We start from the raw sequence: 72,089 nt of genomic DNA on the forward strand, positions 1-72,089 counted from the left end.
AAGGAATTAACATTATCATTTAAAACCTTCCACATATCCATCCAATCGGGTGTCGGCGGCGACCCCACATTCATTTGTACCCGCTCTGTTTCCACATAGCCTTCCTCGTCAAACATGCCGACACAAGCGTACCGACACACCACACACACAGGGGATGCTCTATTTGAAGACAGTTCCCTCACAAGGCCTTTTGGAGAGACAGAGAGAGAGTATGCCAGCACACACCCCAGCGCTATATGACACAGGAATCACACAGTAACTTAGTGTTAACCCAGTAGCTGCTGTATATACTGTTTTTGCGCCAAATTTATGTGCCCCCCCCTCTTTTTACCCTCTTTCTATCGTGATTCTGCAGGGGAGAGCCTGGGGAGCTTCCTCTCAGCGGAGCTGTGGAGAGAAAATGGCGCTGGTGAGTGCTGAGGAAGAAGCCCCGCCCCCTCAGCGGTGGGCTTCTGTCCCGCGTTTTGTGTGTAAAATAATGGCGGGGGCTCATGCATATATACAGTGCCCAACTGTATATATGCTGCTTTTTGCCAAGAGGTTCCCAGTTGCTGCCCGGGGCGCCCCCCCCTGCGCCCTGCACCCTACAGTGACCGGAGTGTGTGGGTTTAGTGTGGGAGCAATGGCGCACAGCTGCAGTGCTGTGTGCTACCTCATATGAAGACTAGAGTCTTCTGCCGCCGATTTCGAAGTCTTCTTGCTTCTCACGCCGGCTTCTGTCTTCTGGCTCTGCGAGGGGGACGGTGGCGCGGCTCCGGGATCGGACGACCAAGAGTGCGTTCCTGTGTACGATCCCTCTGGAGCTAATGGTGTCCAGTAGCCTAAGAAGCAGGACCTATCTTCTAGTGAGTAGGGCTGCTTCTCTCCCCTCAGTCCCACGTAGCAGAGAGTCTGTTGCCAGCAGATCTCTCTGAAAATAAAAAATCCTAACAAAATACTTTCTTTTTAGCAAGCTCAGGAGAACTCACTAAGGTGCACCCAGCTCGTCCGGGCAGATTCAAACTGGAGGAGGGACATGGAGGGAGGAGCCAGTGCACACCAGTATCCTGGTTCTTTCTTGGGGTGCCCTGTCTCCTGCGGAGCCCGTCTGTTCCCCATGGTCCTTACGGAGTCCCCAGCATCCACTAGGACGTTAGAGAAATAAAGGATGATAATATTTTCTATATTAACCATTGTATCTCTGCTAGAAAAATGATTTTCCATGGGTCAAAGATCTAGGGGTAATAGGGGATTATGTGTGGGAGAAGACACTTTTGAAACCTCAAGTTTTTCACACAAGTAACTGATACCCACATGCTGTACAGATGGACTTGCGAAGTTTAGCCCATAGGCTACAGCAGGCTAATGCCATCCTCAGATGGTGTTAGCTGCAGGGTCCAAAATACAGAATGCTTTGCTTTTCAGTTTAGTAAATCTGACAGCAATGTATCCCCCATGGGTTTCTACGGGGGCAGTGCCTGGAGCTGAAAATTGAGTGATCGCAGCTGATATAAGAGATTCCTGCTGTGGGTAATTATTCATACATGCGGGTGATGCTAAATATTTTTGGATATCCCTGGAAACTGGTGTTTTCGGGGAATATGCTGTAAATATTTAATGATAAGGAATACATATGAAATCCCGGGAAAGACAGGATGCCGACTGTCACTATATCTACAGCGGCTTCCCGTCTGCCGAAATCCTGGCAGCGAGTCTGCTCGCCACGCATTGGGCCCAGTGGCGAGCAGAGTCGCTGCAAATGGTTCTATTCCCACTCGGTTGGTGGCGTGGACCCACCACCCAAGTGGGAATTCCGGGCATGTGTCAGGATTTCGTCTGTTGGCTTATGACCGGGTGTCAGGATTCCGGCGTCGGTCTCCTGTACGCAGGGATCCCGACAGCCAGCAAACTGACTGCATCCCAATGATAAATATGCCATTACATGTTGGTCTATAATATAGCTGTGTTATAGATTTTGTGGGTGCTCCACAAACTAATAAAAGGTTCAGCCCTAGCTAGTATGTGCATTATGTGGACGTGTGTCCTAATGTAATGTGGCCATCTTCTTTATATTTTGTATTATTGTTTGCAGTTCTATGTAAGCAATAAAGGTCTCATTACTGCACAGTTGTCAACAAAAAATGTTTATGCATGTGCTATATAGATCATATTTTTCATTGGCAATGTACGCAGTGTACACATTCATAACGTTTTCCCAGCTGATATGCGTGCCAGTAAACACTAAAAGGATTTTATGAACAACGGAACAATCCCACGTTCCATCCTTCATTAAAATGCATCGGGTCACACGACTGGCCAACCAGAAGATATCACATGCACCCACGGGAGCAAGCAATAGGGCATACACACTGCCCGACGTCATTCTGATTTGGCCAGAAATAACATATTATGCTGATAGTGCTATATAAATAATAAAATTATTATTATTATTATCATCAAAATCACTCCTGGTGTATCAGAAATCTCATTGCATTTGCAATCCAACGTTTTTATTTTAACATCAAGCAGACATCTGAAGTTTGTAACTTTTGCATTCTACCTATGTAACCAAGTTGGGAACAGCAATATACTGGAAACAGGGGTTGGGACTGTAATGACGGCAGTCGGGATCCCGGAGGTCAGCATACAGACTCCAAGGTTCCGGCCGCCAGGGGGGCGAGCGCAACAGATCCCCTTGCGGGCTCACCACAGGTTCTATTCCTACTCTATGGGTGTCGTGGACACCCATGAGTGGGAATAACCCCCACTAGCCGGCATTCCGGCTGTTGGCATGGTCAGCTGGCTGGATTCTGGCGTCTGTATCCTGTCCCCTGGAAACAGTATTAATTTTAATAGATTGATGGCAGTTTATGTAATAGTACAGATTGCAGGACAAAACCTGTACACTGATTTAATTATTATTATTGTAGCGCCAGCACTCGCACATCCCACTAATGTAATATGGTGTATCCACAACGCTGGTCTTCTAATCAGGACTCCATTTAGTACAGAACAGCAGAGTGAGACCCTGGTAACCGAGCGGGGCATGTAACTTGAACTATAGTACCAAGGACCCGGAGTGCCGCCACAGCGAGATATACATATACCGAACCTGGTGCCGGTCAGATTAAAATCAATACAGGACTAATAACAAGACGGAGAGTGACAGACGCGTTATCCCGCGTGGAGCCCGCATTACAGGGCCAAGCACATGCAGGAAAAGCGCGGCGTGGTACACAGTAACAGCAGGCATATACAAATCGTACCCGGCCATTTTATCAGTGGCGAGAACCACATGGTAAATGCACCCAAAATGGCCACGACACTCTGCTTGTTCTGCTCCCTGATAGGCCGATGCACACCGTGCTCTCTCTTTGGCTAGTGGTGTGCGTTCCACACCAGGCTTCCGCCTGTGATTGGTGGGCCTCCCACACAGACTCAGAGCGTCAGGGAAAGTGCGGGGCGGGGACTCTCCATCTTGTCGCCCGTGGATTGGTCAGTGGGCGGCACGTGAGGCATAGTCTTTATTAGCGCCTTCTCTAGAGCCCCGCGACCAGTCGGTTTTGTGTCACAGCCATCTCGTGTCCTCCGGAGCAGCGCACAGACACGTGACCTTTCCATCCACGGGAACACACCGCAGCCGACATGGTGAAATTAGCAAAGGTAACACGCATGCGGGGATATCGCGGCCTGCTGCCTGACATTATATTTATTTATTTTCGGAAAATGTCACTGCTGCGTTTTCGTATTGCTGTATGTACAGACCGTGAGTTATCTGCTCACTGCACAGAATGGGGGTAGCGCTGAGCAGCCGCCGTGGCCTGTGTTCCCCGTTCGACGGGGGAGCTGCCGCTGCGCATGCGTCTCACAGCGGATTGTAGAGCGCGCAATGAGCGGCGGTGACGTCACCGGGCCCCGTGGCTCCGCGTTTTCCTGCGTGGCTGCGGGATTGCTCGCCGGTCAGTTGATGAAGTCGGGCACAATGGTAAATTGCGTGCGTGTGGGCGGGGTCCACGGTCATGTAGGTGGAGGCGTCTGTCTTCGCATTGTGTGTGGAAAGGGCTGTGGATGGTGGCGGGGCTGTGCGGGGAGAGCAGCTGCTAACCGTTTCACGCCTAGTTCCCCGTTGTGTTGGAGATTCGCCTTACCGGCGCCATTTTGATTTCCCGCGAGCCGAGTGATTATACGAGAGCACGTCCCCCCACGTCCTAACTTCCGCCCACCCCTCCACGCACGCCTTCTAACCCGCGTGCTGCACGTGTGTGTGGAATGAATCTGGTTCTCCACGTGGTCGCCCCGGGCATTGGCCGTGTTAGGACACGTGTAGGAATCGTGCTGAGTGGGCCATACTTGTTTTGCCCTTGGTACCCATGGGTCGCTCTCCCATACCCGAGTTATGTTGCTATTACTGTAGGTGAGGCCCGGGCTCCTTATCACGCGTGTGCAAGGCAGGGGGTAGGCCAGTTGCTAGACACTGTTCGATATGTTGGTGTTTGCAAAATTCAGTACAGCTATTAAAAATAAAATGCAATTTACGTGAAATATATATATTTTTTGGGGGAGATTCAAATGTTTGAAAAGTCAGTTGGGTATTTTTATCTAATGGACAGGAAAAAGACACCCAACCAACTTTTCAAACATTTGAATCTCCCCCATAAAGTGCTACCTTTTTAATCTTTTTCTAAATATTTGCCTTTTCTTTCCACTTACATAGGGCCCAAAAATGCAAGGTAAACTTAAGAAACCTGCACCTCCACAAGAGGTTGACGATAGTGAGGAGGATGAGGAAATGGAGGAAGAAGAGGAAAGCAGTGAAGAGGAGGTAATGCAATGTGTTTTCTTGTTACTACAGGCTCCATGATGCCCCCACTACAACATGCTTGGGCAATGAATACACGTGAAAATAGTCCTTGCTTCAACTCTTGATTGCCCACACTGCGTGTATATCACTGCTAAAGAACAGAGCATTGAAAACAATGCAAATGCCAGTGCCATTTTACCCAGCTTAATTTTTGCACTTTTTCTGCATGGTTCATATAAACATTGAGTTTAGCTTAGACATTGCAGTTGTAGTTTGCACTATAGTTTATTCCTGTGGGTGCGGAAATTAAATATCTAAGGATTTAAAATCGCAGTCAAATAGTGTAAGTTCTTCTGATGTACAAGTAGTTTGTGGAGGATTGTATGTTACTTGCATTTACTGTTTGTAACGGTTACATTGGATATAGATTTACATGTCCCTATGTCTGCTACTGCGCATGGCAGTCTTTGGGTTCAAGCCTATTAGCAGTGAAGATGACAATGTGTCGTTGCCGTGGCATTTCCACGCCTTCAACGGCACCTGATCTTGCACCCTTCGCTGGCAGGCTTTAGCCTGAATTAGCACAAAATTGCTCGGAGCCCTATGGGGCTTCGAGCACTTATGTGAATTCAGGCCGCTGCAATGACTCGCACCTGTGAGTTCATCATGGCTAATGAGACTGACCTCTGTGTTCTGCCTGCTGTAGTAGTACACTGAACACAGTTCTTACTGCAGGTTTAACAGACTTTCATTTACGTATCTAGCCATTGTCAGGTTCCAACTAGCTAGTTTTCATCTGAGTGCTGACTGAATTATGCAGTTGCTTTTGAATGGTTAATACCTCATTTTCTAAGAACCTATTACTAACTTTGACATTAAAAGCAGTCGGTTATCACACGAAATATGGCTACCGCTTTAGGTCCTCCAATCTGTCATAGGTAATCTTGCAGTGCTGCACACGTATGCTTCATTTTGGTAGACAGGAGGTTTTGGTCCTAATTGGCCTCACTGCAGTGCATTGGCCCAAAAAGAGCAGATGCCAGTCTAACTGACCAGGCTGTATCAACCTGTGTATGGCTAGCATAGCTTTTGTCTCTGTAGTCACTGCTAATGAGGTTTCATGGAGCCATTAGAGGAGACCTTAACATTAGGGTAATTTAAATCACCATCAAGAGTATAAGCCTCTTCTAACTATGCAGGAGTGCTTCAGTCACATCAGTATGAGCAGGACGCAGTAAGCCACTGATGGAGAGCATTGCACTCTGTCCTTGCGATGAAAGGATTTTTTGGGCTATGACCTGGGAGTCCTGCTGTGCATGCGCAGTCATTGGGGACACTGAATTTGCTGTGCTATATAAGGAACTGTCATCCTATCGAGTCTAAGCTCCAGAAAGTTTTTCTTTCTGAATGTTGGTGCATATGGGAAATGCGCTCAGACATCCAAAAACTGCATTTTCGGAGGTTTCACCACATTTCTGCTCTTGATGCATCCCAGTCTACGGGGAGAATTCAATTATGCCTTAAAAAATCCCAGATAGTGGCAGTATTTTGGGGGTAATTGGATAACCCCCGGGGGATTAGTTGGCTGCAGTTATTTAAATTAATGCACAAGTAAGCTGTAATTTTAAATTGTTGCTTCTCTCAGATTCATGAAGTGGTTGTCTACTTGAACATAGGTTTTCATCAGTCCTGCCTAAATGGGGGGTAGTAATGGTACCCCTTTAGTGGAAGGTCCTTTTGATAAGGAAAAGGGCTTAAGGTTGACTTGTTAAAAGGCGATACTTTCAGTGCTTGCCATGATGTGATAAAGGCGGTTTGTTTGTTTTTTTGCAGAAGAAAGTGTTCCTGGTGAAGCCATCAGATTACACAATGTAATCATAATGAAAGTTTGGATTGCTTTAAGTACTTATTTTTCCCCTTCCACAGTTAGAAGTTCCTCCAAAGAAAACACCAGCCAAAAAAGCAGCCACTCCAGCTAAAGCAACACCAGGGAAGAAAGCAGCCACTCCAGCTAAGCCTGCAGTCACCCCAGGAAAGAAGGGAGCTACTCCAGCTGGAGCAAAGAATGGTAAACGGGCAAAGAAGCAGGACAGTGAAGATGAAGAGTCTGGTATGTTGAGATTGGGATCAGTGTAGTTTAGTGTTGTAGAAGAGGAACTTCATAGTTTTCAAAGTCCTTTCTAATGGTTGCAAAGACCCCCTTTACTATTTCTTCCCAGGTAATTTTAATACGCATCCAATTACTCTAAAACCATTTTAACTTAATGCTTTGAAATATTTATACAACTGTACAAAGTGCTCACACACAAGGATGGCTGGTGAATGGCAGTGCCCGTAGGCAATAGTTGATCTGGTTATCAAGTGGTATTAAAGGATTCTTTGCTAAATGTGGACTTTTTTTTTTTTTTTTTTTTTTCTTCTTCCTACAGATGAAGAATCTGAAGAAGAACAGAAGCCAGTTGCCAAGAAACCAGCTGCCAAAAAACCCATAGCTAAAAAGGAGTCTGAGGAGGAGGAGGATGAGGAGGAGGAGGATGAGGATGGTAAGTTTTAATGCTTCAATATGGAAATTTTGAAATGGAGCAAAACTAACGTGGTATATTGTTGGCACAGATGATGAATATTTTGGGACTTAATCCTGATTAACCTTTGATGATAGCTTCACCTGATGTGCTATGGAGTGTTTTTTAAATCACTATCCAGTTTGTCAGTTTTGCTAGTTGAAGACTTCTCTTCCCAATCAGCAATATGCTTAATGACTATATTTTGTCCTTACTGATTGTGACATTAAAATCTTGTTAGATGAGTCTGAAGAGGAAGAACCTGCTGCCAAGAAACCAGCTGTCAAAAAACCTGCAGCAAAAAAAGAAGAGTCTGAGGATGAGGAGGGTGAGCATAATCTCATTCCACAATTCATGTACATAGTTTCAATTTTTATTACACTTGATGGAAACTAAATGCCACCCATATTTGGAGGTCCCTCCCTTTCTAATATAGGAGTAAATAGCATGGTTCTGACCATAACTGTGTCGTTTGGATGTTCTCTCTGCTCATTGCTCACACTCCAAAAGCTAAATTGTGTATTTAGGGAATTTAGACTAAATTCCAATCTGGCAGGGACAGATTTAAATGATTACATAAAACAGCAAATGAGTGTGCCCAGGATGGCTGTCTTACTCTATCATAGAGTAAATTAGTTTTGCGTTCTGTTGGGAGAAAGAACTATTAAGAATTTGTTCTGGTTATTGTATAACTGGTATTTCAGTCACAACAATGAACAGCAATGATACCAACTGAAACACATCTGTCGGTGCTGCTTTACATTTTGGTGTCAAAATGGCAGTCCCTACATAAATCTTGCCCAGCATCTCTCTCAATGCCTCTTGAGGACCATTGAGTCTAGCCAGTGAGGTAGGCTACAGTAATGTCCTAGTCCATCTTTGCACCGATTATACTTTAGCTTATTTAAAGATTATTTGAAACTAAAAAGCTTTGAACACAATTTAGACTCTGAGGATGAAGGTATGGAGGTAACACCAACTGTGGCTAAAGGAAAGAAAGCTGTTGCAACGGCTGAATCTGATGATGGGGAGGAGGATGACGACGACGAGGAGGAGGATGATGAGGATGATGAAGAGGATGAGGATGATGACGAAGAAAGTATGTTTTATGAAGCAAAATAGTATAGAATTTAGACACTCCGCTTTTGTCTGAAGTATCTGCTGCCAGCGTTTGTTTTTTTTTTCCCTTTAAATTTTTTTTAATTATATTGGCTATGTTTGGATGTGCATTGTGTAGGGACTTAGTGCGGTATCTTATTAGGTGCGGTGATTTACCGCACTGTAAGAACAGGCTTTTTAGCCCAATAATTCTATTGGGCTATCCAATTACAGCCCGTTTTTACCGTGCGGTAAATCACCTGTTATTGGCTGATAGCACATGGGATCAGTGATAACATTGTGGACCCATGTCTTTGCGTCCGGTAACAGGGCTGCTTATAAGGGATTCTGCTTCGCGAAGCATAATCACCGGTAAGTGCCGGCTTACGGGGCTAATTCGATAGCACTGAGAATCCTTTAGCTGCTGTAACTCGCCGCAGTAAAATAGGATACCACCCATAATCACCGGCATAACCCGCACGTCCTGCAGCTCTATATAAATTGGACTGTTACAGTTCTATTTACATGTACATAGGTGGGTACATTAAACGTAATGTGTGTGCCCCACCCACTCAAATTTTTTTTTTTATTCTCCCCCCCCACTCTAGATGCTGGAAAGGAATCTGCAAAACGCAAAAAAGAAATGCCCCAAAACAAAGGTGCTCCTGAAGCAAAGAAACAGCGAAGTGAAGGTATGGAATGAACCCGTTTATGTACATGTTTAATTACAACCGTTTCTCTGTGATATTCATATGGCAAGTTTTTGATAATTGAGAGTTGTGTTCTAACCCTGTTTGAGATTCATGTCTCCAAAACTTCTCCTTGCCTATGTATGCGAAGAGCTGCTTTCTATCTGAACTTGCTGGCATGTGGGCTGCTTGTGTGCATTAGTTAGAAAGTAATTGTTTAAATCTGGTGTAAAGCTTTCATGATGTTTCCATACTAGGTTTATCAGTGTATGTTGCAAACTTGAATTCCGCTAAGGATTTCGGTGAACTAAAAGATGCTCTGAGGGAGGCCTTCACCAAAAAGAGTTTGACTGTCCAAGATGTCCGTATTGGAGCTTCAAGGTGAGTGTTGTGTTGATGAGCAAAACACAAAGTATGTACTAGACCAGTGGTTCTCAACCTCGGTCCTCAAGTACCCCCAACAGTTCATGTTTTCCAGGTCTCCTCACAGGATTGCAAGTTAAATAATTTGCTCCACCTGTAGGTCTTTTAAAATGTGTTGGCAAGTAATGAATACACCTGTTCAGCTGCTAGGTGACTTAAAAAACATGAACTGTTGGGGGTACTTGAGGACTGAGGTTGAGAACCACTGTACTAGACCACCAACTTGACTGTCATGTTTATACCATAGGAAATTTGGCTATGTGGAATTCTCTACTGTTGAAGAGGTGGAGAAAGCACTCAAGTTGACTGGGAAGAAGGTTCTTGGTTTAGAGATTAAAGTGGAAAAAGTAAATTCCATTGCTGACAAGAATAAAAATGCTGAGAATAAGAAAGGTATTTCATTCTTCCCATGGAATGTTTTGACAACGTTTAGGACATCTGTATATACAGGCCTAAATGTGTTAAGTGGAGATAAAGTGGAGACTGCTAAAGAGTGATATGACCAGCCAACCAGCTCCTGACTCACACATGTCAGGTAGGAAGCTGACTGGCTGGTGCTTTATCAGTCTCCACCTTTATCTCTTGGTAAGGCTCAATACATTTTGGCCATAGTTCTAAATCCCTTGCTTTGATACGCTTGCAGCTGCAAAATGCTATTGGACACAATGTTAGGTGCCACTGTAATGTATTTAACAGATTTTTGTTTTTTTAAATTAACAATGAATTGTGCGTATTTTTCTGGTGTTTCAATTTGAAAAAAATGAATGTTTTAATGACCGTTAGATTTTTTTTTTTTTTAAGGGTTACACTTGCAGAGCTTTTTGAATCTGATAGAAACTGCAAAGCATGTTAATGCTTTGCAGTCTCGATCATGTTCTGACATTAGAGCTGCTTTTATCGGTTTTACCTGGATTTCAGTAAATCCAGAGACTTGTGCATGAATACTAGGGTGCTGTATTTTATGCTCGACATCTGCATCCTACATGGGGCTTGAGACGCCTAGGACATTGCCTTCCCTGTCTCTCTCAAGACCTGTCCCGCATAACATATCTGCATATACCTGAACATCAAAGCAAGTGACCCCTGCTTCTTGTACCCCAGGTTGAGAATTGCAATACTGGTTTGTTGATTTAGAATGTCCTGTAAACTCATTGTTTGCTTTATTACATGACCTTATTTAATGAGAAACTGTTATTTCCCAGAGAGAGATGCACGGACTCTGTTTGTAAAGAATTTCCCGTATAGTACAACTGCTGAGGAATTGCAGGAGATCTTTGAAAATGCCAAAGAAATTCGTCTTCCTACTGGACACGATGGAACCAGTAAAGGGTAAGTTTTTGGTGTTAACACTATTTTTTTTAATGCATCTGTAGTTGGTATCTGACAGAAGTCTGTAAGCATTGTAAATATATTGCCTTCTCATGAAGAGTTCTGTTACATCCTGTCTTGACTATCTTTTCCTCAAGCCCCATCTGGTATAGCTGTGTCTAGACAAATGGTTTGACAGGTGCATTTATGTCCACGTGCTTAAGCATACATATACTAACATGGAAAACATCGGTTCACATTAGTGATTTTTTGTTCTATAGAAGCAATACTGCCTCTTCAGCTACTTTTTACTTGCCCTATCTTGGTGGTCCTTTGTTAAACATTTTTATCTTTGCATAGTGTACTGAATATATTGAAATCTTTAAGCGTTTGTCAAAGCTTCAATACTGGGATCTTGAAGTAGTGACTTCTAGTACATGAATGTTCCCACCTTGTATTATCACTAATTCCCTGCTAGAAAGGAGTACTAGGCAATGCACTAACTGTGTACCAGATGGGAATCTTCTGAAAAGTGGCTTTAGATTAAACTAATTGGGTGGTTTTTGGGCATGATATATAGTTTAATCTTCTTGCTAAAGAGATCCCCCCCCTTCCCCTCCTCATATTGTGCCCATAGTAATCAGGTTTAGCTGCATAAAGGGTTGGGCACATCACTACCCTGGAGGGTAGCGAGCTGAAATTACACCATAATTACCACAGAACAGGAAGGGGGTGGAAAGAATTGAATACCACCCATTGAAATTGATGTCTTGTCTACATGGTTCCAGTAATGCTCCTAAACCTTCATTGACTGCTGTTGCATGCACACTTTTCAAACATATGCTGTACTTTAGGATTGCATATGTGGAATTCCACACTGAAGCTGATGCAGATAAAGCAATTGAAGAAAAGCAAGGTGCAGAGGTTGAAGGCCGTGCTGTCTTCATAGACTACACTGGAGAGAAGAGTCAGAGTACTGGAGGGAAAAAAGCTGGACCAGCAGGTTGGTAATTTTCAGTTTTGTATGCAGACACAAACATTATCCAATTATCTGGTCCTATCATGTTGACTGACCATAGCCTGCTTGATCTTTCCTTTTACTATAGTACTTAGGTAATGGTGCTGTTTTTACCACTAAATGTTAAAATGGTACTACTACAATGCTGACATTGGCACATGGGGGCCAAGAAACCACTTAAATCTTTCATTGATAAATGTATAAGTACACTTAAAAATTAGTTTGACTATTTCTGAATCTTCATGGATAATTGGTCAGTAATTTAGAAATGTAAACTGTATTCATCCACTCGCCCTCTCCATATCTATTAAATATGAACAAGTAATGAGAATGGCCTTCTGGATTTAGTGTTCTAAAACTTAGTAGTATGGGCTTGAGACTTGATGCTAGCTTGATGTTTTAACTTTAATTTCAGACTTCCAAGTGGTCAGTAGTACTTGCTGGAAATGAGGACTAGTCAGTCTGATTAATAATGCAGAAATATTTCTCTATCGTCCTAAGTGGATGCTGGGGTTCCTGAAAGGACCATGGGGAATAGCGGCTCCGCAGGAGACAGGGCACAAAAAAGTAAAGCTTTTACCAGATCAGGTGGTGTGCACTGGCTCCTCCCCCTATGACCCTCCTCCAGACTCCAGTTAGATTTTGTGCCCGAACGAGAAGGGTGCAATCTAGGTGGCTCTCCTAAAGAGCTGCTTAGAGAAAGTTTAGCTTAGGTTTTTTACTTTACAGTGAGTCCTGCTGGCAACAGGATCACTGCAACGAGGGACTTAGGGGAGAAGTAGTGAACTCACCTGCGTGCAGAGTGGATTTGCTGCTTGGCTACTGGACACTAGCTCCAGAGGGACGATCACAGGTACAGCCTGGATGGTCACCGGAGCCGCGCCGCCGGCCCCCTTGCAGACGCTGAAGAGAGAAGAGGTCCAAAATCGGCGGCTGAAGACTCCTGAGTCTTCATAAAGGTAGCGCACAGCACTGCAGCTGTGCGCCATTTTCCTCTCAGCACACTTCACACAACAGTCACTGAGGGTGCAGAGCGCTGGGGGGGGCGCTCTGAGAGGCAAATAAAAACCTTATTAGAGGCAAAAAATACCTCACATATAGCCCACAGAGGCTATATGGAGATATTTAACCCCTGCCTAACTTCAAAAATAGCGGGAGACGAGCCCGCCGGAAAAGGGGCGGGGCCTATCTCCTCAGCACACAGCGCCATTTTCTCTCACAGAAAAGCTGGAGAGAAGGCTCCCAGGCTCTCCCCTGCACTGCACTACAGAAACAGGGTTAAAACAGAGAGGGGGGGCACGGATTTTGGCGATATTGTATATATATAAAAGATGCTATAAGGGAGAAACACTTATATAAGGTTGTCCCTATATAATTATAGCGTTTTTGGTGTGTGCTGGCAGACTCTCCCTCTGTCTCCCCAAAGGGCTAGTGGGTCCTGTCCTCTGTCAGAGCATTCCCGGTGTGTGTGCTGTGTGTCGGTACGTGTGTGTCGACATGTATGAGGACGATGTTGGTGAGGAGGCGGAGAAATTGCCTGTAATGGTGATGTCACTCTCTAGGGAGTCGACACCGGAATGGATGGCTTATTTAGAGAATTACGTGAGAATGTCAACACGCTGCAAGGTCGGTTGACGACATGAGACGGCCGACAATCTATTAGGACCGGTCCAGGCGTCTCAGAAACACCGTCAGGGGTTTTTAAAAAACGCCCATTTACCTCAGTCGGTCGACACAGACACAGACACGGACACTGAATACAGTGTCGACGGTGAATAAACAAACGTATTTCTCATTAGGGCCACACGTTAAGGGCAATGAAGGAGGTGTTACGTGTTTCTGATACTACAAGTACCACAAGAAAGGGTATTATGTGGGAGTGAAAAAACTACCTGTAGTTTTTCCTGAATCAGATAAAATAAAATGAAGTGTGTGATGATGCGTAGGGTTATCCCGATAGCAAATATTGGCGTTATACCCTTTCCCGCCAGAAATTAGGGTACGTTGGGAAACACCCCTTAGGGTGATAAGGCGCTCACACGCTTATCAAGTGGCGTTACCGTCTCCAGATACGGCCGCCCTCAAGGAGCCAGCTGATAGGAAGCTGGAAAAATATCCTACAAAGTATATACACACATACGGTGGTTATACTGCGACCAGCGATCGCCATCAGCCTGGAGATGCAGTGCTGGGTTGGCTTGGTCGGATTCCCTGACTGAAAATATTTTATTCATGTAGAGCATTTAATAGGATGCATTCTATATATATGTATGTGAGATGCACAGAGGGATATTTGCTCTCTGGCATCAAGATAAGTGCGTTGTCCATATCTCCCAGAAGATGTCAGGGACACGACAGTGGTCAGGTGATACAGATCCCATACGGCAGATGGAAGTATTGCTGTATAAAGGGAAGGAGTTATTTGGGGGTCGGTCCATCGGACCTGGGGACCACAGCAACAGCTGGGAAATCCAACCTTTTTTACCCCAAGTTACATCTCAGCTAAAAAAGACACCGTCTTTTCAGCCTCAATCTTTCCTTTCCCATGAGGGCATGCAGGCAAAAGGCCAGTCATATCTGCCCAGACATAGAGGTAAGGGAAGTAGACTGCAGCAGGCAGCCCTTTCCCAGGAAAAGAAGCCCTCCACCGCGTCTGCCAAGTCCTCAGCATGACGCTGGGGCCGTGCAAGCGGACTCAAGGTGGGGGGGTAGTCTCAAGAGTCTCAGGGCGCAGTGGGATCACTCGCAAGTTGACCCCTAGATCGTACGAGTATTATCCCAGGGGTAAAGATTGGAGAGTCGAGACATCTTCTCCTCGCAGGTTCCTGAAGTCTGCTTTACCAACGGCTCCCTCCGACAGGGAGGCAGCATTGGAAACAATTCACAAGCTGTATATCCAGCAGGTGATAATCAAAGTACCCCTCCTACGACAAGGAAAAGGGTATTATTTTTCCACACTATATTGTGGTACTGAAGCCAGACGGCTTGGTGACACATAGTCTAAATCTAAAATGTTTTGAACACTTACATAAAAGGTTCAAATCGAGATAAAGTCACTCAGAGCAGTGATAGCGAACCGGAAAAAAGGGGACTATATGGTGTCCCTGGACATCAAGGATTACCTCCATGTCCAAATTTTGTCCTTCTCATCAAGGGTACCTCTGGTTCGTGGTACAGAACTGTCAATATCAGTTTCAGACGATGCCGTTTGAATTATCCACGGCACCCCGGGCCTTTTTACCAAGGTAATGGCCGAAAAGATGTTTCTTCAAAGAAAAAAGGCATCTAAATTATCCCTTACTTGCACGACCTAAAAAGGGCAAGTTCCAGAGAACAGTTGGAGGTCGGAAGAGCACTATCTAAAGTAGTTCTTCGACGGCACGACTGGATTCTAAATATTCCAAGAATCGCAGCTGTTTTCCGACGATACGTCTGCTGTTCCTAGGGATGATTCTGGACACGGTTCAGAAAGCCAAGGAGTTATCCGACCTGTCAGGAACCTCCTAAAACCAGGAAAGGTGTCTGTACATCAATGCACAAGAGTCCTGGGAAAAATGGTGGCTTTTTACGAAGCAATTCCATTCGGCAGATTCCATGCAAGAATTTTCCAAAGGGATCTGTTGGACAAATGGTCAGGGTCGCATCCTCAGATGCACCTGCGAATAACCCTGTCGCCAAGGACAAGGGTATATCTTCTGTGGTGGTTGCAAAAGGCTCATCTATTGGAGGGCCGCAGATTCGGCATACAGGATTTGATCCTGGTGACCACGGACGCCAGCCTGAGAGGTTGGGGAGCAGTCACACAAGGAAGAAACTTCCAGGGGGTATGGACGAACCTGGAAAAGTCTCTTCACATAAACATTCTGGTACTAAGAGCAATCTAAAATGCTCTAAGCCAGGCGGAACCACTCCTGCAAGGAAAACCGGTGTTGATTCAGTCGGACAACATCACGGCGGTCGCCCATGTAAACAGACAGGGTGGCACAAGAAGCAGGAGTGCAATGGCAGAAGCTGCCAAGATTCTTCGCTGGGCGGAGAATCACGTAATAGCACTGTCAGCAGTGTTCTTCCCGGGCGTGGACAACTGGGAAGCAGACTTCCTCAGCAGACACGATATTCACCCGGGAGAGGGGGGTCTTCATCCAGAAGTCTTCCACATGCTAATAAACTGTTGGGAAAGACCAATGGTAGACATGATGGCGTCTCGCCTCAACAAGAAACTGGACAAGTATTGCGCCAGGTCAAGAGATCCACAGGCAATAGCTGTGGACGCACTGGTAACACCTTGGGTGTACAAATCAGTATATGTGTTTCCTCCTCTGCCTCTCATACCAAAGGTATTGAAGATTATACGGTGAGGAGGAGTAAGAACAATACTAGTGGCTCCGGATTGGCCAAGAAGGACTTGGTACCCGGAACTTCAAGAGTTGGTCACGGACGAACCGTGCCCTCTACTTCTGAGAAGGGACCTGCTACAACAGGGTCCCTGTCTCTTTCAAGACTTACCGCGGCTGCGTTTGACGGCATGGCGGTTGAACGCCAGATCCTAAAAGGGAAAGGCATTCCAGAAGAAGTCATTCCTACCTTGATTAAGGCAAGGAAGGAAGTCACCGCGAAACATTATCACCGCATTTGGCGAAAATATGTCGCGTGGTGCGAGGATCGGAGTGTTCCGACGGAGGAATTTCAACTGGGTCGTTTCCTACATTTCCTACAATCAGGATTGTCTATGGGTCTCAAATTGAGATCTATTAAGGTTCAAATTTCGGCCCTGTCAATATTCTTCCAAAAAGAATTGGCCTCAGTTCCTGAGGTACAGACTTTTGTTAAAGGAGTACTGCATATACAGCCTCCTGTGGTGCCTCCGGTGGCACCGTGGGATCTAAATGTAGTTTTAGATTTCCTCAAATCCCATTGGTTTGAACCATTGAAAAAGGTGGATTTTAAATATCTCACATGGAAAGTGACTATGTTACTGGCCCTGGCTTCCGCCAGGAGAGTATCTGAATTGGCGGCTTTATCTTATAAAAGCCCTTATCTAATTTTCCATTCGGATAGGGCAGAACTGAGGACTCGTCCGCATTTTCTCCCTAAGGTGGTATCAGCGTTTCACTTGAACCAACCTATTGTGGTGCCTGCGGCCACTGGCGACTTGGAGGACTCCCAAGTTGTTGGACGTTGTCAGAGCCTTAAAAATATACATTTCAAGGACGGCTGAAGTCAGAAAATCTGACTCGCTGTTGATACTATATGCACCCAACAAGTTGGGTGCCCCTGCTTCTAAGCAGACGATTGCTCGTTGGATTTGTAACACAATTCAACTTGCTCATTCTGTGGCAGGCCTGCCACAGCCTAAATCTGTTAAGGCCCATTCCACAAGGAAGGTGGGCTCATCTTGGGCGGCTGCCCGAGGGGTCTCGGCATTACAATTCTGCCGAGCAGCTACGTGGTCGGGGGAAAACACGTTTGTAAAATTCTACAAATTTGATACCCTGGCAAAAGAGGACTTGGAATTCTCTCATTCGGTGCTGCAGAGTCATCCGCACTCTCCCGCCCGTTTGGGAGCTTTGGTATAATCCCCATGGTCCTTTCAGGAACCCCAGCATCCACTTAGGACGATAGAGAAAATAAGAATTTACTTACCGATAATTCTATTTCTCGGAGTCCGTAGTGGATGCTGGGCGCCCATCCCAAGTGCGGATTATCTGCAATACTGTACATAGTTATTGTTAACAAATTCGGGTTATATTGTTAAGGAGCCATCTTTAAGAGGCTCTTTCTGTTATCATACTGTTAACTGGGTTTAGATCACAAGTTGTACGGTGTGATTGGTGTGGCTGGTATGAGTCTTACCCGGGATTCAAATTGCCTCCCTTATTGTGTACGCTCGTCCGGGCACAGTACCTAACTGGAGTCTGGAGGAGGGTCATAGGGGGAGGAGCCAGTGCACACCACCTGATCTGGTAAAAGCTTTACTTTTTTGTGCCCTGTCTCCTGCGGAGCCGCTATTCCCCATGGTCCTTTCAGGAACCCCAGCATCCACTACGGACTCCGAGAAATAGAATTATCGGTAAGTAAATTCTTATTTTCATTAGGTAGTAAAGTTCTGATCCATCTTACCGTGAAGCAACTGTGGAAGACCCAATAAGACCTGATTTTAAGCTTCCAATTTGAACTGTTTTAAGTAAAGCTGAATTTTTTTTTTTTATATATATTTTGTTTTTTTTATTAGGTGAAGCAAAAGTTCTTGTCGTTAACAATCTGTCATACAATGCTACAGAAGAGAGTTTGCAGGATATTTTTGAGAAGGCAACATCCATTAGAATACCACAAAACAACCAGGGTCGACCCAAAGGGTAAGTGGTGAGGAGGGAAACTAGAAGCGTTTGATGCAGTGATATTGCTCGTTAGATTGAAATCTCGTTTCTGCTTAGGTGAAATTTCAGAAGTTAAGCTAAACATTTCAAATGGACACAAAGTACATATAGCAGAACTTGTTTACGTAGTCCAGGTTTTTAAGTAACCTAGATGAACAGATTTGATAGAATTAAAATCACATAATAAAAAGGAACGTTGGACATATATCTGAACTACAACGTATTGTGTGGATGAAGAGTAAAATATGAAGCATGGTTTGGAATGTTTAAGGAAAATTTATTCCAACTTTTTTTTTTTTTTTTTTTGTACAGGTTTGCTTTTGTAGAATTCACTTCTGTGGAAGATGCAAAGGAGGCCTTAGAATCTTGCAATAATACCGATGTCGAAGGCAGGACAATACGGTTGGAATTCAGTCAGGGAGGTGGTGCCCAAAGTGGTGGAGGAAGAGGTATGGTACTTCTAATTTACAGTGTGTGAATTTGTCAGTACATGCTGGAAATGATGATTGATATATCTGAGAATTTCTGATGAGATAGTTTCTCTGGATAGTCAAGTACTGACCCAGCTTATATTTAACTTGCACTTTATGCTGAATGCATACTTGACAAACACATTTGTGCTTTAATAATTCATAATGTTACAACATTGACTTTTTATTTGGTGTCAGGATCGGCTCAAACAAAAACACTTTTCGTCAGAGGTCTTTCTGAGGACACAACAGAAGAAACATTAAAGGAAGCATTTGATGGCTCTTTAAATGCCAGAATAGTAACAGATCGGGACACTGGCGCATCAAAAGGGTAAGTGCTGTGTGGATTGTCCGTTCCTCTCTTCCCCCCCCCCCCCCCCCATTCATATTTGTAAATATGTATACATTGTTCCTAGCATAGATTTAAGGGTCTATTCATGAAGCAGTGAAGAGTGGAGTGGTTGCCATGGCAACCAATCGGCTGCTTTGTACAATTGTATAGTATGCAAATTACAAATGTTACTTCAATGTTTGGTTGCAATGGGCAAATTCTCCTGGCTCACTTCTCCACACTTTTCACTGCTTAATGAATTGACCCTTATGTGGTACTCGTATAGCTTCTCATTTGAGCACTGTCCAGCCAAATTCCTGTGGCTGTAGATGGATTCGCAAGAGAAGAATATTACATGCACATTTGGCAAATGTTTTGTCCTCAAATGAGGCTTAAACTGCCTAATCGCTACATTCTATTTGAAGCAAAACAAAGATTGGAATGTACCAAGTACTTAAACATTCTCTGAAAAGGTGCTTAATGTGTGCTTTCTCTACTCCAGGTTTGGGTTTGTAGATTTCTCTTCAGCTGAAGATGCTAAATCTGCAAAGGATGCAATGGAAGATGGGGAAATAGATGGAAACAAAGTTACTTTGGACTTTGCAAAGCCCAAGGGTGAAGGACAACGTGGTGGCCGTGGAGGATTTGGCGGCAGGGGTGGTGGCCGTGGAGGATTTGGCGGCAGGGGTGGTGGCCGTGGAGGATTTGGCGGCAGAGGTGGTGGCCGTGGAGGATTTGGCGGCAGAGGTGGTGGCCGTGGAGGAGGATTTGGGGGTAAGAAACTTTTGTAACTTGAAACTTGTTAAAAGATCTGTTATGTTCAAAATAAATTGGTGTCTATTTCTGACGTGGTTTTTTTTTTTTTGTACTTTAAGGTAGAGGAGGTGGAGGATTCAGAGGTGGAAAGAAAATAAGGTTTGATGACTGAACAGTTTGATTCCTGTGTCTCCAAACATCAAGCCATCTCCCTTAACTGAATGGACTCTGTGGGCTGGTACATTGGGTACCCTTCTCCCAAACAAGAATAGCTTTGGCAGAGCCTTCTGTGTGGACATTCCAATGTGGAGACGTACCTATTTCCTGTTAACACCTGGACACCGTCATTTCATGGAAGATGTGTGACTGCTTGACTATCCTTACAGACTTTTTTTTTTAAGAGTGTGTGTGTGAGAAGAGACCTTGTCCTGAACTTGTCATCTTATGTTTTACCCCTGTACAATTTTTTTTTCCTACAAATTCTGTAGTATTTTGCTGTAAATGCAGAATGTTAATGGTTTGTGCTTCAGCAGCTTGTCTTCAGATTAAAGGACCTCATCTGGTTACATATTAGTATAATGGTTTCCAAAAATTCTGCTATTACAGTGACGTATCAAGTATGTTTAGTCCATTTGATTTTCATGAATAGCATATGTGTTGTAAACTAAAATTTGTGCACAATAGTGACTGCTCAGTTGCTAAATCTGTAGCGTACATGGCTGCAGGTCTGGGTTATATAGTTGCATTTGTTATCTAAAGGGGAAAATGGATCAGTACTGTAATGAATGCAACCATGTAGTCCTCCTTAACTGCTAAACCACTTTATATGACCTTTAGAACGCCTATTGCAAGGAATGGGGGTTATGGGCTTTTTATTCCCTAGAGCGGGTACAGTTAAGTTAAATAGATATGTCAATATTCCAATCTGAGGACACCAATAAATGACTGGCTCCAAATAACTACAGATTGTAAACCATTGCTTTAAGACACAGGATTTTTTTTTTTGCTGGATTTCCTTTCCAAAGTGACAGAACGTGGGGCAATATGCAAATGGAGGTTTAACAGCATAAAATGGCTAAATCTGTCTAAAGTGCAGCTTGGAAGCAGAAACGGCCAACTTGGCATATTTCGCCTTGCAACCTCAAGGTGGTGAGAGAATCTGTGCGCCCACAACTATTCCCTAATTAGTGTGCACAAAAATGTGCATCGCACCCTTCCAATTGTCCATAACTTCTAGTAGGTTACTGAGTGTTTACTTGTGTTCTGCTACTTAGTTTTTCCCTCCCATCTTATAAACTGCCATACCATGCTGTTACCTTTTTTAACACTTCAATGTTTTGTAGACTGTATTTACATAGAACATACCTTCCATGAAGCAAATTCAGTTGCACGCAAGATGCTACTGGAGTGGCTTTGTGGCATGTCTCTTGCTCATGTCTGCTTAAATTCTTTGAAGGTGTGAGCAGACATGAGCTACATTAAAAGTGCAGCACACATGTTGCAGTAATATGTTCATGTGTTAATATAATCCACTGTGTTAGAAAAGCCATAAATTAAATGCTGTTTATAGGCCTACAGGTGTACAAACTCATTATACCAGTCTCTCTACATTGACCAAGTTCATTTGAAAAGCAGATTACTTGTCCTTTTAGGCATTAGAACTTTGGACAAATTTAAGTACTGTAGCTGTGAGCCTCTGTGCACGCTGGCTCAGATTCATGTAAAATTTGGTACACCAGTTTGCCATGTGGGTAATAAATTTAAGAAATGCTTGTCCAAATTAAATGTTTCTAAACTTTTACGGTGTAGTATTATCTAAACTGAGACTTAGTTGTGTGTAGGGTGAGCAAGTGTATTCATGGTCATGCATGGTTTTAAAAAAAAGAATTGTGTAACCAATTTCACTATAAAAGATGCAGCAAACACCCCAGAAACAATCAGTTTACGTATGACCTGTTCAGTTGCTTACAACCTATTCTGTTGGCAAGGAGACAGTTTATCATATTGCCATATCAAACTTCAAATTTACATGGTGATCTGTGTTCAGACATAAACTAATGGGACCAAACTCTGGTAATCTGAATTTAGAATTCTCTAAATCAGAATTCACCCATTCTGTTTTGTGCAGAAAATATCCACTTTGCCAATGTGGGGTTTGACACTAGCTGAGGGAGTTTATTTCACTGCAGGCCAGGACTGTAGTTTTATTTGATATTTGAAGGATGGGTCTTCTTGCTACTTTTTAGCTTATGTGACTTTCTCTGATGTCCTAGTGGATGCTGGGGACTCCGTAAGGACCATGGGGAATAGACGGCTCCGCAGGAGACTGGGCACACTAAAAGAAAGATTTGGTACTACCTGGTGTGCACTGGCTCCTCCCTCTATGCCCCTCCTCCAGATCTCAGTTAGATTTCTGTGCCTGGCCGAGCTGGATGCACACTAGGGGCTCTCCTGAGCTCCTAGAAAGAAAGTATGTTAGGTTTTTTATTTTACAGTGAGACCTGCTGGCAACAGGCTCACTGCAACGAGGGACTAAGGGGAGAAGAAGCGAACCTGCTTGCAGCTAGCTTGGGCTTCTTAGGCTACTGGACACCATTAGCTCCAGAGGGATCGACCGCAGGACCCGTCCTTGGTGTTCGGTCCCAGAGCCGCGCCGCCGGCCCCCTTACAGAGCCAGAAGCAAGAAGAGGCCCGGAAAATCGGCGGCAGAAGACATCAGTCTTCACCAAGGTAGCGCACAGCACTGCAGCTGTGCGCCATTGCTCCTCAGGCACACTCCACACTCCGGTCACTGAGGGTGCTGGGGGGGGGCGCCCTGAGCAGCAATAAAAACACCTTGGCTGGCAAAATAATCACAATATATAGCCCCAGAGGCTATATGTGTGATAATTACCCCTGCCAGAATCCATAAAAAAAGCAGGAGAAAAGTCTGCAAAAAAGGGGTGGAGCTATCTCCCTCGGCACACTGGCGCGCCATTTTCTCTTCACAGTGTAGCTGGAAGACAGCTCCCCAGGCTCTCCCCTGTAGTTTTCAGGCTCAAAGGGTTAAAAAGAGAGGGGGGGCACTAAATTTAGGCGCAATATTGTTTATGCAAGCAGCTATTGGGGAAAATTCACTCAGTGATAGTGTTTATCCCTACATTATATAGCGCTCTGGTGTGTGCTGGCATACTCTCTCTCTGTCTCCCCAAAGGGCTGTGTGGGGTCCTGTCCTCAGTCAGAGCATTCCCTGTGTGTGTGCGGTGTGTCGGTACGGCTGTGTCGACATGTTTGATGAGGCTTATGTGGAGGCGGAGCAGTTGCCGATAAATGGGATGTCGCCCCCTGTGGGCCGACACCAGAGTGGATGGATAGGTGGAAGGTATTAACCGACAGTGTCAACTCCTTACATAAAAGGCTGGATGACGTAACAGCTATGGGACAGCCGGCTTCTCAGCCCGCACCTGCCCAGGCGTCTCAAAGGCCATCAGGGGCTCAAAAACGCCCGCTCCCTCAGATGGCAGACACAGATGTCGACACGGAGTCTGACTCCAGTGTCGACGATGTTGAGACATATACACAATCCACTAGGAACATCCGTTACATGATCCCGGCAATAAAAAATGTGTTACACATTTCTGACATTAACCCAAGTACCACTAAAAAAGGGTTTTATGTTTGGGGAGAAAAAGCAGGCAGTGTATTGTTCCCCCATCCAATGAGTGAATGAAGTGTGAAAAAGCGTGGGTTCCCCCGATAAGAAACTGATAATTTCTAAAAAGTTACTGATGGCGTACCTTTTCCCGCCAGAGGATAAGTTACGCTGGGAGATATCCCCTGGGGTGGATAAGGCGCTCACACGTTTGTCAAAAAAGGTGGCACTGCCGTCTTAGGATACGGCCACTTTGAAGGTACCTGCTGATAAAAAGCAGGAGGCTATCCTGAAGTCTATATTTACACACTCAGGTACTAGACTGAGACCTGCAGATAGTGCTGCTGCAGCGTGGTCTGTAACCCTGTCAAACAGGGATACTATTTTGCGAACATAAGACGTCGTCTTATATATGAGGGATGCACAGAGGGATATTTTGCCGGCTGACATCCAGAATTCATGCAATGTCCATTTTGTCAGGAGGGTATTAGAGACCCGACACTGGACAGGTGATGCTGACTTTAAAAGGCACATAGAGCCTTATAAGGGTGAGGAATTGTTTGGGGATGGTCTCTGGGACCTCGTATCCATAGCAACAGCTGGGAAGAAAAATTTTTACCTCAGGTTTCCGAACAGCCTAAGAAAGCACTGTATTATCAGGTACAGTCCTTTCGGCTTCAGAAAGGCGCTTCCTTTCTGCACAGAGACGAGGGAAGAGGGAAAAAGCTGCACCAGTCAGCCAGTTCCCAGAATCAAAATTCTTCCCCCGCTTCCTCTGAGTCCACCGCATGATGCGGGGGCTCCACAGGCATAGCCAGGTACGGTGGGGGGCCGCCTCAAAATTTCAGCGATCAGTGGGCTCGCTCACAGGTGGATCCCTGGATCCTTCAAGTAGTATCTCAGGGGTACAAGCTGGAATTCGAGGCGTCTCCCCCCCGCCGTTTCCTCAAATCTGCCTTGCCGACAACTCCCTCAGGCAGGGAGGCTGTGCTAGAGGCAATTCACAAGCTGTATTCCCAGCAGGTGATAGTCAAGGTGCCCCTACTTCAACAAGGACGGGGTTACTATTCCACACTGTTTGTGGTACCGAAACCGATTTTAAATTTGAAGTCCTTGGACACATACATAAAAAAATTCAAGTTCAAGATGGAATCGCTCACGGCGGTTATTGCAAGCCTGGAGGAGGGGGATTACATGGTATCCCTGGACATCAAGGATGCTTACCTACATGTCCCCATTTACCATCCTCACCAGGTGTACCTCAGATTTGTGGTACAGGATTGCCATTACCAATTCCAAACACTGCCGTTTGGACTGTCCACGGCACCGAGGGTCTTTACCAAGGTAATGGCAGAAATGATGATACTCCTTCGAAAAAGGAGTTTTTAATTATCCCGTACTTGGACGATCTCCTTATAAAGGCGAGGTCCATGGAGCAGTTGTTGGTCGGAGTAGCACTATCTCGGGAAGGCTACAACAGCACGGATGGATTCTATACATTCCAAAGTCACAGCTGGTTCCTACCACACGCCTGCTGTTCCTGGGGATGGTTCTGGACACAGAACAGAAAAAAGTGTTTCTCCCGCAGGAGAAAGCCAAGGAGCTGTCATCTCTAGTCCGAGACCTCCTGAAACCAAAACAGGTATCGGTGCATCACTGCACACGAGTCCTGGGAAAAATGGTAGCTTCTTACGAAGCAAAATTCCATTCGGCAGGTTCCATGCAAGAACCTTTCAGTGGGACCTCTTGGACAAGTGGTCGGAATCGCATCTTCAGATGCATCGGCTGATAACCCTGTCTCCAAGGACCAGGGTATCTACTGTGGTGGCTGCAGAGTGCTCATCTTCAAGAGGGCCGCAGATTCGGCATACAGGACTGGGTCCTGGTAACCACGGATGCCAGCCTTCGAGGCTGGGGGGCAGTCACACAGGGAAGAAATTTCCAAGGACTTTGGTCAAGTCAGGAGTCGTCCCTACACATAAATATTCTGGAACTGAGGGCCATTTACAATGCCCTAAGTCTGGCAAGGCCTCTGCTTCAAAACCAGCCGGTACTGATCCAATCCGACAACATCACGGCAGTCGCCCATGTACACCGACAGGGCGGCACAAGAAGCAGGATGGCGATGGCAGAAGCCACAAGGATTCTCCGATGGGCTGAAAATCACGTCTTAGCACTGTCAGCAGTGTTCATTCCGGGAGTGGACAACTGGGAAGCAGACTTCCTCAGCAGACACGACCGACACCCGGGAGCGTGGGGACTTCATCCAGAAGTCTTCCAACTGTTGGTAAACCGTTGGGAAAGGCCACAGGTGGACATGATGGCGTCCCGCCTAAACAAAAAACTAGATATTGCGCCAGGTCAAGGGACCCTCAGGCGATAGCTGTGGACGCTCTAGTGACACCGTGGGTGTACCAGTCGGTCTATGTGTTCCCTCCTCTGCCCCTCATACCAAAGGTACTGAGAATAATAAGAAGGCGAGGAGTAAGAACGATACTCGTGGTTCCGGATTGGCCAAGAAGAGCTTGGTACCCGGAACTTCAAGAAATGTTATCAGAGGACCCATGGCCTCTACCGCTCAGACAGAATCTGCTACAGCAGGGGCCCTGTCTGTTCCAAGACTTACCGCGGCTGCGTTTGACGGCATGGCGGTTGAATTCCGGATCCTAAAGGAAAAGGGCATTCCGGAGGAAGTCATTCCTACGCTGATAAAAGCCAGGAAAGAAGTAACCGCAAACCATTATCACCGCATTTGGCGAAAATATGTTGCGTGGTGTGAGGCCAGGAAGGCCCCTACAGAGGAATTTCAGCTGGGTCGTTTTCTGCACTTCCTACAGTCAGGAGTGACTATGGGCCTAAAATTGGGTTCCATTAAGGTCCAGAGTTCGGCTCTGTCGATTTTCTTCCAGAAAGAACTGGCTTCACTACCTGAAGTTCAGACTTTTGTAAAGGGAGTGCTTCATATTCAGCTCCCTTTTGTGCCTCCTGTGTCACCTTGGGATCTCAATGTGGTGTTGAGTTTCCTAAAATCACATTGGTTTGAACCACTTAAAACCGTGGATCTCAAATATCTCACGTGGAAAGTGGTCATGTTATTGGCCTTGGCTTCGGCCAGGCGTGTGTCAGAATTGGCGGCTTTGTCATGTAAAAGCCCTTATCTGATTTTCCATATGGATAGGGCAGAATTGAGGACTCGTCCCCAATTTCTCCCTAAGGTGGTATCAGCTTTTCACTTGAACCAACCTATTGTGGTGCCTGCGGCTACTAAGGACTTGGCGGATTCCAAGTTACTGGACGTAGTCAAGGCCTTGAAAATGTATGTTTCCAGGACGGCTGGAGTCAGGAAAACTGACTCGCTTTTTCTCTGACGTCTTAGTGGATGCTGGGAACTCCGTAAGGACCATGGGGAATAGCGGCTCCGCAGGAGACTGGGCACAAAAGTAAAGCTTTAGGACTACCTGGTGTGCACTGGCTCCTCCCCCTATGACCCTCCTCCAAGCCTCTGTTAGATTTTTGTGCCCGGCCGAGAAGGGTGCATTCTAGGACTCTATGGAGTTTCTAAGAAAAAGTTTAGTTTTAGGTTTTTTATTTTCAGTGAGACCTGCTGGCAACAGGCTCACTGCATCGAGGGACTAAGGGGAGAAGAAGCGAACCTGCCTTCTTGCAGCCAGCTTGGGCTTCTTGGCTACTGGACACCATTAGCTCCAGAGGGACCGAACACAGGCCCAGCCTCTGAGTCCGGTCCCAGAGCCGCGCCGCCGGCCCCCTTACAGAGCCAGAAGCAAGAAGAGGTCCGGAAAATCGGCGGCAGAAGACATCAGTCTTCACCAAGGTAGCGCACAGCACTGCAGCTGTGCGCCATTGCTCCTCAGGCACACTTCACACTCCACACTCCGGTCACTGAGGGCGCTGGGGGGGGGGGCGCCCTGAGCAGCAATAAAAACACCTTGGCTGGCGAAAATACCTCACATATAGCCCCCAGGGCTATATGGATGTATTTTAACCCCTGCCAGAATACAGCAAAAAGCGGGAGAAAAGTCCGCAGAGAAGGGGGCGGAGCCTATCTCCTCAGCACACAGGCGCCATTTTCCCTCACAGCTCCGCTGTAAGGACGTCTCCCTGACTCTCCCCTGCAGTCCTGCACTACAGAAAAGGGTAAAACAAGAAAGGGGGGCACTAATTGGGCGCAGTATTAACATAACAGCAGCTATAAGGGCAAAAACACTTATATAAGGTTATCTATATATATATATATATATATATATATAGCTCTGGTGTGTGCTGGCATACTCTCCCTCTGTCTCCCCAAAGGGCTAGTGGGGTCCTGTCCTCTATCAGAGCATTCCCTGTGTGTGGGCTGTGTCGGTACGATTGTGTCGACATGTATGAGGAGGAAAATGATGTGGAGGCGGAGCAATTGCCGGTAATGGTGATGTCACCCCCTAGGGAGTCGACACCTGAGTGGATGAACTTATGGAAGGACTTACGTGATAGTGTCAGCTCTTTACAAAAGACAGTTGATGACATGAGACAGCCGGCTACTCAGCTTGTGCCTGTCCAGGCGTCTCAAAGGCCATCAGGGGCTCTAAAACGCCCGTTACCTCAGATGGCTGATACAGACGCCGACACGGATACTGACTCCAGTGTCGACGGTGAAGAGACAAATGTGACTTCCAGTAGGGCCACACGTTACATGATTGAGGCAATGAAAGATGCTTTACACATTTCTGATAGTACAAGTACCACTAAAAAGGGTATTATGTTTGGTGAGAAAAAACTACCGGTAGTTTTTCCTGCATCTGATGAATTAAATGAAGTGTGTGATGAAGCGTGGGTTTCCCCCGATAAAAAACTGATAATTCCTAAAAAGTTATTGGCATCATACCCTTTCCCGCCAGAGGATAGGGCACGTTGGGAAACACCCCCTAGGGTGGATAAAGCGCTCACACGCTTGTCAAAACAAGTGGCACTACCGTCTCCTGATACGGCCGCCCTTAAGGAACCTGCTGACAGAAAGCAGGAGAATATCCTAAAATGTATATACACACATACTGGTGCTATACTGCGACCAGCAATCGCCTCAGCCTGGATGTGCAGTGCTGGGGTGGCTTGGTCGGATTCCCTGACTGACAATATTGATACCCTGGATAGGGATAGTATATTACTGACTATAGAGCATTTAAAAGATGCATTTTTATATATGCGTGATGCACAGAGGGATATTTGCCGACTGGCATCAAGAGTAAGTGCGCTGTCCATTTCTGCCAGAAGGGGGTTATGGACGCGGCAGTGGTCAGGTGATGCGGATTCCAAAAGGCATATGGAAGTATTACCTTATAAAGAGGAGGAGTTATTTGGGGTAGGTCTATCAGACCTGGTGGCCACGGCGACTGCTGGGAAATCCACATTTTTACCCCAGGTAGCCTCTCAACATAAGAAGACGCCGTATTATCAGGCGCAGTCCTTTCGGCCCCATAAGGGTAAGAGTGCAAAAGGCTCCTCTTTTCTGCCCCGTGGCAGAGGAAGAGGAAAAAGGCTGCAGCAGACAGCCAGTTCCCAGGAACAGAAGCCCTCTCCCGCTTCTGCCAAGTCCTCAGCATGACGCTGGGGCTTTACAAGCGGACTCGGGTACGGTAGGGGCCCGTCTCAAGAATTTCAGCGCGCAGTGGGCTCACTCACAAGTGGACCCCTGGATCCTTCAGGTGGTATCTCAGGGGTACAAATTGGAATTCGAGACGTCTCCCCCTCGCCGTTTCCTCAAGTCTGCGTTACCGACGTCTCCCTCCGACAGGGAGGCGGTATTGGAAGCCATTCACAAGCTGTATTCCCAGCGGGTGATAATCAAGGTACCCCTCCTGCAACAGGGAAAGGGGTATTATTCCACACTGTTTGTGGTACCGAAGCCGGACGGCTCGTTGAGACCTATTTTAAATCTAAAATCTTTGAACACTTACATACAGAGGTTCAAATTCAAGATGGAGTCACTCAGAGCAGTGATCGCGAACCTGGAAGAAGGGGATTATATGGTGTCTCTGGACATCAAGGATGCTTACCTCCATGTCCCAATTTACCCTTCTCATCAAGGGTACCTCAGGTTTGTGGTACAGAACTGCCACTATCAGTTTCAGACGCTGCCGTTTGGATTGTCCACGGCGCCCCGGGTCTTTACCAAAGTAATGGCCGAAATGATGATACTCCTTCGAAAGAAAGGAGTTTTGATTATCCCTTACTTGGACGATCTCCTGATAAGGGCAAGATCCAGGGAACAGTTGGTAGTCGGAGTAGCACTATCTCAAGTAGTGCTGCGGCAACACGGTTGGATTCTCAATATCCCAAAATCGCAGCTGATCCCGACGACACGTCTTCTATTCCTTGGAATGATCCTGGACACAGTCCAGAAAAAGGTGTTTCTCCCGGAAGAGAAAGCCAGGGAGTTATCTGAGCTAGTCAGAAACCTACTAAAACCAGGCCAAGTATCAGTGCATCAATGCACAAGGGTCCTGGGAAAAATGGTGGCTTCCTACGAAGCAATCCCGTTCGGCAGATTCCACGCAAGAACATTCCAGTGGGACCTGCTGGACAAATGGTCCGGATCGCATCTTCAGATGCATCAGCGGATAACCCTGTCTCCAAGGACAAGGGTGTCTCTCCTGTGGTGGTTGCAGAGTGCTCAACTTCTCGAGGGCCGCAGATTCGGCATTCAGGACTGGGTCCTGGTGACCACAGATGCCAGCCTGCGAGGCTGGGGAGCAGTCACACAGGGAAGAAATTTCCAGGGCTTGTGGTCAAGCCTGGAGACATCACTTCACATAAATATTCTGGAGTTGAGATCTATTTACAATGCTCTAAGCCAAGCAAGACCTCTGCTTCAAGGTCTGCCGATACTGATCCAGTCGGACAACATCACGGCAGTCGCCCACGTAAACAGACAGGGCGGCACAAGAAGCAGGAGGGCAATGGCAGAAGTTGCAAGGATTCTTCGCTGGGCGGAAAATCATGTGATAGCACTGTCAGCAGTGTTCATTCCGGGAGTGGACATCTGGGAAGCAGACTTCTTCAGCAGGCACGACCTCCACCCGGGAGAGTGGGGACTTCACCCAGAAGTCTTCCACATGATTGTAAACCGTTGGGAAAAACCAAAGGTGGACATGATGGCGTCCCGCCTCAACAAAAAACTGGACAGGTATTGCGCCAGGTCAAGGGACCCTCAGGCAATAGCTGTGGACGCTCTGGTAACACCGTGGGTGTACCAGTCGGTCTATGTGTTCCCTCCTCTGCCCCTCATACCAAAGGTACTGAGAATAATAAGAAGGCGAGGAGTAAGAACGATACTCGTGGTTCCGGATTGGCCAAGAAGAGCTTGGTACCCGGAACTTCAAGAAATGTTATCAGAGGACCCATGGCCTCTACCGCTCAGACAGAATCTGCTACAGCAGGGGCCCTGTCTGTTCCAAGACTTACCGCGGCTGCGTTTGACGGCATGGCGGTTGAATTCCGGATCCTAAAGGAAAAGGGCATTCCGGAGGAAGTCATTCCTACGCTGATAAAAGCCAGGAAAGAAGTAACCGCAAACCATTATCACCGCATTTGGCGAAAATATGTTGCGTGGTGTGAGGCCAGGAAGGCCCCTACAGAGGAATTTCAGCTGGGTCGTTTTCTGCACTTCCTACAGTCAGGAGTGACTATGGGCCTAAAATTGGGTTCCATTAAGGTCCAGAGTTCGGCTCTGTCGATTTTCTTCCAGAAAGAACTGGCTTCACTACCTGAAGTTCAGACTTTTGTAAAGGGAGTGCTTCATATTCAGCTCCCTTTTGTGCCTCCTGTGTCACCTTGGGATCTCAATGTGGTGTTGAGTTTCCTAAAATCACATTGGTTTGAACCACTTAAAACCGTGGATCTCAAATATCTCACGTGGAAAGTGGTCATGTTATTGGCCTTGGCTTCGGCCAGGCGTGTGTCAGAATTGGCGGCTTTGTCATGTAAAAGCCCTTATCTGATTTTCCATATGGATAGGGCAGAATTGAGGACTCGTCCCCAATTTCTCCCTAAGGTGGTATCAGCTTTTCACTTGAACCAACCTATTGTGGTGCCTGCGGCTACTAAGGACTTGGAGGATTCCAAGTTACTGGACGTAGTCAGGGCCTTGAAAATGTATGTTTCCAGGACGGCTGGAGTCAGGAAAACTGACTCGCTTTTTCTCTGACGTCTTAGTGGATGCTGGGAACTCCGTAAGGACCATGGGGAATAGCGGCTCCGCAGGAGACTGGGCACAAAAGTAAAGCTTTAGGACTACCTGGTGTGCACTGGCTCCTCCCCCTATGACCCTCCTCCAAGCCTCTGTTAGATTTTTGTGCCCGGCCGAGAAGGGTGCATTCTAGGACTCTATGGAGTTTCTAAGAAAAAGTTTAGTTTTAGGTTTTTTATTTTCAGTGAGACCTGCTGGCAACAGGCTCACTGCATCGAGGGACTAAGGGGAGAAGAAGCGAACCTGCCTGCTTGCAGCCAGATTGGGCTTCTTGGCTACTGGACACCATTAGCTCCAGAGGGACCGAACACAGGCCCAGCCTCTGAGTCCGGTCCCAGAGCCGCGCCGCCGGCCCCCTTACAGAGCCAGAAGCAAGAAGAGGTCCGGAAAATCGGCGGCAGAAGACATCAGTCTTCACCAAGGTAGCGCACAGCACTGCAGCTGTGCGCCATTGCTCCTCAGGCACACTTCACACTCCACACTCCGGTCACTGAGGGTGCTGGGGGGGGGGGGCGCCCTGAGCAGCAATAAAAACACCTTGGCTAGCGAAAATACCTCACAAATAGCCCCCAGGGCTATATGGATGTATTTTAACCCCTGCCAGAATACAGCAAAAAGCGGGAGAAAAGTCCGCAGAGAAGGGGGCGGAGCCTATCTCCTCAGCACACAGGCGCCATTTTCCCTCACAGCTCCGCTGTAAGGACGTCTCCCTGACTCTCCCCTGCAGTCCTGCACTACAGAAAAGGGTAAAACAAGAAAGGGGGGCACTAATTGGGCGCAGTATTAACATAACAGCAGCTATAAGGGCAAAAACACTTATATAAGGTTATCCCTATATATATATATATATATATATATATATATATATATAGCTCTGGTGTGTGCTGGCATACTCTCCCTCTGTCTCCCCAAAGGGCTAGTGGGGTCCTGTCCTCTATCAGAGCATTCCCTGTGTGTGGGCTGTGTCGGTACGATTGTGTCGACATGTATGAGGAGGAAAATGATGTGGAGGCGGAGCAATTGCCGGTAATGGTGATGTCACCCCCTAGGGAGTCGACACCTGAGTGGATGAACTTATGGAAGGACTTACGTGATAGTGTCAGCTCTTTACAAAAGACAGTTGATGACATGAGACAGCCGGCTACTCAGCTTGTGCCTGTCCAGGCGTCTCAAAGGCCATCAGGGGCTCTAAAACGCCCGTTACCTCAGATGGCTGATACAGACGCCGACACGGATACTGACTCCAGTGTCGACGGTGAAGAGACAAATGTGACTTCCAGTAGGGCCACACGTTACATGATTGAGGCAATGAAAGATGCTTTACACATTTCTGATAGTACAAGTACCACTAAAAAGGGTATTATGTTTGGTGAGAAAAAACTACCGGTAGTTTTTCCTGCATCTGATGAATTAAATGAAGTGTGTGATGAAGCGTGGGTTTCCCCCGATAAAAAACTGATAATTCCTAAAAAGTTATTGGCATCATACCCTTTCCCGCCAGAGGATAGGGCACGTTGGGAAACACCCCCTAGGGTGGATAAAGCGCTCACACGCTTGTCAAAACAAGTGGCACTACCGTCTCCTGATACGGCCGCCCTTAAGGAACCTGCTGACAGAAAGCAGGAGAATATCCTAAAATGTATATACACACATACTGGTGCTATACTGCGACCAGCAATCGCCTCAGCCTGGATGTGCAGTGCTGGGGTGGCTTGGTCGGATTCCCTGACTGACAATATTGATACCCTGGATAGGGATAGTATATTACTGACTATAGAGCATTTAAAAGATGCATTTTTATATATGCGTGATGCACAGAGGGATATTTGCCGACTGGCATCAAGAGTAAGTGCGCTGTCCATTTCTGCCAGAAGGGGGTTATGGACGCGGCAGTGGTCAGGTGATGCGGATTCCAAAAGGCATATGGAAGTATTACCTTATAAAGAGGAGGAGTTATTTGGGGTAGGTCTATCAGACCTGGTGGCCACGGCGACTGCTGGGAAATCCACATTTTTACCCCAGGTAGCCTCTCAACATAAGAAGACGCCGTATTATCAGGCGCAGTCCTTTCGGCCCCATAAGGGTAAGAGTGCAAAAGGCTCCTCTTTTCTGCCCCGTGGCAGAGGAAGAGGAAAAAGGCTGCAGCAGACAGCCAGTTCCCAGGAACAGAAGCCCTCTCCCGCTTCTGCCAAGTCCTCAGCATGACGCTGGGGCTTTACAAGCGGACTCGGGTACGGTAGGGGCCCGTCTCAAGAATTTCAGCGCGCAGTGGGCTCACTCACAAGTGGACCCCTGGATCCTTCAGGTGGTATCTCAGGGGTACAAATTGGAATTCGAGACGTCTCCCCCTCGCCGTTTCCTCAAGTCTGCGTTACCGACGTCTCCCTCCGACAGGGAGGCGGTATTGGAAGCCATTCACAAGCTGTATTCCCAGCGGGTGATAATCAAGGTACCCCTCCTGCAACAGGGAAAGGGGTATTATTCCACACTGTTTGTGGTACCGAAGCCGGACGGCTCGTTGAGACCTATTTTAAATCTAAAATCTTTGAACACTTACATACAGAGGTTCAAATTCAAGATGGAGTCACTCAGAGCAGTGATCGCGAACCTGGAAGAAGGGGATTATATGGTGTCTCTGGACATCAAGGATGCTTACCTCCATGTCCCAATTTACCCTTCTCATCAAGGGTACCTCAGGTTTGTGGTACAGAACTGCCACTATCAGTTTCAGACGCTGCCGTTTGGATTGTCCACGGCGCCCCGGGTCTTTACCAAAGTAATGGCCGAAATGATGATACTCCTTCGAAAGAAAGGAGTTTTGATTATCCCTTACTTGGACGATCTCCTGATAAGGGCAAGATCCAGGGAACAGTTGGTAGTCGGAGTAGCACTATCTCAAGTAGTGCTGCGGCAACACGGTTGGATTCTCAATATCCCAAAATCGCAGCTGATCCCGACGACACGTCTTCTATTCCTTGGAATGATCCTGGACACAGTCCAGAAAAAGGTGTTTCTCCCGGAAGAGAAAGCCAGGGAGTTATCTGAGCTAGTCAGAAACCTACTAAAACCAGGCCAAGTATCAGTGCATCAATGCACAAGGGTCCTGGGAAAAATGGTGGCTTCCTACGAAGCAATCCCGTTCGGCAGATTCCACGCAAGAACATTCCAGTGGGACCTGCTGGACAAATGGTCCGGATCGCATCTTCAGATGCATCAGCGGATAACCCTGTCTCCAAGGACAAGGGTGTCTCTCCTGTGGTGGTTGCAGAGTGCTCAACTTCTCGAGGGCCGCAGATTCGGCATTCAGGACTGGGTCCTGGTGACCACAGATGCCAGCCTGCGAGGCTGGGGAGCAGTCACACAGGGAAGAAATTTCCAGGGCTTGTGGTCAAGCCTGGAGACATCACTTCACATAAATATTCTGGAGTTGAGATCTATTTACAATGCTCTAAGCCAAGCAAGACCTCTGCTTCAAGGTCTGCCGATACTGATCCAGTCGGACAACATCACGGCAGTCGCCCACGTAAACAGACAGGGCGGCACAAGAAGCAGGAGGGCAATGGCAGAAGTTGCAAGGATTCTTCGCTGGGCGGAAAATCATGTGATAGCACTGTCAGCAGTGTTCATTCCGGGAGTGGACATCTGGGAAGCAGACTTCTTCAGCAGGCACGACCTCCACCCGGGAGAGTGGGGACTTCACCCAGAAGTCTTCCACATGATTGTAAACCGTTGGGAAAAACCAAAGGTGGACATGATGGCGTCCCGCCTCAACAAAAAACTGGACAGGTATTGCGCCAGGTCAAGGGACCCTCAGGCAATAGCTGTGGACGCTCTGGTAACACCGTGGGTGTACCAGTCGGTCTATGTGTTCCCTCCTCTGCCCCTCATACCAAAGGTACTGAGAATAATAAGAAGGCGAGGAGTAAGAACGATACTCGTGGTTCCGGATTGGCCAAGAAGAGCTTGGTACCCGGAACTTCAAGAAATGTTATCAGAGGACCCATGGCCTCTACCGCTCAGACAGAATCTGCTACAGCAGGGGCCCTGTCTGTTCCAAGACTTACCGCGGCTGCGTTTGACGGCATGGCGGTTGAATTCCGGATCCTAAAGGAAAAGGGCATTCCGGAGGAAGTCATTCCTACGCTGATAAAAGCCAGGAAAGAAGTAACCGCAAACCATTATCACCGCATTTGGCGAAAATATGTTGCGTGGTGTGAGGCCAGGAAGGCCCCTACAGAGGAATTTCAGCTGGGTCGTTTTCTGCACTTCCTACAGTCAGGAGTGACTATGGGCCTAAAATTGGGTTCCATTAAGGTCCAGAGTTCGGCTCTGTCGATTTTCTTCCAGAAAGAACTGGCTTCACTACCTGAAGTTCAGACTTTTGTAAAGGGAGTGCTTCATATTCAGCTCCCTTTTGTGCCTCCTGTGTCACCTTGGGATCTCAATGTGGTGTTGAGTTTCCTAAAATCACATTGGTTTGAACCACTTAAAACCGTGGATCTCAAATATCTCACGTGGAAAGTGGTCATGTTATTGGCCTTGGCTTCGGCCAGGCGTGTGTCAGAATTGGCGGCTTTGTCATGTAAAAGCCCTTATCTGATTTTCCATATGGATAGGGCAGAATTGAGGACTCGTCCCCAATTTCTCCCTAAGGTGGTATCAGCTTTTCACTTGAACCAACCTATTGTGGTGCCTGCGGCTACTAAGGACTTGGAGGATTCCAAGTTACTGGACGTAGTCAGGGCCTTGAAAATGTATGTTTCCAGGACGGCTGGAGTCAGGAAAACTGACTCGCTTTTTCTCTGACGTCTTAGTGGATGCTGGGAACTCCGTAAGGACCATGGGGAATAGCGGCTCCGCAGGAGACTGGGCACAAAAGTAAAGCTTTAGGACTACCTGGTGTGCACTGGCTCCTCCCCCTATGACCCTCCTCCAAGCCTCTGTTAGATTTTTGTGCCCGGCCGAGAAGGGTGCATTCTAGGACTCTATGGAGTTTCTAAGAAAAAGTTTAGTTTTAGGTTTTTTATTTTCAGTGAGACCTGCTGGCAACAGGCTCACTGCATCGAGGGACTAAGGGGAGAAGAAGCGAACCTGCCTGCTTGCAGCCAGATTGGGCTTCTTGGCTACTGGACACCATTAGCTCCAGAGGGACCGAACACAGGCCCAGCCTCTGAGTCCGGTCCCAGAGCCGCGCCGCCGGCCCCCTTACAGAGCCAGAAGCAAGAAGAGGTCCGGAAAATCGGCGGCAGAAGACATCAGTCTTCACCAAGGTAGCGCACAGCACTGCAGCTGTGCGCCATTGCTCCTCAGGCACACTTCACACTCCACACTCCGGTCACTGAGGGTGCTGGGGGGGGGGGGCGCCCTGAGCAGCAATAAAAACACCTTGGCTAGCGAAAATACCTCACAAATAGCCCCCAGGGCTATATGGATGTATTTTAACCCCTGCCAGAATACAGCAAAAAGCGGGAGAAAAGTCCGCAGAGAAGGGGGCGGAGCCTATCTCCTCAGCACACAGGCGCCATTTTCCCTCACAGCTCCGCTGTAAGGACGTCTCCCTGACTCTCCCCTGCAGTCCTGCACTACAGAAAAGGGTAAAACAAGAAAGGGGGGCACTAATTGGGCGCAGTATTAACATAACAGCAGCTATAAGGGCAAAAACACTTATATAAGGTTATCCCTATATATATATATATATATATATATATATATATATAGCTCTGGTGTGTGCTGGCATACTCTCCCTCTGTCTCCCCAAAGGGCTAGTGGGGTCCTGTCCTCTATCAGAGCATTCCCTGTGTGTGGGCTGTGTCGGTACGATTGTGTCGACATGTATGAGGAGGAAAATGATGTGGAGGCGGAGCAATTGCCGGTAATGGTGATGTCACCCCCTAGGGAGTCGACACCTGAGTGGATGAACTTATGGAAGGACTTACGTGATAGTGTCAGCTCTTTACAAAAGACAGTTGATGACATGAGACAGCCGGCTACTCAGCTTGTGCCTGTCCAGGCGTCTCAAAGGCCATCAGGGGCTCTAAAACGCCCGTTACCTCAGATGGCTGATACAGACGCCGACACGGATACTGACTCCAGTGTCGACGGTGAAGAGACAAATGTGACTTCCAGTAGGGCCACACGTTACATGATTGAGGCAATGAAAGATGCTTTACACATTTCTGATAGTACAAGTACCACTAAAAAGGGTATTATGTTTGGTGAGAAAAAACTACCGGTAGTTTTTCCTGCATCTGATGAATTAAATGAAGTGTGTGATGAAGCGTGGGTTTCCCCCGATAAAAAACTGATAATTCCTAAAAAAGTTATTGGCATCATACCCTTTCCCGCCAGAGGATAGGGCACGTTGGGAAACACCCCCTAGGGTGGATAAAGCGCTCACACGCTTGTCAAAACAAGTGGCACTACCGTCTCCTGATACGGCCGCCCTTAAGGAACCTGCTGACAGAAAGCAGGAGAATATCCTAAAATGTATATACACACATACTGGTGCTATACTGCGACCAGCAATCGCCTCAGCCTGGATGTGCAGTGCTGGGGTGGCTTGGTCGGATTCCCTGACTGACAATATTGATACCCTGGATAGGGATAGTATATTACTGACTATAGAGCATTTAAAAGATGCATTTTTATATATGCGTGATGCACAGAGGGATATTTGCCGACTGGCATCAAGAGTAAGTGCGCTGTCCATTTCTGCCAGAAGGGGGTTATGGACGCGGCAGTGGTCAGGTGATGCGGATTCCAAAAGGCATATGGAAGTATTACCTTATAAAGAGGAGGAGTTATTTGGGGTAGGTCTATCAGACCTGGTGGCCACGGCGACTGCTGGGAAATCCACATTTTTACCCCAGGTAGCCTCTCAACATAAGAAGACGCCGTATTATCAGGCGCAGTCCTTTCGGCCCCATAAGGGTAAGAGTGCAAAAGGCTCCTCTTTTCTGCCCCGTGGCAGAGGAAGAGGAAAAAGGCTGCAGCAGACAGCCAGTTCCCAGGAACAGAAGCCCTCTCCCGCTTCTGCCAAGTCCTCAGCATGACGCTGGGGCTTTACAAGCGGACTCGGGTACGGTAGGGGCCCGTCTCAAGAATTTCAGCGCGCAGTGGGCTCACTCACAAGTGGACCCCTGGATCCTTCATGTGGTATCTCAGGGGTACAAATTGGAATTCGAGACGTCTCCCCCTCGCCGTTTCCTCAAGTCTGCGTTACCGACGTCTCCCTCCGACAGGGAGGCGGTATTGGAAGCCATTCACAAGCTGTATTCCCAGCGGGTGATAATCAAGGTACCCCTCCTGCAACAGGGAAAGGGGTATTATTCCACACTGTTTGTGGTACCGAAGCCGGACGGCTCGTTGAGACCTATTTTAAATCTAAAATCTTTGAACACTTACATACAGAGGTTCAAATTCAAGATGGAGTCACTCAGAGCAGTGATCGCGAACCTGGAAGAAGGGGATTATATGGTGTCTCTGGACATCAAGGATGCTTACCTCCATGTCCCAATTTACCCTTCTCATCAAGGGTACCTCAGGTTTGTGGTACAGAACTGCCACTATCAGTTTCAGACGCTGCCGTTTGGATTGTCCACGGCGCCCCGGGTCTTTACCAAAGTAATGGCCGAAATGATGATACTCCTTCGAAAGAAAGGAGTTTTGATTATCCCTTACTTGGACGATCTCCTGATAAGGGCAAGATCCAGGGAACAGTTGGTAGTCGGAGTAGCACTATCTCAAGTAGTGCTGCGGCAACACGGTTGGATTCTCAATATCCCAAAATCGCAGCTGATCCCGACGACACGTCTTCTATTCCTTGGAATGATCCTGGACACAGTCCAGAAAAAGGTGTTTCTCCCGGAAGAGAAAGCCAGGGAGTTATCCGAGCTAGTCAGAAACCTACTAAAACCAGGCCAAGTATCAGTGCATCAATGCACAAGGGTCCTGGGAAAAATGGTGGCTTCCTACGAAGCAATCCCGTTCGGCAGATTCCACGCAAGAACATTCCAGTGGGACCTGCTGGACAAATGGTCCGGATCGCATCTTCAGATGCATCAGCGGATAACCCTGTCTCCAAGGACAAGGGTGTCTCTCCTGTGGTGGTTGCAGAGTGCTCAACTTCTCGAGGGCCGCAGATTCGGCATTCAGGACTGGGTCCTGGTGACCACAGATGCCAGCCTGCGAGGCTGGGGAGCAGTCACACAGGGAAGAAATTTCCAGGGCTTGTGGTCAAGCCTGGAGACATCACTTCACATAAATATTCTGGAGTTGAGATCTATTTACAATGCTCTAAGCCAAGCAAGACCTCTGCTTCAAGGTCTGCCGATACTGATCCAGTCGGACAACATCACGGCAGTCGCCCACGTAAACAGACAGGGCGGCACAAGAAGCAGGAGGGCAATGGCAGAAGTTGCAAGGATTCTTCGCTGGGCGGAAAATCATGTGATAGCACTGTCAGCAGTGTTCATTCCGGGAGTGGACATCTGGGAAGCAGACTTCCTCAGCAGGCACGACCTCCACCCGGGAGAGTGGGGACTTCACCCAGAAGTCTTCCACATGATTGTAAACCGTTGGGAAAAACCAAAGGTGGACATGATGGCGTCCCGCCTCAACAAAAAACTGGACAGGTATTGCGCCAGGTCAAGGGACCCTCAGGCAATAGCTGTGGACGCTCTGGTAACACCGTGGGTGTACCAGTCAGTGTATGTGTTCCCTCCTCTGCCTCTCATACCCAAGGTACTGAGAATTATAAGACGGAGAGGAGTGAGAACTATACTCGTTGCTCCGGATTGGCCAAGAAGGACTTGGTACCCGGAACTTCAAGAGATGCTCACAGAGGACCCATGGCCTCTACCTCTAAGAAGGGACCTGCTCCAGCAAGGACCCTGTCTGTTCCAAGACTTACCGCGGCTGCGTTTGACGGCATGGCGGTTGAACGCCGGATCCTGAAAGAGAAAGGCATTCCGGAGGAAGTCATCCCTACCCTGATCAAAGCCAGGAAGGATGTAACCATAAAGCATTATCACCGCATTTGGCGGAAATACGTTGCTTGGTGCGAGGCCAGGAAGGCCCCTACGGAGGAATTTCAACTGGGTCGATTCCTACATTTCCTGCAGACAGGAGTGTCTATGGGCCTCAAATTGGGATCCATAAAGGTTCAGATTTCGGCCCTGTCGATTTTCTTCCAGAAAGAACTGGCTTCAGTGCCTGAAGTTCAGACGTTTGTCAAGGGGGTGCTGCATATACAGCCTCCTTTTGTGCCTCCAGTGGCACCTTGGGATCTCAATGTCGTTTTGGGGTTCCTAAAATCACATTGGTTTGAACCGCTTAAATCTGTGGATTTAAAATATCTCACGTGGAAAGTGGTCATGTTGTTGGCCTTGGCTTCGGCCAGGCGCGTGTCAGAATTGGCGGCTTTATCCTGTAAAAGCCCTTACCTGATTTTTCATACGGACAGGGCAGAATTGAGGACTCGTCCTCAATTTCTCCCTATGGTGGTTTCAGCGTTTCACCTGAACCAGCCTATTGTGGTACCTGCGGCTACTAGGGACTTGGAGGACTCCAAGTTACTGGACGTAGTCAGGGCCCTGAAAATATATGTTTCCAGGACGGCTGGAGTCAGAAAATCTGACTCGCTGTTTATTCTGTATGCACCCAACAAGCTGCCACAGCCAAAATCTGTAAAAGCCCATTCCACACGGAAGGTGGGCTCTTCTTGGGCGGCTGCCCGAGGGGTCTCGGCTCTACAACTTTGCCGAGCAGCTACTTGGTCAGGGGCAAATACGTTTGCTAAATTCTACAAATTTGATACCCTGGCTGAGGAGGACCTGGAGTTCTCTCATTCGGTGCTGCAGAGTCATCCGCACTCTCCCGCCCGTTTGGGAGCTTTGGTATAATCCCCATGGTCCTTACGGAGTTCCCAGCATCCACTAGGACGTCAGAGAAAATAAGAATTTACTTACCGATAATTCTATTTCTCGTAGTCCGTAGTGGATGCTGGGCGCCCATCCCAAGTGCGGATTGTCTGCAATACTTGGACATAGTTATTGTTAACTAATTCGGGTTATTGTTATTGTGAGCCATCTTTCCAGAGGCTCCTCTGTTACCATGCTGTTAACTGGGTTTATATCACAAGTTGTACGGTGTGATTGGTGTGGCTGGTATGAGTCTTACCCGGGATTCATGAATCCTTCCTTATTGTGTACGCTCGTCCGGGCACAGTATCCTAACTGAGGCTTGGAGGAGGGTCATATGGGGAGGAGCCAGTGCACACCAGGTAGTCCTAAAGCTTTACTTTTGTGCCCAGTCTCCTGCGGAGCCGCTATTCCCCATGGTCCTTACGGAGTTCCCAGCATCCACTACGGACTACGAGAAATAGAATTACCGGTGAGTAAAATCTTATTTTTTCTCTAACGTCCTAGTGGATGCTGGGAACTCCGTAAGGACCATGGGGAATAGCGGGCTCCGAAGGAGGCTGGGCACTCTAGAAAGATTTATGACTACCTGGTGTGCACTGGCTCCTCCCACTATGACCCTCCTCCAAGCCTCAGTTAGATCTTGTGCCCGGCCGAGGTTGGATGCACACTAGGGGCTCTCCTGAGCCCTTAGAAAGAAAGTATAGATTTAGGTTTTTTATTTTCAGTGAGACCTGCTGGCAACAGGCTCACTGCAGCGAGGGACTAAGGGGAGAAGAAGCGAACTCGCCTGCTTGCAGCCGGATTGGGCTTCTTAGGCTATTGGACACCATTAGCTCCAGAGGGATCGACCGCAGGCCCAGTCCTTGGTGTTCGGTCCCGGAGCCGCGCCGCCGTCCCCCTTACAGAGCCAGAAGCAAGAAGAGGTCCGGAAAAACGGCGGCAGAAGACATCAGTCTTCACCAAGGTAGCGCACAGCACTGCAGCTGTGCGCCATTGCTCCTCATGCACACCACACACTCTGGTCACTGAGGGTGCAGGGCGCTGGGGGGGGGGTGCCCTGAGCAGCAATATAAACACCTTGGCTGGCAAAAATACATCACATATAACCCCCAGGGCTATATGGATGTATATTAACCCCTGCCAGATTCCATAAAAATGCGGGAGAAAAGTCCGCGAAAAAGGGGCGGAGCCTATCTCCTCAGCACACTGGCGCCATTTTTCCCTCACAGCTCCGTTGGAGGGAAGCTCCCTGGCTCTCCCCTGCAGTCTACACTACAGAACAGGGTTAAAACAGAGAGGGGGGGCACTAAATTTAGGCACAGTATAAATTATATAAAAGCAGCTATAGGGGACATAACTCAGTTAGTCCCTGCATTATATAGCGCTCTGGTGTGTGCTGGCATACTCTCACTCTGTCCCCCCAAAGGGCTTTTGTGGGTCCTGTCCTCATTGGAGCATTCCTTGTGTGTGTGCGGTGTGTCGGTACGGCTGTGTCGACATGTTTGATGAGGAGACTTATGTGGAGGCGGAGCAGATGCCGATAAATGAGATGTCGCCCCTGTGGGCCGACACCAGAGTGGATGGATAGGTGGAAGGTATTAACCGACAGTGTCAACTCCTTACATAAAAGGCTGGATGACGTAACAGCTATGGGACAGCCGGCTTCTCAGCCCGCGCCTGCCCAGACGTCTCAAAGGCCATCAACGCTCCCTCAGATGGCAGACACAGATGTCGACACGGAGTCTGACTCCAGTGTCGACGAGGTTGAGACATATACACAATCCACTAGGAACATCCGTTACATGATCCCGGCAATATAAAATGTGTTACACATTTCTGACATTAACCCAAGTACCACTAAAAACAAAGGGTTTTATGTGTGGGGAGAAAAAGCAGGCAGTGTTTTGTTCCCCCATCAAATGAGTGAATGAAGTGTGAAAAAGCGTGGGTTTCCCCGATAAGAAACTGGTAATTTCTAACAAGTTACTGATGGCGTACCCTTTCCCGCCAGAGGATAAGTTACGCTGGGAGATATCCCCTAGGGTGGATAAGGCGCTCACACGTTTGTCAAGGTGGCACTGCCGTCTTAGGATACGGCCACTTTGAAGGTACCTGCTGATAAATAGCAGGAGGCTATCCTGAAGTCTGTATTTACACACTCAGGTACTAGACTGAGACCTGCAGACTGCTGCAGCGTGGTCTGTACCCCTTTCAAACAGGGATACTATTTTGCAAACATAAGCCGTCGTCTTATATATGAGGGATGCACAGAGGAATATTTTGCCGGCTGGCATCCTGAATTATTGCAATGTCCATTCTGTCAGGAGGGTATTGGAGACCCGACACTGGACAGGTGATGCTGACTTTAAAAGGCACATAGAGCCTTATAAGGGTGAGGAATTGGTTGGGGATGGTCTCTGGGACCTCGTATCCACAGCAACAGCTGGGATGAAAATATTTTACCTCAGGTTTCCTCACAGCCTAAGAAACGCACTGTATTATCAGGTACAGTCCTTTCGGCTTCAAAAAAGCAGGCGGGTCAAACGAGGGAAGAGGGAAAAAGCTGCACCAGCAGCCAGTTCCCAGAATCAAAATTCTTCCCCTGCTTCCTCTGAGTCCACCGCATGACGCGGGGGCTCCACAGGCGTAGCCAGGTACGGTGGGGGGCCGCCTCAAAAATTTCAGCGATCAGTGGGCTCGCTCACAGGTGGATCCCTGGATCCTTCAAGTAGTATCTCAGGGGTACAAGCTGGAAGTCGAGGCGTCTCCCCCCCGCCGTTTACTCAAATCTGCCTTGCCGACAACTCCCTCAGGCAGGGAGGCTGTGCTAGAGGCAATTCACAAGCTGTATTCCCAGCAGGTGATAGTCAAGGTGCCCCTACTTCAACAAGGACGGGGTTACTATTCCACACTGTTTGTGGTACCGAAACCAGCCGGTTCGGTGAGACCCATTTTAAAATGGAAATCCTTGAACACTTACATAACAAAGTTCAAGATGGAATCGCTCAGGGCGGTTATTGCAAGCCTGGACGAGGGGGATTACATGGTATTCCTGGACATCAAGGATGCTTACCTGCATGTCCCTATTTACCTTCCTCACCAGGAGTACCTCAGATTGTGGTACAGGATTCCCATTACCAATTCCAGACACTACCGTTTGGACTGTCCACGGCACCGAGGGTGTTTACCAAAGTAATGGCAGAAATGATGATACTCCTTAAAAAAAAAAAAAAAAAAAAGGGAGTTTTTATTTATCCCATACTTGGACGATCTCCTTATAAAGGCAAGGTCCAGGGAGCAGTTACTGGTCGGAGTAGCACTATCTCAGGAGGTGCTACAACAGCATGGCTGGATTCTGAACATTCCAAAGTCACAGCTGGTTCCTTCCACTCGCTTACTGTTCCTGGGGATGATTTTGGACACAGAACAGAAAAAAGTGTCTCTCCCGCAGGAGAAAGCCAAGGAGCTGTCATCTCTAGTCAGAGACCTCCTAAAACCAAAAAGGGTATCGGTGCATCGTTGCACACGAGTCCTGGGAAAAATGGTGGCTTCATACGAAGCAATTCCATTCGGCAGGTTCCATGCGAGGACCTTCCAGTGAGACCTCTTAGATAAGTGGTCGGGATCGCATCTTCAAATGCATCAAATGATAACCCTGTCTCCAAGGACCAGGGTGTCTCTACTGTGGTGGATGCAGGGTGCTCATCTTCTAGAGGGCCGCAGTTTCGGCATACAGGACTGGGTCCTGGTGACCACGGATGCCAGCCTTCAAGGCTGGGGAGCAGTCACACAGGGAAGAAACTTCCAGGGCCTATGGTCAAGTCAGGAGACTTCCCTACATATAAATTCTGGAACTGAGGGCCATTTACAATGCCCTATGTCAGGCAAGACCCCTGCTTCAAAACCAGCCGGTACTGATACAGTCAGACAACATCACGGCAGTCGCCCATGTGACCCGACAGGGCGGCACAAGAAGCAGGATGGCAATGGCAGAAGCCACAAGGATTCTCCGATGGGCGGAAAATCACGTACTAGCACTGTCAGCAGTGTTCATTCCGGGAGTGGACAACTGGGAAGCAGACTTCCTCAGCAGACACGACCTACACCCGGGAGAGTGGGGACTTCATCCAGAAGTCTTCCTGCTGTTGGTAAACCGTTGGGAAAGGCCACAGGTGGACATGATGGCGTCCCGCCTCAACAACAAGCTAAAGAGATATTGCGCCAGGTCAAGGGACCCTCAGGCGATAGCTGTGGACGCTCTAGTGACACCGTGGGTGTACCAGTCGGTTTATGTGTTCCCTACTCTGCCTCTCATACCAAAGGTACTGAGAATAATAAGATGGCGAGGAGTAAGAACGATACTCGTGGTTCCGGATTGGCCAAGAAGGGCTTGGTACCCGGAACTTCAGGAAATTATATCAGAGGACCCATGGCCTCTGCCGCTCAGACAGGACCTGCTTCAGCAGGGGCCCTGTCTGTTCCAAGACTTACCGCGGCTGCGTTTGACGGCATGGCGATTGAGCGCCGGATCCTGAAGGAAAAGGGTATTCCGGAAGAAGTAATTCCTGCGCTTATTAAAGCCAGGAAAGATGTTACGGCAAAGCATTATCACCGCATGTGGCGGAAATATGTTGCATGGTGCGAGGCCAAAAAGGCCCCAACAGAGGAATTTCCACTAGGTCGATTTCTACATTTCCTGCAAGCAGGAGTGAATATGGGCCTAAGTCTAGGCTCCATTAAAGTACAGATCTCGGCTCTGTCGATTTTCTTTCAAAAAGAATTAGCTTCAGTACCTGAAGTTCAGACATTGTGAAAGGAGTGCTGCATATTCAGCCCCCGTTTGTGCCCCCTGTGGCACCTTGGGATCTCAACATGGTGTTGAGTTTTCTTAAAATCACATTGGTTTGAGCCACTAAAAACCGTGGATCTAAAATATCTCACGTGGAAAGTGGTCATGTTATTGGCCTTGGCTTCAGCCAGGCAAGTGTCAGAATTGGCGGCTTTATCATGTAAAAGCCCTTATCTGATTTTCCATATGGATAGGGCAGAATTGAGGACTCGTCCCCAATTTCTTCCTAAGGTGGTGTCAGCGTTTCACCTGAACCAGCCTATTGTGGTGCCGGCGGCTACTAGTGAATTGGAGGACTCCAAGTTGCTAGACGTTGTCAGGGCCCTGAAAATATATGTTTCCAGGACGGCTGGAGTCAGAAACTCTGACTCACTGTTTATCCTGTATGCACCCAACAAGCTGGGTGCTCCTGCTTCTAAGCAGTCTATTGCTCGCTGGATTTGTAGTACAACTCAGCTTGCACATTCTGTGGCAGGCATACCACAGCCAAAATCTGTAAATGCCCATTCCACAAGGAAGGTGGGCTCATCTTGGGCGGCTGCCCGAGGGGTCTCGGCTTTACAACTTTGCAGAGCAGCTACTTGGTCAGGGGCAAACACGTTTGCAAAATTCTACAAATTTGATACCCTGGCTGAGGAGGACCTGGAGTTCTCTCATTCGGTGCTACAGAGTCATCCGCACTCTCCCGCCCGTTTGGGAGCTTTGGTATAATCCCCATGGTCCTTACGGAGTTCCCAGCATCCACTAGGACGTTAGAGAAAATAAGAATTTACTCACCGGTAATTCTATTTCTCGTAGTCCGTAGTGGATGCTGGGCGCCCATCCCAAGTGCGGATTGTCTGCAATACTTGTAAATAGTTATTGTTAACTAAAGGGTTATTGTTGAGCCATCTGTTGAGAGGCTCAGTTGTTTTCATACTGTCAAACTGGATATAGTATCACGAGTTGTACGGTGTGATTGGTGTGGCTGGTAAGAGTCTTACCCGGGATTCTAAATCCTTCCTTATTATGTCTGCTCGTCCGGGCACAGTGTCCTAACTGAGGCTTGGAGGAGGGTCATAGTGGGAGGGGCCAGTGCACACCAGGTAGTCATAAATCTTTCTAGAGTGCCCAGCCTCCTTCGGAGCCCGCTATTCCCCATGGTCCTTACGGAGTGCCCAGCATCCACTACGGACTACGAGAAATAGAATTACCGGTGAGTAAATTCTTATTTTTATCCTGTATGCACCCAACAAAATAGGTGCTCCTGCTTCTAAGCAGACTATTGCTCGCTGGATTTGTAGCACAATTCAGCTGGCGCATTCTGCGGCTGGATTGCCGCATCCTAAATCAGTAAAAGCCCATTCCACGAGGAAGGTGGGCTTATCTTGGGCGGCTGCCCGAGGGGTCTCGGCTTTACAACTTTGCCGAGCTGCTACTTGGTCAGGGGCAAACACGTTTGCTAAATTCTACAAATTTGATACCCTGGCTGAGGAGGACCTTGAGTTCTCTCATTCGGTGCTGCAGAGTCATCCGCACTCTCCCGCCCGTTTGGGAGCTTTGGTATAATCCCCATGGTCCTTACGGAGTCCCCAGCATCCACTAGGACGTCAGAGAAAATAAGAATTTACTCACCGGTAATTCTATTTCTCGTAGTCCGTAGTGGATGCTGGGCGCCCATCCCAAGTGCGGATTGTCTGCAGTACTTGTATATAGTTATTGCCTAACTAAAGGGTTATTGTTGAGCCATCTATTGAGAGGCTCAGTTGTATTTCATACTGTTAACTGGGTTAAATATCACGAGTTATACGGTGTGATTGGTGTGGCTGGTGTGAGTTGTCGAAGTCAGAAAAATGTCTCAATGCACACTGCCATATTTGCACCGCACACTGGTCCGTGCTGCGCATGCGTACGCTCTCCCGTGGAAGCGCATACCCGCAATAGCGTGCACTCGCACGCGCAGTATGCGCATTTACGGTAGAGTTTATGTGATCGTAGCGTGCGACTCATTCGTTACAAAAGTTCACAATTAATGTCGTTTATAGATCATGTTCCCCTCAATAGTTTCTGTAAGTTTGGTTTAGATAGAATGTCCCTGAGCGGAGGAATCCCTCTTTGTATTGTACGAAGGGTCTAACAGGAGTCATACAGCAGTATTTGGTACCCATCGGAAGAGTATTTAATTAGCAATATTCCGGTGTTGGTTTGGAGCGTATTAATCGCTCGTGCGAATAGTTATGAACATAAGAAGTTTATGTCCATTTCTATTATTTACCCATACTCAGGTATGCGGCGGGAAACCCAGTTTCCCACCCACCTGAGCCGTTTAAACTCAGCACAGCCCACCTGTATGAATCAACCTATGACCTTTGGTTACAGTACAGGGCCGAATTCCTGTGTCCAATAAACTGAAGGATTGTAGGACCAGGAGATTGCATTGTGTGTGGGGCATAAATAGGCAGGCCGACCACATCCAGCTCTCACTCTCTCATCAACGGTTATCTGCTGATAATCGGGAGCTGGATATCGAGGCGCAGGCGATCATACCCTTTGTGCGTAAGTTCTCTCCGTAATCATTGTCTTTCTGTGAGCCAATTCCTCTCTCTCCCTCTGTGTCTATTTCTCTCTCTCTATTTTCTCTTCTCTCTCGTAACTCCCCTAGATTAAACTTTATAGTATTGTATTGTATTGTGTTAGGCCAGGATAGTATTGTAGTTTATCCCTTAGTTAGGTGTTTGGTTAGGAAGTCTTTGTTATATTGTAGTGTATCATTTGTACTATGTTACTCTTTTACAAGTATATTAGATATAATACAGATAATAGGCTTTGGAACCCTAAAACAGTATCTGTGTATTTACTATAGTGTTAAGTGTTCACTTGAGCGTCGGTGACGCTCAAACAGCTTTGTAGGTAGTCAGGCTACACAAAGTTGCATTTACACCCTGTACTCACATTAAAGGTATTCTGTGTGTTTCGTCGGTATAAGGTTTAATATCAAGGTATAGTGTTGTGAGCGTCTGCATCGCTGGTGACCTCCTCGTGGTCTCGAGTGTATGCTACGCCATAGCGAATCATTCCCCTAGACATAACCAATAACGTGTCCTGTGATCGCTGGGCCGTGAGCGAACGTGACGCTTGAGCGTCTCGCCTACGGCTGAGCGATCGTTACGCAAATAGCGTACCATTACGGTATTTCTTAAGTAAACAGCGTACAGTGTTCTTAGCTTCATAAGGGTTGTTTATACGACATAGGAATTTAGCATTGTCAATTGGAGGCTCGTCCGATCCTTTTCACATCTGCACTAGGTAGATCAGCAGACATTATCCCCCAGCAAAAGGGTGGGAGGTTGTCTCGCAGTTGCTGACGGGATAAGCGTCTGCTTCACTTAGGTAAAGAGTGCTGAAGGAATCCGGTAACCGGAAGTAAGAACAAAACGCTTGTCTTTTAAAAAACTGTCTATTTGTCTTTTGTCTTGCGTACGCACGCATATATCTGCATTTCTGTTCCATTTTTCGTATATCACTATTCCTGTTTGCCAAATTTTATAGTTGATAGAAAGTGCTAAAAGGAGATTTGCTGTTATTTAATAAATAGAGGTAATAGTTAAAGAATAGAACAACACACGGCTTGTCCGAGAGACGAGGCAGCCAGTGTGCAGTGTGGATTGCGGTAGATGATCAGGGATCATCTACATTGATAAAATATATATTGTGTTACGGTGGATCCTTTGCATTGCGTACACGTGTCGCTAACAAAGACTAGCGTACGCAATCCGAAAGGCAGACGCACGCAGCGTACATTACGCAACGTAGCGTCTGGTTACGCCCACGTAGCTCAAGTTGTGATAAAGTTGAATTAGCGCAAAAGCGATAAGTAGCGCAAAAGCGATAAGTGGCGCAAAGGCGATAAGTAACGCACAGCGGTAGATAACGCGACGCGGTAAATAACGCAAATCTATTTTTGGAAAATCTGAAATTTAGTTTAACAGATCCTGCTCCTAATTGGTAACACTCTTGGCCTGAAGACAATTTCTGCGCAGAAATAGATATAGAAACAAAAGTGTACATGTGTTGAGTGAGTGTGTTTTGTATACAAAAGTTTATATAACTTTAAGGTGGAACCAAAAGGAAAGTCGGGTACTCGTTAAGGAACATACGTGTAAGTGACATATACGGTGGCCAGGGAGGCATCTCTGGTTAAATAATATTTGAGCATTAGAGTATAGCGGACCATAAGGTAACAAGACCAGGAGGTCATAAGGAACAAGACCAGGAGGTCATAAGGTAAAAAGGTCCGCTATAAAAGTCCAGTGGCACAACGCCTGGGGTGTTGGTGCAGAACCCATATAGGCCATTAAGCTCTGGCTGAAGGAATTCGCAGCCGAAATTTTCGATTCCACTGGTCGCTCCGCACATAAGATTAGTTGCTTATGTGCTGAACGATTGTACCGCACGTAATTGTGTGCATTAGTAAACCTGACCGGTACTATTTGTGTACGAAGGTCATAAACGCTATTTGTACATTCTGACGTGATTTGTGTAATTTTTTTATTTTTGGAAGGGAAGTTCGCTGGTCACTCAGGAACTATCTAACAACCCCAACGTTTACTGGAAAGAGTAAGTGTCCTGCGGGTATCCCTCATATGTTCCAGTAAACTGAAGGTTCCATAGGGGCCCTGTATCGAGTACGCCAGCACCACGTCGGTGTGATCAGGTCGTATTGGTCGAGGTGGGCGAGTGAGTGGGGTACTCGGTAAACCGCCACCGCCGGCCTACTGCGGAGTAATTTGGTTGTCTGTAAAGGCTTGCTGAAAACCTTGATACAGAAAATCCAAGGAGGACTAAGCAACACCTACAGACGATGGGGGCCAGTTGCTCAGGTAGGGGGCGATCAACCCTGGTTCAGGTTGATTCTGTGAACCGACCAGTTGGGTCGGCACGATATGTAATGTGTGAAAAATATGGAATTCACACCGAATCTTTATGTGATGAATGGGAGAGAATGACTGTTCAAGACAGAGACAAGTTCCCAAGAATAGGTAGCTTCAGTCCGGAAGTGTTACAAAATTTAAGGAGGAGGATATGTCTCGTAAAATCATCAAAGAGACGAATTCAGCATCATGATTACTTACAGTTATGGCACCAGGAAGGTGAGATACAGAGAGGTTTGGCTCTGGCGGCAGGATCTGGGGCAGTCAGGAAGTTGATTGCCACAGCTCCTCCTCCACCATATATTGCAGGAGAGAGGTTGATTGCGGAGAGAAACGCACTGGGTTGTAAAACACAAACTCTTAGTAACAGTGTAAATGTTAATGATGTTAACCAAATAACTCATGCAAGTATTAACCCGTGCAAGTTGTACCCTGTTTTGAACCTTCCTCAGGAGTGTGAACAAGAAGACGATTCGGCAACGATTTCAGCGCTCTCTCTAGCGGCCACCATAGCAGAGACCACAGTAGGCACAGCACCACCCACGAGATTAGTGAAGGCCCCTAGCGGAGGGATAGGTGAGGTCGTGTCAGCGGGTAAGTACGGCACCATGCATTACACTGAAACAATTGTACCACAAGTTGTAGAATCTACACAGAATGAAGTTGTTAGAATTGCTCCTGTAAAGGTGATAGTAGTTCCCAATGGGAAAACAGATGCATCAGGAGTCACACCCGTCAGGAACATTGCCATGTATTGCCCGTTAACTAGAATGGAATTGAGGACCATAGTGTCTGAATTCCCAGACCCCAGAAAGGATTTAGTGGCAAGCCAAAAATACATCAGGGATTTAGGAAACACTTTAGAGCCCAATAATAAGGATTGGCAGATAGTGTTAAGAGCTTGCTTACCTCCCAGTGTCGACTCAGTTAAATTCTTAGCTGATTGTCTATTAGATAAAGATGTACCACTTACAGATGTGTACGACCAGGATAATGTAAAAAGGATAAATTTGCAGCTAAAAGAATATTTCCCAGCCGTTGCTAAATGGAATAAACTATTCTCCATTAAACAAAAGGAGTCTGAAACGGCAGCAGAATATTTCCACCGGGCATTATCAGAAATGGCAAAATACACTGGTATAGAAGACATAAAGACCAACCCAAACCATCGAGAAGTAGCAGTATCTGTACTGATGGATGGTTTGAAAGAAACATTAAAGGCTAGGGTACAGACCACGCAGCCATGCTGGCGAGGTCTGTCAGTGTCCACTTTGAGAGAGGCTGCTGTTGATCACGACAAAAACATCACTAGGCACAGGGAGTCGCAAAGTGATAAGTTGATGTCCGTAAGTATACAGGCGCTGACCACAAGGCAGCCTGCGTATGTACCACCGAATCCTGTGGATAAGGCAAGTATGATAACATGTTTTTCTTGTAACAAACCAGGACATTTTGCACGAGACTGTAGAGTAAGAAATGTACAAAGATCTTTTCAACCCCCTAGACAACAACACCACACACGACATTGGGAGCAGGGTCCACAGAGGCGGAGTTTTGAGCCACATACAGGGGAAACAAAAAGATATCCCCCAAACAGAGATTGGCATGCCTCTGGTAGTTCCCAGCTAACCCCCGCACAAGTAGTTGCTGCCAATGGGATTCAGGGCGGTCAGCATACCCAATAGGGGTGTGGCCATACCTGTAATCTGCAACCAGTTAAATTGATTGCCAGTCTTGGAAGCGAACCAGAGATTGCAATCAATGTGGCTGGTAAAACTTTAAACTTTCTTGTAGACACAGGGGCGGCCAAGTCAGTGATAAATTCGACAGTGGGCATGAGAACCACTGGTAGGACAGTTCCAGCCATAGGAGTAACAGGAGTAGTCCAGCACTACCCTGTTAGCAAACCAGCCGAGATTACAATAGGGCCTCTGCACACCAAGCATTCCTTTTTGCTGGCTGCATCGGCACCGACCAATCTCCTGGGAAGAGACTTACTATGTAAAATGGGTTGCGTCATTTATTGTACTCCTGAAGGTGTATTCTTGGACATACCTGAGAATCACGCTCAAGAAGTACGAGATATGTTAGACTCCCCATCAAAATTAATGTCACATTCCATTATGACAAATAGGAATCCATCCCAGGTAGAAGAGATGACATCTCAGATACCAGATTCACTTTGGACAAAAGATGGACAAGACACTGGATTAATGGCAAACGTAGCTCCAGTAGTAGTGCAAGTAAAAGATGGTAGGATAGCTCCAAAAATCCCACAGTATCCTCTGAAGCCAGAGGTGGAGTTAGGAGTTTTTCCCGTAATAGAGCGCTTGCTACAACAGGGCATTCTAGTAAGAACGTCCAGCACAGCAAATAGTCCCATCTTCCCTGTTAAAAAGAGTGGGGGGAGGGGTTACAGGCTAGTGCAGGATCTAAGGGGGATTAACAAAATAGTCGAGAGTCAGTTCCCCGTAGTGCCTAATCCAGCTGTCATCCTAATGCAAATTCCTCCCACTGCCAAATTTTTCACTGTTATTGACCTCTGCTCCGCTTTCTTTTCGGTACCTCTGCACCCTGACAGTCAATATTTGTTTGCATTCACATACAGAGGAGTCCAATACACGTGGACTCGATTACCCCAAGGTTTCATAGATAGTCCAAGTATATTTTCTCAGGCTTTGCATGATTGTTTACAGTCTTTCCAACCGGAAAGTGGATCAGTGTTGATACAGTATGTGGATGATCTACTACTGTGTTCTGATTCATTGGAGGCATCCCTGAAAGATACGAAACAGCTCCTGTTTCATCTTTCAGACACAGGTCACAAGGTCTCCAAAGACAAGTTGCAATTATGCCAAGCTAAGGTAAAATATTTGGGACACTGTCTAACACAAGGACTGAGACACCTGACCGCTGATAGAATCCAAGCCATTAGAGACATGACACTACCACAAACCCAGCAACAGATCAGAACGTTTTTAGGAATGTGTGGGTATTGCCGTAATTGGATCCCAGGGTTTTCCATATTGGCACTACCTCTGCAGGAAATGGTCTCCTCAAACAAACCTGATCGGATTTCGCATACAGACGAATCTGAAACGGCATTTGAGAGACTCAAACAGTGTCTAACGCAGGCACCTGCACTAGGTATGCCAGACTATGGGAAACCCTTTGAACTATACGGAACAGAAAGTGCTGGGTGCGCAGCAGGTGTACTAACACAAAAACACGGTGACGCCAGCAGGCCAGTTGCATACTACAGCGCTCAGCTAGATACGGTAGCGCGGTCCCTCCCCACATGCTTGCGTAGCGTTGCGGCGATAGCATTGCTAGTGACGAAAAGCGAAGATGTCGTGCTAGGCCACAACCTCACAATCCATACACCACATGCAGTATCTGCCTTATTAAATTCTGCCCAAACCAGACATGTCTCATCAGCAAGGTTTACGAGATGGGAATTGGCATTAATGGCCCCAGTAAACATCACCATAAGGAGATGCAGCGCATTAAACCCTGCAACATTTCTCCCAGGTGTGCCTGGACAGGCACAAAGGGTGGGAGGTGAGAGTGATGGGGAAGGAGGATTTAATGCAAAGGAAGATGCACATGATTGTATGGAATATTTGACCCAAAATTTTACCGCAAGGCCTGACATCAGTGACAATCCACTAGAAGATGCAGAACTCACGTTCTACACGGACGGTAGTTGTCACAGACAGTCAGACTCGGGAGACTTGTGTACTGGATACGCAGTCGTAGATGACCAAGACACCATAGAAGCGGAACCGCTAGGCCCACCTCACTCAGCCCAGGTTGCTGAACTGGTCGCCCTAACCAGAGCATGTGAATTGGCTAAGGGTAAGTCTGCCAATATCTACACCGATTCTAGATACGCGTTCGGGGTAGTCCATGATTTCGGAGCCCTATGGCGGCTCAGAAATTTCATGACGGCAGCTGGCACACCGATAGCGCATGCAGCGTATATAAAAAGGCTTCTAACAGCGATACAGGAACCCGACAGAGTGGCTGTTATCAAATGTAAAGCACATACGTATAGCCAAGACCCAGTATCCCTTGGTAACAGCCGAGCAGACGAAGCTGCAAAGCTTGCAGCTGCTACCCCCATACGGACAGACACCACACAGTTGATGGTATTTAATACCATCAACACACAGAAGTTGTGTGAGATGCAGAGTTTGTGTTCCACTCAAGAGAGAGCAGTCTGGAAGGCAAAGGGATATGGCCAGGAGCCCTCAGGGCTCTGGACGGATGGACATGGTAAACCAGTGGCCCCCAGGGCATACCTTCCATGTCTGGCTGAAGCAGCTCACGGGCTGACTCATCTAGGCAAGGAGGGGATGTGCAAATTGGTAAGAGCATACTGGTGCGCCCCAGGATTCTCCTCTCATGCTGGTAAAAGAGCAATGTCATGCCTTACCTGTCTGAGAAAGAATATTGGAAAGGCAATACCTACAGAACCCTCCCATATCCCACCTGCCGGCGGCCCTTTCCAAGTAATACAAATTGACTTCATCCAATTGCCCCCATGTAGAAACTTAAAGTATGTACTTGTCTGTATAGATGTTTTCTCGAATTGGGTCGAAGCTTTTCCAGCAGCTACAAATACCGCTATGTTTACAGCTAAGAAAATTGTGCAGGAATTTGTATGTAGATATGGTATCCCTAGAATCATTGAAAGTGATAGGGGTACCCATTTTGCAGGTGATGTCTTTCAAGGAATGTGTAAGTTGATGGGAATTGATAGTAAGCTGCACACTCCGTACCGTCCACAGGCGAGTGCGAAGGTCGAAAGAGTGAACAGCACTATTAAAAATAAATTGAGTAAAGTAATGGCAGAGACAGGATTGACGTGGCCAGAAGCTTTACCCATTGTTTTGTATAGCATCAGAACCACTCCCAGGTCCCCTCTTAATCTGTCTCCTTTTGAAATTCTGTTTGGTCGACAACCGCATGTCATGATTAACCCTCAGGATGATTTGAAATGTAACAATGAAGTAACTGTAAAGTACTTGATTAACATGAGTAAGCAGTTGAGGAGTCAAAATGATAATCTGAAGTTGGTGATTCCTGATTTACCAGATAGTAATTGTCATGACATTGAACCTGGGGATTATGTAATGATACGAAATTTTCTACGCTCAGGTTGTCTTATTGATAGATGGGAAGGACCATACCAGGTCTTATTGACTAGCACCACAGCATTGAAGGTTGCTGAGAGAGAGACTTGGGTCCATTCATCCCACTGCAAGAAGGTTGCTGACCCAGAGAAGTCCCGTGATAAGGAACAGACGGTAGAGGTTGTATCACTGGAGTGTCTGTTCCAGGAGGACTGAGGCGGCACCTGAGCCTTGAAGATCGAAAGCAGTTGTCGACTCCCTTCTCCCTTTTATTGTTTTTCTCCACTTCCCATCCCTTCTCCCTTGATATTTCTTTTTCCCCTTTCTCATTCTTCTCCATTTCCTCCTCAAAGATGGACTTGCCCAAAGAGACTGTGATCCGGATTTTGATGTTAACCATGATGTTGACCAGAGCAGTCTGTTCCGGCGAGAGTACCATAGAGGTCGAGAGAGGTTCTGGAATGGGTTCCGATTATGATGATGGAGGCGTAGTTTTCCAAGATCAACCAATCCAACAAGCAAAGGCGAGTATCAGAAAACGATCCGATAGAAGAAATTGTGATGGATTGTTAGCTGAGGAAAATTGTATCTGTAGGCTCTGTGGTAATCTGGTTGAAGATGGATGCATAAAGCAATGCCAATCTAGTTTTAATATCCATATGGACCGGCATCCATTGAGTGACTATCACTCTCTAGTGGGTAACGTGTTGAACCAAACAGATTGTTGGGTATGCTCTCAAGTACCTCAGGGTCACAGCAAATCAGGGCTAGTACCATTTCCTTTAACGTTAGGGGAAGTACTTGAGCTAAGTGGTGGGAGACCGGTGGACCGGAGGTTTAACATCTCCAGCCCTCCTAGTTTGAAGCTCCACCAATACCATGTGGATAGGTCCCTCTTATGTTTTAACATCTCCAATCCCAGAAAACCGGGAAATTGGGAAGTGTCATGGAGCAACCTTACCATGACCTTTTCACACAGAGCAGATAGAATGCCTACAGATACAGAGCTTGTACGCCACATAGCCAGTAGAGGAAAATCTTTCCGGTATAGGTATACCTTAGGAAATAGAATTACTAAAGTTGGAGAGGTATCACCAGGATACTGTGCACATATCGTACAAACCGATACATGTATTAGACAGATGGAAGAATTAGGGTCAGGAGATTTCACCTGGAAGGTTTGTAACATGGTCATGTCCTTCTCCGTCCCTTATGTTCTCCCCGATGATGCATATTTCATATGCGGGAGAAAGGCGTACAAGTGGCTTGCCCCAAACTCTGAAGGATTGTGTTATATTGGAAAAGTATTGCCTGAAGTGATGACTGTAACACATGACAAAATGAAGGACATACACCGTGGTGCCCAAGCTCCTTATACTCACACTCACTACGAGCACCTTGTTAAAAGACAACTGTCAGAAAGGTTAGAGCATCCGGCCTCTGATCTTATCCATGAATCCACCGGGATTCAGGTTCTGGTAGCGTTAGATTTCACTCGTACCGCTCGAGGAGTGATGAATTATAAATACATTTCCGCACTCGCCAATTTGTTAGATAATATCACTGAAATGTATGATGACACGTTTAGATACACTGGAAGAGAACTTCAAGCTTACAAAACAGAACTAGTTCAGCATAGGATGGTTCTTAATTACCTTACAGCAGTAACAGGCGGATATTGTGTTACATTGGCAACACAGTACGGTATAAAGTGTTGCACGTATATCACAAATAACACCGAGGATCCGGTAGAGGTCATAGACCAAAAGATGGACGATATTCTGCAATTAAAGTGGGAATTTCGTCGGAAACACAATCTCACCCTTGCTGCTGTAGGTAATGAGCTGACTGGTTGGGTGTCATGGTTGAACCCGCGAAATTGGTTCTCCGGTTTGGGAGAGTGGGCTCAAGGAGTCATAATGGATGTTGGAAAGTTTCTCCTGTGTATCTTAGGTGTTGTTATATCTATTGGATTGATATTTAGATGCGGGCAGGCTTTGATGAGGTGTAAACAAAGTACGAAAGTGATGAGCTTGAGGAGTGAGGAAACTGTAATTAACCTGGATTTGATTTATGACCCAATGCTAGAAACCATGACGTAATGATGTAATGAGTATACGGTCCGTCTTTCACCCATTTCTATGTTTTCCTCCGAGGTACAAAGACCCACGTAGACGAAGGACCTGATGAGCCAAGGGGCCGACAACGGAAAGATGGAAAGAAGAAGAGCAGACGACCTGATATACAAGATTTTATGGACAATGCCATGGGTACCCCAGTTTCCCTAGGAACTTTAAAATCACGCTAGCCCAACATTTTTTGTAAATCCATGGACGTTGTTTGCTTTACTCACGATTTATGAGCAAAAGCACAAAGAAGAAGACTGCAATCAAACGACACCAATCAAGACCTCAATCGACGAACGTACATTAACCTGACATAGAATATCATTGCATTTTTCGTAAGTGTTCTTTATCTTCATCTCTGCAACCCTCAGGTAATAACACACATAGTCGATAGGGAATACAGGCACAGATAGCAGCAACCACATACCCCCCCAATTCATGTATCATCAACTAAAATGTGCATCCCCATTGTGTTACAACCACAGCCGAAATGAGCTCGGTAGAGTTTGACAGCCCATCCACAGACCTGTACCACAGGATAAGAAGGAATTCAAATGTATACTTCGCAATACCTCGAAGCTTGATTTACCACACGTACGGCACGATGATACATGACCCCCCCAAACATGGACTCATACACACATGCTCCTGCTTTCTCACTAGGTCATACTCTCTTCACACCTACTCCATTCTTCCTCCTTTCCCCACCATGGAAATCAATTAACCCCTGACTTACATTTTTCTCCTTAAATATTTTGTGGCAGTTATTATTGACTGCCAAAGGGTGGACTGTCGAAGTCAGAAAAATGTCTCAATGCACACTGCCATATTTGCACCGCACACTGGTCCGTGCTGCGCATGCGTACGCTCTCCCGTGGAAGCGCATACCCGCAATAGCGTGCACTCGCACGCGCAGTATGCGCATTTACGGTAGAGTTTATGTGATCGTAGCGTGCGACTCATTCGTTACAAAAGTTCACAATTAATGTCGTTTATAGATCATGTTCCCCTCAATAGTTTCTGTAAGTTTGGTTTAGATAGAATGTCCCTGAGCGGAGGAATCCCTCTTTGTATTGTACGAAGGGTCTAACAGGAGTCATACAGCAGTATTTGGTACCCATCGGAAGAGTATTTAATTAGCAATATTCCGGTGTTGGTTTGGAGCGTATTAATCGCTCGTGCGAATAGTTATGAACATAAGAAGTTTATGTCCATTTCTATTATTTACCCATACTCAGGTATGCGGCGGGAAACCCAGTTTCCCACCCACCTGAGCCGTTTAAACTCAGCACAGCCCACCTGTATGAATCAACCTATGACCTTTGGTTACAGTACAGGGCCGAATTCCTGTGTCCAATAAACTGAAGGATTGTAGGACCAGGAGATTGCATTGTGTGTGGGGCATAAATAGGCAGGCCGACCACATCCAGCTCTCACTCTCTCATCAACGGTTATCTGCTGATAATCGGGAGCTGGATATCGAGGCGCAGGCGATCATACCCTTTGTGCGTAAGTTCTCTCCGTAATCATTGTCTTTCTGTGAGCCAATTCCTCTCTCTCCCTCTGTGTCTATTTCTCTCTCTCTATTTTCTCTTCTCTCTCGTAACTCCCCTAGATTAAACTTTATAGTATTGTATTGTATTGTGTTAGGCCAGGATAGTATTGTAGTTTATCCCTTAGTTAGGTGTTTGGTTAGGAAGTCTTTGTTATATTGTAGTGTATCATTTGTACTATGTTACTCTTTTACAAGTATATTAGATATAATACAGATAATAGGCTTTGGAACCCTAAAACAGTATCTGTGTATTTACTATAGTGTTAAGTGTTCACTTGAGCGTCGGTGACGCTCAAACAGCTTTGTAGGTAGTCAGGCTACACAAAGTTGCATTTACACCCTGTACTCACATTAAAGGTATTCTGTGTGTTTCGTCGGTATAAGGTTTAATATCAAGGTATAGTGTTGTGAGCGTCTGCATCGCTGGTGACCTCCTCGTGGTCTCGAGTGTATGCTACGCCATAGCGAATCATTCCCCTAGACATAACCAATAACGTGTCCTGTGATCGCTGGGCCGTGAGCGAACGTGACGCTTGAGCGTCTCGCCTACGGCTGAGCGATCGTTACGCAAATAGCGTACCATTACGGTATTTCTTAAGTAAACAGCGTACAGTGTTCTTAGCTTCATAAGGGTTGTTTATACGACATAGGAATTTAGCATTGTCAGAGTCTTACCCGGGATTCAAAATCCTTCCTTATTGTGTCAGCTCTTCCGGGCACAGTATCCTAACTGAGGTCTGGAGGAGGGGCATAGAGGGAGGAGCCAGTGCACACCAGGTAGTACCAAATCTTTCTTTTAGTGTGCCCAGTCTCCTGCGGAGCCGTCTATTCCCCATGGTCCTTACGGAGTCCCCAGCATCCACTACGGACTACGAGAAATAGAATTACCGGTGAGTAAATTCTTATTTTCTCTAACGTCCTAAGTGGATGCTGGGGACTCCGTCAGGACCATGGGGAATAGCGGCTCCGCAGGAGACAGGGCACAAAAATAAAGCTTTAGGATTAGGTGGTGTGTACTGGCTCCTCCCCCTATGACCCTCCTCCAAGCCTCAGTTAGGTTTTTGTGCCCGTCCGAGCAGGGTGCAATCTAGGTGGCTCTCCTAAAGAGCTGCTTAGAAAAAGTTTTTAGGTTTTTTATTTTCAGTGAGTCCTGCTGGCAACAGGCTCACTGCATCGAGGGACTTAGGGGAGAGAATTTCAACTCACTTGCGTGCAGGATGGATTGGATTCTTAGGCTACTGGACACCATTAGCTCCAGAGGGAGTCGGAACACAGGTCTCACCCTGGGGTTCGTCCCGGAGCCGCGCCGCCGACCCCCCTTACAGATGCTGAAGATTGAAGGTCCGGAAACAGGCGGCAGAAGGCTCTTCAGTCTTCATGAAGGTAGCGCACAGCACTGCAGCTGTGCGCCATTGTTGTCACACACTTCACACCAAGCGGCCACGGAGGGTGCAGGGCGCTGCTGGGGGCGCCCTGGGCAGCAATATTTAATACCTTTATGGCAAAAGAATACATCACATATAGCCATTGAGGCTATATGTATGTATTTAACCCATGCCAGATATCTAAAACTCCGGGAGAAAAGCCCGCCGAAATAGGGGGCGGGGCTTATTCTCCTCAGCACACAGCGCCATTTTCCTGCTCAGCTCCGCTGTGAGGAAGGCTCCCAGGACTCTCCCCTGCACTGCACTACAGAAACAGGGTAAAACAGAGAGGGGGGGCATTTTTTGGCGATATTTTGATATATTTAAGCTGCTATAAGGAACAACACTTATATAAGGTTGTTCCCATATATATTATAGCGCTTGGGTGTGTGCTGGCAAACTCTCCCTCTGTCTCCCCAAAGGGCTAGTGGGGTCCTGTCTTCGATAAGAGCATTCCCTGTGTGTCTGCTGTGTGTCGGTACGTGTGTGTCGACATGTATGAGGACGATGTTGGTGTGGAGGCAGAGCAATTGCCGATAATGGTGATGTCACCCCCCAGGGAGTCGACACCGGAATGGATGGCTTTGTTTATGGAATTACGTGATAATGTCAGCACATTACAAAAATCAGTTGACGACATGAGACGGCCGGCAAACCAGTTAGTACCTGCCCAGGCGTCTCAGACACCGTCAGGGGCTGTAAAGCGCCCTTTACCTCAGTCGGTCGACACAGACCCAGACACAGACACTGAATCTAGTGTCGACGGTGATGAAACAAACGTATTTTCAAGTAGGGCCACACGTTATATGATCCTGGCAATGAAGGAGGCTTTGCATATCTCTGATACTGCAAGTACCACAAAAAGGGGTATTATGTGGGGGGTGAAAAAACTACCTGTAGTTTTTCCTGAATCAGAGAAATTAAATGATGTATGTGATGAAGCGTGGGTTAACCCAGATAGAAAAGTGCTAATTTCAAAAAAGTTATTAGCATTATACCCTTTCCCGCCAGAGGTTAGGGCGCGCTGGGAAACACCCCCTAGGGTGGATAAGGCGCTCACACGCTTATCAAAACAAGTGGCGTTACCGTCTCCTGATACGGCCGCCCTCAGGGATCCAGCTGATAGGAGACTGGAAACTACCCTAAAAAGTATATACACACATACTGGTGTTATACTGCGACCAGCCATCGCCTCAGCCTGGATGTGCAGTGCTGGGGTCGTCTGGTTGGATTCCCTGACTGAAAATATTGATACCCTGGATAGGGACAGTATTTTATTGACTATAGAGCAATTAAAGGATGTTTTCCTTTATATGCGAGATGCTCAGAGAGATTTGCACTCTGGCATCGAGAGTAAATGCGATGTCCATATCTGCCAGAAGGAGTTTATGGACGCGACAGTGGTCAGGTGATGCGGATTCCAAACGACATATGGAAGTATTGCCGTATAAAGGGGAGGAATTATTTGGCGTCGGTCTATCGGATCTGGTGGCCACGGCAACTGCCGGAAAATCCACCTTTTTACCTCAGACCCCCTCCCAACAGAAAAAGACACCGTCTTTTCAGCCGCAGTCCTTTCGGTCCTATAAGAACAAGCGGACAAAAGGACAGTCATATCTGCCTCGGGGCAGAGGAAGGGGTAAGAGAGGGCAGCAAGCAGCCCCTGCCCAGGAACAGAAGCCCTCCCAGGGTTCTGCAAAGCCCTCAGCATGACGCTGGGGCCTTACAAGCAGACTCAGGAGCGGTGGGGGGTCGACTCAAGAATTTCAGCGCACAGTGGGCTTGCTCACAGGTGGACCCCTGGATCCTGCAGGTAGTATCTCAGGGTTACAGGTTGGAATTCGAGAAGTCTCCCCCTCGCAGGTTCCTAAAGTCTGCTTTGCCAACGTCTCCCTCAGACAGGGCGACGGTATTGGAAGCCATTCACAAGCTGTTTTCTCAGCAGGTGATAGTCAAGGTACCCCTCCTACAACAGGGAAAGGGGTATTACTCCACGCTATTGTGGTACCGAAGCCGGACGGCTCGGTAAGACCTATTCTAAATCTGAAATCTTTGAACCTGTACATACAAAAATTCAAGTTCAAGATGGAGTCACTCAGAGCAGTGATAGCGAATCTGGAAGAAGGGGACTTTATGGTGTCCCTGGACATAAAGGATGCTTACCTGCATGTCCCAATTTGCCCTTCACATCAAGGGTACCTCAGGTTCGTGGTGCAAAACTGTCATTATCAGTTTCAGATGCTGCCGTTTGGATTGTCCACGGCACCTCGGGTCTTTACCAAGGTAATGGCCGAAATGATGATTCTTCTGCGAAGAAGAGGCGTATTAATTATCCCTTACTTGGACGATCTCCTGATAAGGGCAAGGTCCAGAGAACAGCTGGAGGACGGAGTAGCACTAACCCAACTAGTGCTGCAACAACACGGGTGGATTCTGAATTTTCCAAAATCTCAGTTGACCCCGACGACACGTCTGCTGTTCCTGGGAATGATTCTGGACACGGTTCAGAAAAAGGTGTTTCTTCCGGAGGAGAAAGCCAGGGAGTTATCCGAACTTGTCAGGAACCTCCTAAAACCAGGGAAAGTGTCTGTGCATCAATGCACAAGAGTCCTGGGAAAGATGGTGGCTTCTTACGAAGCGATTCCATTCGGCAGATTCCACGCACGAACTTTTCAGTGGGATCTGCTGGACAAATGGTCCGGATCACATCTGCAGATGCATCAGCGGATAACCTTATCGCCACGGACAAGGGTGTCTCTTCTGTGGTGGTTGCAGAGTGCTCATCTGTTAGAGGGCCGCAGATTCGGCATACAGGACTGGGTCCTGGTGACCACGGATGCCAGTCTGAGAGGCTGGGGAGCGGTCACACAGGGAAGAAACTTCCAGGGAGTATGGTCAAGCCTGGAGATGTCTCTTCACATAAATATACTGGAGCTAAGAGCGATTTACAATGCTCTAAGTCTGGCAAAACCCCTGCTTCAGGGTCAGCCGGTGTTGATCCAGTCGGACAATATCACGGCAGTCGCCCACGTAAACAGACAGGGCGGCACAAGAAGCAGGACAGCAATGGCAGAAGCTGCAAGGATTCTTCGCTGGGCGGAAGATCATGTGATAGCACTGTCAGCAGTATTCATTCCGGGAGTGGACAACTGGGAAGCAGACTTCCTCAGCAGACACGATCTACACCCGGGAGAGTGGGGACTTCATCCAGAAGTCTTCCACATGATTGTAAACCGTTGGGAAAAACCAATGGTGGATATGATGGCGTCCCGCCTCAACAAAAAACTGGACAGGTATTGCGCCAGGTCAAGAGACCCTCAGGCAATAGCTGTGGACGCTCTGGTAACACCGTGGGTGTTCCAGTCAGTGTATGTGTTCCCTCCTCTGCCTCTCATACCAAAAGTACTGAGAATTATACGGCAAAAGGGAGTAAGAACGATACTAGTGGCTCCGGATTGGCCAAGAAGAACTTGGTACCCGGAACTTCAAGAGATGCTCACGGAGGATCCGTGGCCTCTACCTCTAAGACGGGACCTGCTTCAGCAGGGACCGTGTCTATTCCAAGACTTACCGCGGCTGCGTTTGACGGCATGGCGGTTGAACGCCGAATTCTAAGGGAAAAAGGCATTCCGGAAGAGGTCATTCCTACACTGGTAAAAGCCAGGAAGGAGGTGACTGCACAACATTATCACCGCATTTGGAGAAAATATGTTGCGTGGTGTGAGGCCAGGAAGGCCCCCACGGAGGAATTTCAACTGGGTCGATTCCTACATTTCCTGCAAACAGGATTGTCTATGGGCCTCAAATTGGGGTCCATTAAGGTTCAAATTTCGGCCCTGTCGATTTTCTTCCAGAAAGAATTGGCTTCAGTTCCTGAAGTCCAGACTTTTGTAAAAGGAGTACTACATATACAGCCCCCGGTTGTGCCCCCAGTGGCACCGTGGGATCTTAATGTAGTCTTGGATTTTCTCAAATCCCATTGGTTTGAGCCGCTCAAATCGGTGGAGTTGAAGTATCTTACATGGAAAGTAACCATGTTACTGGCCCTGGCTTCAGCCAGGAGAGTATCAGAATTGGCGGCTTTATCATATAAGAGCCCATATCTGATTTTCCATACGGACAGGGCAGAACTGCGGACGCGTCCTCATTTTCTGCCTAAGGTGGTGTCAGCGTTTCACCTGAACCAGCCTATTGTGGTGCCTGCGGCTACTAACGATTTGGAGGATTCCAAGTTGTTGGACGTGGTCCGGGCATTGAAAATATATATTTCAAGAACGGCGGGAGTCAGAAAGTCTGACTCACTGTTTATATTGTATGCACCCAACAAGATGGGTGCTCCTGCTTCTAAGCAGACGATTGCTCGTTGGATTTGTAGCACAATTCAACTTGCACATTCTGTGGTAGGCTTGCCACAACCTAAATCTGTCAAGGCCCATTCCACAAGGAAAGTGGGCTCATCCTGGGCGGCTGCCCGGGGGGTCTCGGCATTACAACTCTGCCGAGCTGCTACTTGGTCAGGGGCAAACACGTTTGCAAAATTCTACAAATTTGATACCCTGGCTGAGGAGGACCTTGAGTTCTCTCATTCGGTGCTGCAGAGTCATCCGCACTCTCCCGCCCGTTTGGGAGCTTTGGTATAATCCCCATGGTCCTGACGGAGTCCCCAGCATCCACTTAGGACGTTAGAGAAAATAAGAATTTACTTACCGATAATTCTATTTCTCGTAGTCCGTAGTGGATGCTGGGCGCCCATCCCAAGTGCGGATTGTCTGCAATACTTGTACATAGTTATTGTTACAAACAAATTCGGGTTGTTATTGTTGTGAGCCGTCTGTTCAGAGGCTCCTACGTTTGTCATACTGTTAACTGGGTTCAGATCACAAGTTATACGGTGTGATTGGTGTGGCTGGTATGAGTCTTACCCGGGATTCAATATCCTTCCTTATTGTGTACGCTCGTCCGGGCACAGTATCCTAACTGAGGCTTGGAGGAGGGTCATAGGGGGAGGAGCCAGTACACACCACCTAATCCTAAAGCTTTATTTTTGTGCCCTGTCTCCTGCGGAGCCGCTATTCCCCATGGTCCTGACGGAGTCCCCAGCATCCACTACGGACTACGAGAAATAGAATTATCGGTAAGTAAATTCTTATTTTCTCTTCAGAGTGCTCTCAAACGTCTAGAATGCAGAGTGCACATATGAAATTGGGTATGAATAACCAAATTATATTTCTCTTACGCCCTAGAGGATGCTGGGGACTCTGTAAGGACCATGTGGATAGACATGGGCACTTTAAGAAAGAACTTTAGGTATGGGTGTGCACTGGCTCCTCCCTCTGACCCTCCTCCAGATCTCAGTTTATTACTGTGCCCAGAGGAGACTGGGTGCATTACAGGGAGCTCTCCTGAGTTTCCTGAAAATAAAGTATTTTGTTAGGTTTTTTATTTTCAGGGAGCCTGCTGGCAACAGCCTCCCTGCATCGAGGGACTGAGGGGAGAGAAACAGACCTACTTTAATGTTAGGCTCTGTTTCTTAGGCTACTGGACACCATTAGCTCCAGAGGGATCGGTACGCAGGTCTCGCCGTCCGTCCCAGAGCCGCGCCGCCGTCGTTCTCGCAGAGCCGGAAGATAGAAGCCGGGTGAGTATGAGAAGAAAGAAGACTTCAGATCTTCAGTGAGGTAACGCACAGCGGTAGCGCTGTGCACCATTGCTCCCACACAGACAGTAAGGGTGCAGGGGGGTGCCCTGGGCAGCAATATGAACATCAATTTCTGGCAAAATGTATTTCTCTGACGTCCTAGTGGATGCTGGGTACTCTGTAAGGACCATGGGGAATAGACTGGCTCCGCAGGAGACTGGGCACTCTTAAAAGAAAGATTAGGTACTATATCTGGTGTGCACTGGCTCTTCCCTCTATGCCCCTCCTCCAGACCTCAGTTAGAATCTGTGCCCGGCCAGAGCTGGATGCACTCTAGGGGCTCTCCTGAGCTTCCTAGAAAGAAAGTATGTAAGGTTTTTTATTTTCAGTGAGATCTGCTGGCAACAGACTCACTGCTACGTGGGACTGAGGGGAGAGAAGCGAACCTACCTGCTTGCAGCTAGCTTGGGCTTCTTAGGCTACTGGACACCATTAGCTCCAGAGGGATCGAACACAGGCCCAGTCCTCGGTTGTCCGGTCCCGGAGCCGCGCCGCCGTCCCCCTTGCAGAGCCAGAAGAACCGAAGAGAAGTTGAAAATCGGCGGCTGAAGACTCCGGTCTTCAGTAAGGTAGCGCACAGCACTGCAGCTGTACGCCATTGCTCCCTCTGCACACCACACACTCCGGTCACTGATGGGTGCAGGGCGCTGGGGGGCGCCCTGGGCAGCAATTAGAGTACCTTACATGGCTAAATAGCACATAATACAGCTAATATACTGTATATGTGCATAATCCCCCGCCATAAAGCATATAAAAAAGCGGGAGAAGTCTGCCGAGAAAGGGGTAGGGGCTATCTTCCTCAGCACACGGGCGCCATTTTCTCTTCACAGCTCCGCTGGAAGGCAGCTCCCCAAGCTCTCTCCTGCAGTTTCCAGGCTTCAAGGGTAAAAAAGAGAGGGGGGGGGGGGGGGGGGGCACTAAATTTAGGCGCAAACTGTGTATAATAAGCTGCTATAGGGAAAAATCACTTTAGTGTAAATCCCTGGTTATATAGCGCTGTGGTGTGTGCTGGCATACTCTGTCTCCCCAAAGGACTTTGTGGGGTCCTGTCCTCAGTCAGAGCATTCCCTGTGTGTGTGTCGGTACGGCTGTGTCGACATGTTTGATGAGGACGCTTACGTGGAGGCGGAGTAGGAGCCGATAAGTGTGATGTCGCCCCCTGCGGGGCCGACACCAGAGTGGATGGATATGTGGAAGGTATTAACCGACAGTGTCAACTCCTTGCATAAAAGGTTCGATGACGTAACAGCTTTGGGACAGCCGGCATCTTAGCCCGCGCCTGCCCAAACGTCTCAGAGGCCATCAGGGGCTCAAAAACGCCCGCTTCCTCAGATGGCAGACACAGATGTCGACACGGAGTCTGACTCCAGTGTCGACGAGGATGAGACAAATGTACAATCCACAAGGGCCATCCGATGTATGATTACGGCAATGAAAAATGTGTTGCACATTTCTGACATTAACCCGGTTACCACAAAAAAGGGTATTATGTTTGGGGAGAAAAAGCAGCCAGTGACTTTTCCCCCATCTGATGAGTTAAATGAATTGTGTGAAGAAGCGTGGTGTTCCCCAGATAAGAAACTAGTGATTTCTAAGCGGTTACTAATGGTGTACCCTTTCCCGCCAACGGATAGGTTACGCTGGGAGACATCCCCTAGGGTGGACAAGGCGCTCACACGCTTATCAAAAAAGGTGGCACTGCCGTCTCAGGATACGGCCGCCTTAAAGGAGCCTGCAGATAGAAAGCAGGAGGCTATCCTGAAGTCTGTGTATACACACTCAGGTACTATACTGAGACCTGCTATTGCTTCAGCATGGATGTGTAGTGCTGCAGCAGCATGGTCTGATTCCCTGTCAGATAACATTGATTCCCTTGACAGGGATACTATTTTGCTAACTATAGAGCATATTAAAGACGTAGTCTTATATATGAGAGATGCACAGAGGGACATTTGCCGGCTGGCATCTAGAATTAATGCAATGTCCATTTCTCTGACGTCCTAAGTGGATGCTGGGACTCCGTAAGGACCATGGGGAATAGCGGCTCCGCAGGAGACTGGGCACAACTAAAGAAAGCTTTAGGACTACCTGGTGTGCACTGGCTCCTCCCACTATGACCCTCCTCCAGACCTCAGTTAGAATCTTGTGCCCGGCTGAGCTGGATGCACACTAGGGGCTCTCCTGAGCTCCTAGAAAGAAAGTATATTTTAGGTTTTTTATTTTACAGTGAGATCTGCTGGCAACAGACTCACTGCAGCGAGGGACTAAGGGGAGAAGAAGCGAACCTACCTAACTGGTGGTAGTTTGGTGGTAGTTCTTAGGCTACTGGACACCATTAGCTTCAGAGGGATCGACCGCAGGACCCGACCTTGGTGTTCGGTCCCGGAGCCGCGCAGCCGGCCCCCTTACAGAGCCAGAAGCAAGAAGTGTTCCGGAAAATCGGCGGCAGAAGACTTCTGTCTTCAACAAGGTAACGCACAGCACTGCAGCTGTGCGCCATTGCTCCTCATGCACACCTCACACTCCGGTCACTGATGGGTGCAGGGCGCTGGGGGGGGGCGCCCTGAGGGCAATATAAGACACCTTGGCTGGCAAATCATCACAATATATAGTCCCAGGGCTATATATGTGATAAATTACCCCTGCCAGAATCCATGAAAAAGCGGGAGAAAAGTCTGCCGAAAAAGGGGCGGGGCTATCTCCCTCAGCACACTGGCGCCATTTTATCTTCACAGTGCAGCTGGAAGATAGCTCCCCAGGCTCTCCCCTGTAGTTTTCAGGCTCAAAGGGTTAAAAAGAGAGGGGGGGCACTAAATTTAGGCGCAATATATGTATACAAGCAGCTATTGGGGGAAAAATCACTCAGTTATAGTGTTAATCCCTGCATTATATAGCGCTCTGGTGTGTGCTGGCATACTCTCTGTCTCCCCAAAGGACTTTGTGGGGTCCTGTCCTCAGTCAGAGCATTCCCTGTGTGTGTGCGGTGTGTCGGTACGGCTGTGTCGACATGTTGGATGAGGAAGGTTACGTGGAGGCGGAGCAGAGGCCGATAAATGGGATGTCGCCCCCTGTGGGGCCGACACCAGAGTGGATGGCTAGGTGGAAGGTATTAACCGACAATGTCAACTCACATAAACTTACATAAAAGGCTGGATGACGTAACAGCTGTGGGACAGCCGGCTTCTCAGCCCGCGCCTGCCCAGGCATCTCAAAGGCCATCAGGGGCTCAAAAAATGCCCGTTACCTCAGATGGCAGACACAGATGTCGACACGGGGTCTGACTCCAGTGTCGACGAGGTTGAGATATATATACACAATCCACTAGGAACATCCGTTGCATGATCTCGGCAATGAAAAATGTGTTACACATTTCTGACATGAACCCAAGTACCACATAAAAGGGGTTTTATTTTTGGGGAGAAAAAGCAGCCAGTGTTTTGTTCCCCCATCAGATGAGTGAATGAAGTGTGTAAAGAAGCGTGGGTTCCCCCGATAAGAAACTGGTAATTTCTAAAAAGTTACTGATGGCGTACCCTTTCCCGCCAGAGGATAGGTCACGTTGGGAGATATCCCCTAGGGTGGATAAGGCGCTCACACGTTTGTCAAAAGAGGTGGCACTGCCGTCTTAGGATACGGCCACCTTGAAGGAGCCTGCTGATAAAAAGCAGGAGGCTATCCTGAAGTCTGTATATACACACTCAGGTACTATACTGAGATCTGCAATTGCCTCAGCATAAATAGTGCTGCTGCAGCGTGGTCTGATACCCTGTCAGATAATATTAATACCCTTGACAGGGATAATATTTTGCTAACATAGAGCATATTAAAGACGTCGTCTTATATGAAGGATGCACAGAGGGATATTTGCCGGCTGGCATCCAAAATTAATGCAATGTCCATTCTGCCAGGAGGGTATTAGAGACCCGGCAGTGGACAGGTGATGCTGCCTTTAAAAGGCACATGGAGATTCTGCCTTATAAGGGTGAGGAATTGTTTGGGGATGGTCTCTGGGACCTCGTATCCACAGCAACAGCTGGGAAGAAAAATTTTTACCTCAGGTTTCCTCACAGCCTAAGAAAGCACCGTATTTTCAGGTACAGTCCTTTCGGCTTCAGAAAAGCAAGCGGGTCAAAGGCGCTTCCTTTCTGCACAGAGACAAGGGAAGAAGGAAAAAGCTGCACCAGACAGCCAGTTCCCAGGATCAAAAATCTTCCCCCGCTTCCTCTGAGTCCACCGCATGACGCTGGGGCTCCACAGGTGGAGACAGGTGCGGTGGGGGCGCGTCTCGGGAACTTCAGGGACCAGTGGGCTTGCCCACAGGTGGATCCCTAGGTTCTGCAAGTAGTATCACAGGGATACAGGCTGGAGTTCGAGGCGACTCCCCCTCGCCGTTACCTCACATCAGCCTTGCCTGCTGCCCTCGGAGAAAGGTAGTACTGGCGGCAATTCACAAGCTGTACTTCCAGCAGGTGAAATCAAGGTACCCCTCCTTCAACAAGGCCGGGGTTACTATTCCAAAATGTTGTGGTACCGAAACCAGACGGTTCGGTGAGACCCATTCTAAAATTGAAATCCTTGAACACTTATATACGAAGGTTCAAGTTCAAAATGGAATCGCTCAGGGCGATTATTGCAAGCCTGGAGAATTTCAGGGTATCCCTGGACATCAAGGATGCTTACCTGCATGTCCCTATTTACCCTCTTCACCAGGAGTACCTCAAAATTGTGGTACAGGATTGTCATTACCAATTCCAGACGTTGCCGTTGGTCTGTCCCCGG

General features: G+C 47.4%; 1 protein-coding gene and 1 non-coding gene across 4 annotated transcripts; both read left to right on the top strand.

The window, feature by feature from the left end:
• Positions 1–3,494: 3,494 nt before the first annotated feature.
• Positions 3,495–21,612, top strand: NCL (nucleolin). 3 transcript variants are annotated; one of them, XM_063916553.1, is made up of 16 exons: positions 3,495–3,642; positions 4,694–4,801; positions 6,707–6,890; positions 7,210–7,323; positions 7,583–7,669; positions 8,288–8,440; positions 9,048–9,131; positions 9,386–9,509; positions 9,799–9,944; positions 10,754–10,880; positions 11,714–11,862; positions 18,110–18,233; positions 18,567–18,703; positions 18,923–19,055; positions 19,558–19,829; positions 19,931–21,612. In XM_063916553.1, the coding sequence occupies exons 1-16, from the start codon at positions 3,625–3,627 to the stop codon at positions 19,981–19,983; spliced, it is 2,013 nt and encodes a 670-aa protein (XP_063772623.1). In that variant the 5' UTR covers positions 3,495–3,624; the 3' UTR covers positions 19,984–21,612. The 3 variants fall into 3 exon arrangements, with proteins under 3 accessions (XP_063772623.1, XP_063772621.1, XP_063772622.1); XM_063916551.1 differs by lacking the exon at positions 3,495–3,642 and adding an exon at positions 3,854–3,964; XM_063916552.1 differs by lacking the exon at positions 3,495–3,642 and adding an exon at positions 3,854–3,964 and having other exon boundaries at positions 6,707–6,848.
• On the top strand, positions 18,749–18,820 carry LOC134913618 (small nucleolar RNA SNORD20). The gene has a single exon (XR_010177320.1). It is a non-coding gene; the product is annotated as a small nucleolar RNA SNORD20 (small nucleolar RNA).
• Positions 21,613–72,089: the final 50,477 nt, after the last annotated feature.

The sequence above is a fragment of the Pseudophryne corroboree genome, chromosome 4, assembly GCF_028390025.1.
Source record: "Pseudophryne corroboree isolate aPseCor3 chromosome 4, aPseCor3.hap2, whole genome shotgun sequence".
NCBI classification, from domain to species: Eukaryota; Metazoa; Chordata; class Amphibia; order Anura; family Myobatrachidae; genus Pseudophryne; species Pseudophryne corroboree.

What these genes read in the sequence shown, in the direction of transcription:
- NCL (XM_063916551.1), top strand. Translation starts at nt 3,869, where the DNA reads ATGAGCGGCGGTGACGTCACCGGGCCCCGTGGCTCCGCGTTTTCCTGC. An exon ending in CCAAAGTGGTGGAGGAAGAG is followed by an intron (nt 18,704 to 18,922) that starts GTATGGTACTTC and finishes ATTTGGTGTCAG; the next exon opens with GATCGGCTCAAACAAAAACA. An exon ending in CCGTGGAGGAGGATTTGGGG is followed by an intron (nt 19,830 to 19,930) that starts GTAAGAAACTTT and finishes TTGTACTTTAAG; the next exon opens with GTAGAGGAGGTGGAGGATTC.